We start from the raw sequence: 72,089 nt of genomic DNA on the forward strand, positions 1-72,089 counted from the left end.
TGTCTGTAAAAGGGAGTCACGTATCCCTCCCTTTTCCCACTTGTGGTTGAGAAATATACAGTGAGTTTATCAACTCAACTGGAAGAAAGAAATTCAGGCTCCTGCATCCAGATGCTCGTGTTCCGGTCTACCAGGTGTTTGCCTGGAGTAATCACTCCTTGATTCGCTCAGCTCCTTGAATCACTCAGCTCTTCTTGGGCAAGGATAATAGAGGGTATTTATTCTAACTATTAGAAAGCAAGAGCAGGGACTGGCACAGTGTCTTAGTAGGAAAGCTGCCACCTGGGATGCTATATCCCATTTGGGCACGTGTTTGAGTCCCAGCTGCTCTACTTCCAATCCAGTTCCCTGCTAATGTGCCAGGAAAATAGCAGAAGTTATCTCAATTGTTTAGGTTCCTGAATCCACCTGGGAGATCCGGAAGAAGCTCCAGGCTCCTAGCTTCATTCTAGCTAAGCCCTGGTCATTGGAGAGTGAGCCAACAGATGGAAGACACTTTTCTCCATGTCTCTTTCTTTCTATCTGTAACTCTGACTTTCAAATAAATACATAAGTCCTTAAAAGAAAGAATTCTGTGTAATTTGTACTGGAAGTTCTAGAGCTTTGAAAGGTTCCAGGAAACCTATTGAGAAAATGCCGATGTTGAGCAGCCAAATTGATGACAATTGTATGACAGTCACAGATAAAACATTTAGACTGCTTCTTCTAGCAGTTTCCACAAGTGTTCCTGAGATGAAAAGGGGAGTGAGCATAAACAATATGGCTTTCCTTCAAAGCAATTTTTCTACACTGAGCAAGATTTCTGCAAAATTCAGATTAAACAGTTTATGCTTTTCCCATCTTCTTGCCTTTTGATGTTCAGTTCAACAGCTTCTACTTAAAAAAAAAACACAGAAACAGAACAAATATAGTATGCAAAATAATACAATGCAGACAAGTAAAACATAAAAGAGCATGTAGTGATTGTTCTGGTAATAGCTTGGCATATATAATTTCGGGTCATAGGTGTGTGCATATCTAACTAAAATGAGATCAGACATCATTTTATTACCTTTTTAAAAAGTCAGTCCCTCCCACAATTAGCACAATAGCTCAACTGGCTAATCTTCCACCTCCAAGTGCGGGCATCCCACACAATCAACATGTCCCGGTTCCTCTACTTCCCAACCAACTCCCTGCTTGTGCCCTGGGAAGGCAGTCAAAGATGGCCCAAAGCTTTAGGACCCTGCACCTCTGTTGGAGACATGGAAGAAGTTCCTGGCTCCTGACTTCAGATCAGGTCAGCTCCAGCCATTGCAGTCACTTGGGAAATGAGCCAGCAGATGGAAGATCTTTCTCTTTCTGTATCTCCTTTTTTCTGTAGATCTGCCTTTCCAATAAAAATAAATAAGTTTTCTTTTAAGATTTATTTATTTTTATCGGAAAGGCAGATGTACAGAGAGGAAGAGAGACAGAGAGGAAAATCTTCCATCCCATGGTTCACTCCCCAAGTGAGCGCAACGGCCGATGCTATGCCGATCCAAAGCCAGGATCCAGGAGCTCTTCTGGGTCTCCCACGCGGGTGCAGGGTCCTAAAGCTTTGGGCCATCCTCGACTGCTTTCCCAGGGCACAAGCAGGGAGCTAGATGAGAAGTAGGACCACCAGGCTAAGAACCAGCGCCCAAATGGGATCCCAGTGTGTGCAAGGTGAGGACCTTAACCACTATGCTACCGCACCAGGGCTTTTTTTTTTAAAGGTCCATTTTCTCAATACTATTTTAAGTAGTTTCCAGATGACAGTCACATTTTCTCAACTGGCTTCAAAAACGATGTGAGTTAATATATTTCACCCATGAAAACAGTGGCATTTTAATTTTTTTTTTCTCTTCAGACTTAAATCTCAGGCCCAGAGAGGGAGACTTGGTTGACATGAAGCACGTCTCATCTTCAGGATGAGGGATGATTTTTATTTTCTTTTGTAGTGCTCCTGAGCTATTTTAGTCCAATAGAAATAAGCTTGAGCCCTACTCTCTTTCTATGCCCTATGAATAAGGCGTTCAACTTCCTGGTGCTCCTCATTTGTTTTTAGCCTGTAAATTCACAAAGGCAACTCAGAAAGGCTGGCTCGCTTGACAGGATCTACCTGGCAGCTCCCAAACACAAGGCCTGATGCTCTGCTCCGTGCCGCTCTCAGCTCCCTTCCAACACAGGCGTTGCTTCCCGATGGGTCGGCTTGGGAATTACTGGCTGATACTGACCTGCAGGCTGTCCTTCCTTCAAGACTTCAGCATACACTTACAATGCAACTCTGCATACGCCATTTCAGTAATTACACTCCTCTTCTCCATGCAAAGGCCAGCAGAAGAGAGCTTGGCTGCTCTCCGGTAGCACAAGCCAAGTGAAAAAATAAATACTGGGAAAACATTGCAGTCTTGAGAGCACGCTGCCCACGGCCTGTTTGTGGGCATGGTCTCTCCAGCGGGCTGCGGAACTGCGCATGTTCCACAGGAGAGGGTGTGTCCCTAGCCCCCTGCGGTGTTGCATCTTGGTATCTTTCCTCAAGGAAATATCTGCATTTCATAAAGTGGCAGATAAAAGCTCGAATTGTTCTTTAGCAAAATCGTATTTTTAAAAGCCTTCCAATACCTCAACTGAAAAGCGGGATTCAGCCTTTTGGCCGGTAGTGCCACCTTCCTGTAATTCGCCAAGATGACAAACAGAAAGAAGAAAGGCATCCGCGTCGTGCTCCCCATGTTTTTTAGAAAAACGTGGAGTTGTTCCATTGGCCACGTACACGTGCATTTACAAGACAGGAGATATTGTAGACATTAAGGGAATGGGAACTGTTCACCGAGTATCTCCCAAGGCAAAATTGGAAGACTCAAAAAGGTGGCCCAGGATGATACCGGCACTGTTGTAAATAAAGAAGGAAGCAATTCATGCCAAGAGAACTGCCAGGCATATTAAACACACTGAGCACTCTAAGAGGCAAGAGAGCTTCCTGAAGTGCGTGAAGGAAAACGATCCAGAAAGGAAGAAGCCAGAGAAGGCCCAGTGCAGCGGCGGCCGCTCCACCCTCCACCTGCCGGCTCTCTCCGGGGTCCTTCCCCTTCTCTCCCTGCTCACCTGGTCCTTTCACAAATAAAACGTCTCTGTCTGCAATTAGTTCCTGGCTTTTTATTTCTATATTAAGCTGAGGAAAGAACCCACTGAGTTTTTCTGGTAGCAAATGCCAACCTGAGAGTTGGCACAATTCAGCCACAGGTTGGGTTGTGGATCTGTTGTGGGAGATTTGACTCGAAAAGATGACAGCCACCTCATTTCTTGTCTCACACGGAAGAATTTCCATGCGGGCCATTTCAGTGTGCAAAGCAAGATTGATCTAAGAGAGGGAGAGACACACGTCCTTCCACAGTGACCAGAGGGGGCTCCAGGGGAGGGAAGAGCCGTGGAAGTGGTGTCTTTTATGCACATGTCAGGGGAGGGGAACAAAATGAGTCACTCAGCGGGCAGAAAAGAAAGGAAGAAGGGTGAACTCATCCACCTTGGGTGTCCGTGTCTGGAACTTTGCTCAGGACAAAAAGGGACACACAAAGGCGTGACTGGTAGCTCCCTGCTCCGGTCCTGCTAAGCTGAAGTTCAGGCACCATCTCCCTGACAGTGACTCAGCGGTGGGGCTGCTACAGGCTTTGTCTCCGTAGCCAGCCACTCCAAGAGACGGACTGGAATATTGACTCTGTCTCTGTTCTCTCTCAAGGAGACTGAGGGATGGAGCTAAGGGGAACTTGTCCTGAAAGAGTAAGAAATGGGGAGAAGCAAGATTATATATACATATGATTTATTTAGTTAGTTAGTTTTAGTGGAAAGTCAGATTTATAGAGAGAAGGAGAGACAAAGGCCTTCTGACTGCTGGTTCACTCCTCAACTGTCTGCCAGAACTGAACCGATCCAAAGCCAGGAGTCAGGGGTTTCCTCCAGGTCTCCTACACAGGTGCAGGGCCCTGGTGCTTTGGGCCATCCTTAACTGCTTTCCTAGGCCACAAGCAGGAAGTTGAAAGAGAAGTGCAGCAGCCAGGATACGAACCGGCATCCCTATGGATCCCAGTGTGTGCAAGGCGAGGACTCCAGCCACTAGGCTACCGTACTGGGGCCAGGATTTTAAAAGGTAGTTTCACCAGGGACCAGAAACTCTAACTGACCCCTCACACATCCACAAAGGGAGGGCAGTTTCCAGCACAACCTCCAGCAACCAGGAACTCACCTCTAACTTGGAACAACTGACAGTAACTGCAGATGGAGATGGTGAGTTCACTGGCTGAGCGAGTCAGCTGTGAAACGTGGACACAATTCAATTTAAATAATAGATCTGTGGCATCTGGGATTTGTGCCTCTGCACAATCTCAGTTCAAATTGCAGCCACCAGAATGGCCAATTTCTCAGCAGGCAGTTTAGCCTGCAGGCAGCATTCCATGTTCAGTAACAAATCTCATTTCCTCCCTAACTGAAGGAGACAGCTAAAGCCAGATGGTCCTTCAACGCTGTTCATCATGTTATGTGAGCCTAACATACATGCGGTCCACTGCCGAAATTTTCTTCATACACCACAAGGTGGCGCTAAACTCTAGGAAATGATGCCTGATTGTGGAGTCACCTGTCAGGGGAAAGAGAAAAGGATCCATTTTCTCAAGTGGCTGAAATTAAGACGGGGGGGGGGGGGGGGGGGGGGAGGGAAAAAAAAAAAAAAAGGCAGGCCCCGGGACACCATAAATTCCACTTATCTGGTAAACCCACAGACAACTGAGTTTTAGACTGCAGGTAAATTAGCTCTGAAAATTCAAAGGAGCATAAAAGAGCAATTAACTCTTTGGTTAGGCAATGAAGGCAGCACTAAGCAATAGACCAGATAATTAATGTAATTGAGCTCAGAGCTGAAAGAGCCTTCACGTCTCTGTATTGTAAATTCTGCACCTGTTAAGGGCTGTGCCGGTGCGAGGTTGAGCTAAGAAGTGACAGAACGTGTTACACAACTGGAATCAGCTTCCACAAAACCTGCAGGAAGAGAGAAAGAGACCTAGACCTGTGTCATCAAATAGTCACACATGGGCAATTAAGTGCTCTCTGGATTGAGATAGCTCTGAATGACACTGGGTTAGGGTAGGGGAATGTAAAGAAACTCACTATGTTGACTTTTGATTACATAACATTTGGAACCTATTGAGCAAAATAGAAGATCAAGATTCATTTCCCTCTATTTCTTTTCATTTGGGGGCACCTAGAAATGTGTCATCACAAGTGTCTCGCATTATATGATTTTCTTCGGCTACCGCTGCTCTAAGACAAAGCATCAGTGCGAATACCATCTGTGAAATGCTGACAACAGTTAGCAGAGGAGCAGTGACACTGCCATGGTGACCAGTCCCACTCTGTCCCCCCTGTCTGGGCCACTCAGGGTCTTGCAGTCTTACAGCTTCTGGAGGAAGAAAATGACTCTCAGAGGGGTTAAGTGAGACCAGCCATGCCTGCTGGAATCGTGGCCACACCTTCAAGTGGGTGGCACAAGTATTGTTCACCCATTTCCTAACTGGTTAAGAGACCGCCGATGGGGAACCTTTTACCTGTAGGTTCCAGCCCTTAAGGAGGGGTGCGTTAAAATCCCAACACCCTTCCTCAAACCTTTGGTGTCTCTCCCACTCTCCTTTCAGTAGGTACTCCACCTCCCTCCCACCTCTCTTTCTGGATCTTTCTGGCTCTCTCTCTCTCTCTCTCTCTCTCTCTCTCGCTCAGTGCTTTCCACTTCCCTCTTCTTTGCCCGCTCACCTAGTCACTTTGCAAATAAAACTGCCTGCAACCGGTTCCCAGCTTCTTATTTTTACATTGAGCTGAGGAAAGAACCCACCAAGCTTTCCTTGTAACATTAAGCAACAAAAATTCAGGCTGCCAACATCACAGCCTGAATTCAAAGCTCAGACACCTAATTGCTTCAAAACACTGTTTATACATGAGCTATGATGTTTACTACAGAAAGGGCTGTGCCAACCATGAGCCGGGCAAAAGAGGAGGCTCACCAGCCTCTCTGTATGTAACATGGAGGTGACATTGGCACTGAGAGAGGGCACTGAGGCACCACTGTCTCACACTACTGTCCCACCACAGTCCGCATCTCACACAGTCCCCATCAGGGCCGACCTGATGAGCGTGGAAGCTGCCAATTCAGGATTGGAGCCAGACACAGCTGGGATCATCTGTTGACGGCACAGAGGGAAGGAAGGAATTCTGCTGAGTCACACGTACGTACACATGATTGCATTTAATTTTCATAACATGTCGAGGCAGGGCCAGAGATTGTCAGCAATTGTCACAGAGCTCGTTTCCAGAAATGATTTACCCAGGAGCTCAGTCTCCCACGTAAGCTTAGCAGTTCTCCTGGAGTAGCTGAGATGCTCTTCCTGACAGCCTGAACTTCGTGATCCTGTGACCTCAGGAGAAGCTCGGATGGTAAGAAGAATTCGCAAAGAGAATGTCAGGTGAACGAAATGTTATCTTTCACTCTGTTGTGAAAGCGCTTTGTATATCACCCCTCTATCTGTACGAGGCAAGAAATGCTGACGGGAATATAATCTCCTAAGGGATTTTGAGGGAATTTTTCTCTTTGAGTACTCAAGTGTGAGAGCAGAGAAAGAAAGGTGACTCGTAGCCTTCTGCGATCAGACAGGGCACTGACAGCACGGCGAGGACAGACACGGTCCCTACCAGCTCTAGGAAATGATGGGGCAGGAAGCCAGCCGCCCACACCGGGCCCTGCCCCTCCACCTTCCGCTCACGGCTCCCAGGACATTTCTTGAGTCAGCTTCCTGCCGTTTTCTCCCACTGCCCCCTCTCATCAGAAGACCAGCTGCCGCTCACCTGCACTTGGCCTCCTGCCACCGCCTGTCCTCCGATCTTGACCCCGTCACCCACACTGCCTGAGCTGCCGCAGGGAGATTTCTAATGAGTCACTTCAGCCCTCTTACTACCTTGCTCCAAGCTCTTCCAAGAAGGGGAAAGTAGAAAACAAAATGCTAGTTTCTTAGAACAGCAGCAGACACAAAACATGCAAACCTACTTCATGATATATTAGGCCTAGGCGTGTGTCTCCGAGGAAATAAAATATATATCCACAAAAAGGTTTGGATATTAATATGCGCAGGGGTTTTATGCATAACCACCTCACTGGACAAAACAAACAAAAACACACAAAAATGCGCTAAGTATTCACTAACAGAGGAATATGAGGAACAGATCACCAAATTGCAATATATTTACACTATAGGTTGCTTCTCAGCTCTGAGAAAAAGCTAAAAGCACAACAGTATGACTTGGAATCGCCAGATCCAGCAAACAAAAACAGTGTGGTAGCCTATTAGCTAAAGTCCTCACCTTGCATATGCCGGGATCCCATATGGGAGCTGGTTCTGATCCTGGCAGCCCCATTTCCCATCCAGCTCCCTGCTTGTGGCCTGGGAAAGCAGTTGAGGACGGCCCAAAGCCTTGGGACGCTGCACCTGCATGGGAGACCCAGAAGAGGGTCCTGGCTCCTGGCTTCAGATTAGCTCCAGCCATTGCATCTGCTTGGAGAGTGAATCATCGGACGAAAGATCTTCCTCTCTGTCTCTCCTCCTCTCTGTATATCTGACTTTCCAATAAAAATAAATAAATATTTTTAAAAACCCACAAAATTACAGGAGTTATGTTTTTACTAAGCATTAATTACAGTTTCTTTGAAATTTAGTTTTAGCTTTACATTTCACCTGACAAACTTAACATGGATACATCTCAAGAATGTTCTGTTAAAAGAAATTCAGACACTGAAGTGGAGACCTTGAAACGTTTCTTTTCTATGAGATTCTTTTCTATGAACAAGCAAAGCTCCATGGATAGAAACCAGAGCTCTGGGACGTAGGGACTGAATGGCAGGAAGCCTGCACGGAATGCATGGGTCACAGAAATGTCAATTGGGATCATACAGGAGCACACGACTGAACAGAACTCATCACCTTAGACACTTCATTTTATGCAAAAAGAAAAGTCAAATGCCATCTTCCATGAATTCTTAATACCTTAATACCCAGCCTCTGGGATACAGCCTATCGTGCCTTCCTTCTCTTGCCATTATTTCCAATAGCCTTACTGAGTCCTGCTGGCCAAGTACAACGGAACCCTTGTTGTTTCAGACTCAGTCATGGCTCTTGCCTCAATATTCTCTGCACCAAAATAAACTTAGCTCTTAATGCCTTTTTCCCTTGAACTTCCTGAGGAACTCTCACTGATGTATAAAGTTGGTGTCACTGTATTCACCAAATGTGTGTTCACCGCGTAAGAGATCCAGTTGGATTCACTGGTTTTCTTCTTTACTTTTTAAAAAATATATTCAGGAATCAGAGGGAGAGGAGAAGCAGAGAGCTCTCATCCAAGGGTTCCCTTTGTCAAGAAGAGAATGGGCAGGGTGGTGGCAGTACTCAGGAGCCCACTCAGTTCTTCCACATAGGTAGCAAGGACTCAACTGCTTATCTTGGCAGGAAGCTGGAGTCAAAATCCAGAGGCAGAAATTGAACTCCAGCACTCTGACATAGGATACAGGGATCCTACCTGGTGTCTCAAACGATCAGATTTAAGAACTCTCAATAATATACCGTCCTCCTGCCCTTTTCTTCCGCTTTCTCCAAGCACCTTTCCTGGATCCACACTTCTTGCTGGACGTAAGAACATTCAGCATTCCCCAGCTGAAAACAGGGTACACGACAGGGGATGGGAGAAAGGCGAAGAAGGGGCAGGGGCAGTGCTGCTGCCATTTCCATGCCAACAGGAGGATAGGGGGATGGCACTAGGGGGGGCATGTGAAGATTTGGGAGCTTACATGCGGGCAGGCAGAGTGAGCCTGGGGATCCACCCCCGCCCCCGTGCTTGGCCTGGGGGAGGGGAGGGGAGATCCCCAGGTTAGAATGCTGACCTGGTGTGCTGGTGGACTATTCAATGTGCCTGGATCTTGGGTGTGTGGAGGGGTAAGGTCCCAGGCCAGCACATGTGTCAGGCAGGAGCTTGGAACCCTGGTGGGCAGGCAGAGCTTCAGGCCAGCCCACCACCCACTGGGCTTCAGAAGGCTGGGCTGGGGAACCCATGTGCTCCTGGGTTCAGGGATCGTGAGTTGATCAGGAAAGGGGCAGGTGGTGTTGGGGATGGAGGACCACTGAGGAATGTGTTGAAGGTAAGGAATGACTTCGGAACGACTCCCAACAACAAGGCCACTGTACTTGCAGGTAAGTGAGGGGAATGAGATTAGAGTGTTTCGAGGGGAGTGGCTAGAGGACCTTAGGGGTCAGACTGATGCACCAGCCCACATGGGGAGACCTAACCTTGGCTAGTTAGCATGAACCACCACTGGCCATCATGCACTGGGCCACACTAAAGCAAGGGCTAGGGGCCTGCCTGGTAGGACTAGATCACCGTACCCACCAGTGAGAGTCGGAATAGGGGCTGGGTAATGTTAAGATGAGCCACAACACTAACCAGCATGTGAAAGAACCAGGTCAGGGGTAGACTGTGTGGGAAATGTGTGAGCCCCACTCCTGTGGAACTTCAATTTCTGCTGCTAAGCTTCTGAGTGATGGGCTGAGCTAGGATGATCATGGAGCCCTCCAATACTCATGGGTGCTGGAGTTGGGAATAGACCGGGCAGGTCCAGGCTGTAACACCCACAGGCACACCCAAGAATAGGGTGTGAGGCAGGCTGGGCCACAATGTCCACCAGCTCATACAAAGGCCCAGAGAGAGCAAATATTCTGGATAAGGGGCTAGTACCTGCTGGCCCATGTGAAATCTTGGTGTGGCAGTAGGCCTGGAGGAGGACCTTGAGAAATTTCCTTAGTGGGCCACCACTCTCACTGATGAGCATGTAGTTCAGGCCTGGGTGAACCACAAAAAGCTATGCCTGGGTGTGGACCAGATGTGGCTGGGCTATAACACCATCTGTGTGTTGATTAGGTGTGGCTGGGCTGTCGCACCCAATAGTAAAAACCAGAATGGGTGTGGGCTGGTTGGGCAAGGTTACTGTTCCTGCTGGCACAGGAGTTAGACTAAGTTGGGTTGGGCCAAGGACCACCACTGTGCACAAGATTTGCCACTGGGAGTATACCTTATGGAAAAGCTGTCCATGACGCAGTCCGAACAAGTGAGCTCAAGAATCAAGACTAGGAGCATCCCAGACCAGGTCAGGTTACAGCTCATACTGACATATATGTGGGTCAGGACTTGGAGCAAGCCAGGCTGGGCCAATCCATAGCGCCCACTGGCAGACCCAAGAACTAGGATGGTGTGTGAGACAGCCGAGTCAGGTCACATCACCAGTTCACATTATAGCTGGTATTTGGGGCTGGCTGGGCTGGGTTATGTCACAGTATCTACCAACAAAAGCTGGAGCTGAGAGTAGGCCAGGCTGGGCCAAGCTAGAGCACCTGCTGACAAATGCCAAGATAAAGCATGCCATGTTAGCCTAGGCCACAGCACCTACCAGTACACAAGAAACCCAATGTGGGGGGTGTGAGCCCAGTAGGGAGGGCTTCAGGGGTTCCCTTGCTAGGCCACTGTTTCCACTGGTGAGTGTGAAAACTGCAGTGGGAGGGGTGGGCAGACCTGGCTGGGCAGTGCTATAACCCCTGTTGGCCTGCATGTGAGCTGCGTTAGCGGGGGAGCTATGCTGGGCTAACTAAGTCTACACACTGGTGCATGCATAAGCCAGAGTGGGTATGAGCTGATTGGGTTTTGTTGCAGCATCAACTGACAAGTGCTAGGCAAACCCTGTCACACTAAAGTGCAGAACTACCTAGAGAGTATAAGATTCAGGATTGGGAGGGGCCTAGTAACAAAACTGTGAGTGTCTCTCCAATGAGTTGAACTCTCAGTGGTGAGCATGACAACCAGGACTGGGAACAAGCCTGGCTCAACAGGTGGTAGCACCTGCTGGCATGAGTGTGGGCTGGATAGTGGAGTTGATTGAATTGAGCTAGGCTTCAACACCCATTGACGTGTATGAGAGCTGAATGGGATGTGAGATAGACTGGACCAATCTGCCACATATACTGGCAAGCACAGAATCCAGGGATGGGGGCTGGACTGTGGGGATTACTGGGGGCTGCTCCAATTAGGCTGCAGCTTCCACTGGTATACATGAGGGCTGAGTGTGTGGTGGGTATAGTTAGGCTGGACTGCAGCACCCAATGCTTTACATAGGAGATGGGGCTGGAGACAGAACTGACCAAGCAATTGCAACTACCAATGTACCAGGCTGATGTGGATGATGGACTGAGCTGAGCCCCAAACCAGCTAGCACACGCAAGCAACAGGTCTGGAATCACTTCAGATGAGGTTTCTTTGGCAATTCCCTCAAATGAATCACTGGACTCAGAACTCCAACCATGGGGAAAAGTGCAGGATCTGTGGTCTGACTATGGAGTGCTTGTATCAGAGCTGGGTCTCCTCAGTGGCTTAGATGGAGAAGTGGATGGCATACCCAGTTGCACATGGAGGATATGGCAGTCCATTGGAGCCGGCAGAGGACACCTGGTACTATTGCAGAGAAAGGAAGGCAGAACAAGTTGTTCAACTACCCCAGCCAGCCAAGAGTTGGCAGCAAATATGTGGGTGAATGGAGACTCTAAGGTGGACTATGTCAGCCAATGGATATTCCAAGGATTTCCTTATCCTTGGATTGGTGAGACCAACAGCATTTTAGAACGGTTGTAACCATTTGAGCAGAACCCTCAGAGCAGGCCCCTTACTGGGGACCCTGGGACATCAGGTGGCCCTTCCCCATCCCTGGGTACTGAGGCAAGTGGGAGGCTGGGTGTGGCTTCTCATCTCCCCTCGATACAGGAAGAAGAAAAAAGAGAATGTGGAAACAGTGGTTTCACCCGCTTTCGACCCTTCCCACCCTAATCTAACTAATCTAAACTATAAACTGCATCATCAAAAATAAAATTTAAAAAATTAAGCTGAAAAGGAGAAAAGAATATCTTGCTTGTCTGTGGTTTTGCCTTCTATTTTTCCCACAACCCTTTGGCTTTCTGTCAGGTAAGAGAGTCTTATTGCCCTTGGGGCTACAGTGTCAGCTGTGATTAGTGGAGGAATTTCCATCTGTCCTCTTTCCCCTTTGAGTTCAAGATGTCTTTGGTAATTTCATTAAGAGTTGAGAGCTAGAAAACGGAATATTAACCTGGGATAATGAAACCTGACATATGTAAATGCACCTTGTAATCAGTAATCAGAGCACGCCCCACATTCTGCAGATTCTGACACTAAATGTATTTTCTGCTTCCGACTCTAGTGATCTCACCTTGATGCCTTTTTAAATTATCACGACCTCTCTAAGAAGGAATGATGGACGTTCAGAAGAAAAATCAGCTTCATTAATTGCACCATCTTAGTTCTAAATTCCTTCTTAATACCCTCCTATCTATGCAAAACATACAAACATATTCAAATTACCCTGGCTAGCAACATTTGTGTGTGAATTACATGATAAAATTCATTCTGGAACATTCTTTGATATGGAAGAGATGTTAAATATTTTCGAGAACACAAAATGAAAAACCTCCTATTGAGTTGATAAGTGATTCTATCCAATGTTTTCATCTCCTAGTTTAAAAGAGACCTGCATTTGCTTTTAATAAAAGTAGATGTCATTTAGTACAATCTAATAGGCTTGTCACCCTGATCAAACTTTGAAACACAGATATGAAAGGGTCAGAGTGAAGACAGCAAGCTCAGGCCAGAGTTGATGACTTTTTGACACAGAGCAGGGCAAGGCAGGGCTGCCCCAGGGTGGCACTGCCCTACAAGGAGGGTTAAAGGTCATCCCTCTTCTCCTTTGACCAGCAAGACTACACACAGCACAGCAAAGCTGCCCTACAGCGATTTTTCATTCATGGCAACCCTCAATTCCCTCCTCTATAAAATAACAGCATCATCTGCCCACATCACTTGGTTCTGAGGACCAGATGAAGTCTTGGGTAACAAAGAAATTGTAAATCCGACAGTACCATGGAATCAGAGGGGTTCTATTCTACACCATCAAAAGTGCCCTAGTTCCAGCCCACACCACACAGTAGAGAAAATCCCATGAGACAAAAGGCCAGGGATTACCTATTAGACAGTCGTCTCAAGTAGTTTTTTCCAAATCTATGGATGTGTCTGGAGCAACAGCTCCATATTCTGAGGGCATCCCCAGGGATTGGCATCACACAAAGTCAGGAACTCGTTTTTGACCATGAGACAAAGCAAGAACAACTCAGATTTGCATTTCAATATCAGCGAGGGGGTGACCAAAACTTTTGGAGGGAATTAGCAACGTGACCGACTCAGTCAATAGTATTAAGAACACGTTGCAATTTCTAATGAAATAATCAGCATAGGCAATGCTCACAAATAGCTATATAAATCATTAGGTGAAGATAATATGAGTGAAAACAAAATTTAACTGATGATCATGCTGATAACCTAAACCCACTGATCAATCTTCACATAAAAAAATGAGACAATCAGACTTTTAATTGACCTAAAACAAGACACTGCTAGAGCTTCAAGTGGTGACAGCCCAGGAGTGCCACGTCCTCGCCTGCTCTGCAGACTCTGCCACTCAGTAGACCTAGCCCTCCGCACCCAGTGCTCCCTGGTACTACAGCCCATGTCAGCATGAGTGAGAGGGCGACACATCGCAGGCCTCTCCACCTTCTACCTGGATAGTTTGCTGCAGATGTGCAGCTGATGGGAGGCTGCACTGTCTCTGTGAATACATTGACGAAGCACATGTGACCAATGGGTGTACTTTTCCTGGGTAGCCCTACCCAGGCCAAAGAGTAGGAGGTGTGCAGCATGTGACTCATATAGTTTGAAAGGGCCACTGGGGAGTCTTTGAAAACCAGTCTGAAGTTAAATGAAGAGCAGTCCCACACTGTGGCCAAAATTCTTCATGGCAGTAAGTCTCCTAGAAAGGTCCCCTTCACACAGGGGAGAAGACCCTGGGACCAGTGGCACATATGTGACTGTTCATTCAATGTGCAAAGGTAATGAAAGAAGCAAAGGAATGATCCCATTAAAAATAACTGCTACATCTGTGCTGTGGCAAAGCTGGTAAAGCTACTGCCTTAGAGCTAGCATCTCATATGGGTGCCGGTTTGAGTCCCAGCTACTCCACTTCCAATCCAGCCTCCTGCTAACATGTCTAGGAGAACAGCAGAGGATGGTCCAAGTACATGGATCCTTGAATCCACACGAGAGACTTTCTGGCTCCTAGCTTCAGACTGACCCAGTTTCAGCCATTACAGCTATTTGGGGGAATGAACTAGCAGATGGAAGCTCTCTCTCTCTTTCTCTTTCTCTCTCTCTCTGCCTCTCCCTGACTTTGTAACTTCCATTCAAATAAATGACACAGATGAAATAATAATTATTCCTACGCAGCAAAACTAACTTCCCATACCACAGTTGCTCATACAAGTTCAGTTTGACTGTGATGCCTGAGAGAACAATCCAGGCTCTGGCAAGGAGAGAGCACTGAGGTTTGTTTCTGAGGACACTATGTAGGTTGGATTTTCAACAAGGAGGACAGCAACTACTGGTGAGGGTGGGTGGAAACACAATTGACCAGTTAAGGAATGGGGAACAGAAAGTGAGCTCAATGAATTCCAAATGCAGCCTAGATGTGCTGCCCCTTTGCAAAGAGGATGTACAAAGACAAGCACCTAACACAGCACAGCTCAGTGTGCAACCAGTTAGATATTGTTGCCCAAAAGGAAGCTGTCTGACTTCTGCATTCCTGAGGAAGACCTAGGTGCTGCTACGAGTTGGCAGTAGGGTGGGTGGGAGAGGGTTACTCTTGTCTGCACAGTTGAAGAACAGCTGATTTTCTACTTACTACTTGAATTCTACTTATTACTTGAATTTTCTACTTACTAGTCAGAATCCAGGGAGGTTTGTGTGTACTGCTCTACATGTATGGCTACCAACAAAGAATGGAAAGATGGGAAGAAGTGCCACTTCATTGCAAAGGAATTGACCGGAACAACTCTGCCAGAAGTTCTTGGAGTCTGGAAGCTACCAGATGAAAACATGTTTGGCACCCAATTGGAAACAGTGCACCCAATTCTGTGACAGACCAGACAATAGAAAACATCTACAGTAAAGACAGATCTTCTGAAACCTTTCTGGGACATGTCCGTAACCTGACATTTGCCATAATCTTGGTTTCTTGGAAAGTCCCCCTCCCCTCCGAAAGAGAAGTGCTTATCTCATTCCAGGATGAGATACTGCTTTTCTTCTACAGCTCAGGCAGTAAGCTGATTGACTCAGATTGTTTTCTGTAAACAGAATTGCCTGGTTCTGTTGGGATGTCACTCCTACTGGTTGGATAGTTCAACGTGCATGATGTTTAAACTAGGCATCTGTGTTCCATGACATTGCAGTTGACTGGATCGTTTGTATTGTTCACTGATCTGAGTTTGGTCGATTGAATGATTTGTATCATGTGCCAGTACTTTTAGTTGATTTGTTGTTCATTGTTTAAGAACCCTTCTATATGGCTGATTTGATATTCTCATCTTTCAAGTATGTTGGAACGGGATAGTCCACAGGTCAGTGCTGGACAGTGAATAAAGACTCCTGAGCTTCTAAGAGTCTGCCTCTGATTTATTTCTGGGATAGATCTGGTTAACTTGCAACAATTCATAAGCAGGACAAGATGACCATCCCTGACACTGCTGTCCTCAGCCTGAAGATTGCTAGGAAAGCAGAGCACTGTTTTTATTGCCCCTACTGACCTGAGCCCTGTGGCAGCTGCAGAAGGAGTTAGAGGCCAGGTGCAACCAGTATGCTCACAGTTGAACCCCTCACTATCAATAATTACATTGATGAAACCCTTATGAAATCCAAAGACATTGATCAGATGTGCAGCTCTCCAGGGTTGGAGCTTGCCTCCTGGATTTACTAAGATTGGGCTAATCCACTGGGCACCCCTCTCCGATAGCTAGAACACCTTTTCCCTTGCTTTGTTGGAACAAACAGGTCTGCTTCAACAGACCTTCTGTGTAGGCTTCCAGCTACCTATAGTTACCTTAATTAGGCCAGTAAGATTTAATCTTCATGCTCAGACTCCTATAGGGGTGGATTTTCTTGGTCAATGAGGCCCCACTGATATGGATCTCAAAAGGGTTCTGTGGTACTGATTGAAGTAGACAATTCAAGTGCACTAATACACAGAATAGCAATGAACCTTGTCCCTCTAAGCCCTGCATTCTTTTATCTCCAATTCTACGGCATTTCATTGGTCTTTCTATTTTGGAGAAAGTCATTTTTCACTGCAGTGCTCGAAAATGCTAAAGGGAGACAGCTGTGCAATACAATGCCTGCTCTAGAAAAATTCTCTGAGTAATGAAAACATTGCTGTGTCAAAACGCCAAAAGTAAACAACACCGTGTGACAGCCCAGACAACAGAACATGGCGACATAAGGCTAGATCTTCTGAAGGATATCTGGGACATGCCCATAACCTGACCTTTGCCATAATCGTGGATTCCTGGAAAGTCCTGAAAGGGGAGTGGCGGTGCTTACCACTAGATGGTATCTCATTTCAGAATGTGTCCTTGCTTTTCTTTTACAGCTCAGGCAATATGCTGATTATCCCTAATTGTTTTCTATAAATGGAATTGGAAGACCTGTTTGCCTGGTTCTGTTGTTCACCCTTACTAATTGTATGGTTTAAAATGCATGATGCTTAAACTGATTGGGCATCCATATGCCACATCACTATAATTGATTGGGTAATTTGTATTGTGCAACTGATATAAGCTTGATTGATTGATTTGCATCATGTGCCACTGCTCTTAGTTGATTATACAGTCATTATTTAAGAGCCCCTGATCATGGCTGATCGGGGCTGCTCCCCTCTTCCACATTGGCGGAATGGCACAGTCTGCCAAAGACTCCTGAGCTTCTAGCAGTCTATCTCTGACTCATTTCTAGGATAGATATGATCAACCAACAATAATTGATTGTCTTACCTGATTCCATGGTTTTCTCATCTGCTGTATGGTGACAGCTATTCTGGCCAATAGCATTTGGTAGAGATCACTGCAGACTGGATCACCATGCAGTTAAAAGGAATCTGTCTCAGGAAGCAGTTGATTATAAAGAACCGCAGAACTACAAAGCTAGGGAAAAGTTAACCACTGCTACCATATAGCCTGTCAGCTAAGGGGTATTCAAATAACAACAACCCCTTTTAGGTTAAGGTGACTATTGCCATCTGTTTGCCAGAGAGCAGAAGGCAGGACAGTTAACAATATGGATTACAATCCAAGAAGCAGATTTATAACTGCAGTACTTCCTCAGTTACAGAGAGTTTTGTATTGTGAAAGAGCAGCTCCCAGGTGTGTAATCTGAATATCTGATAGGAGCAAGGAAGTTTACACCCCTTTTATTTTACGGGACTCCACCAAGCACCCTGGAACCGCCCAGCACAGATTGCAAATGGAGGCAGATACTGCTCATGCCCAAATAGGTGTTGTCCCAAGGCAGCTCCCCAAAGTGATGAAGCTCAACGCAAGCTGTCTTCTACAGGAAAAATTCCTGTCACTCTACAGACCATTAGGGTCCTGGTCCCAGACATTTCAGACTCCTTTTGGACTTACAGATAACAGCTGACCACCAGGTGAGGGAGAATGCGCAGTTCTGTTGCCTGTTACATGTATCTTACAAATGTATAACATGTATAACCTAATTTTTTTTTAAAGAAAGTTCTTGCTTGAATCAAAAGTGCCTTACCTACACACACACACACCTCCACCACCACCCTACTCACCTACACACCTATCCCCAGCTCCATAGCTTCTAAAATCTGAGACTTGTTAGAAGAGAGCCACAACCCAAGTGCCCTAAGACCATAAGCACTTTAGTGACATCTGGACAACCAAGTAGCCAGCCTTGCCAAAGCCTATGAAACGTACACAGGACAAGATATGGTTTGTGGAGCACCTGGAACAATCCTAGACACATTCCATGTCATCCAGGAAAATGTTTCCTTCCCTCTCAGCTCTGGGGACCTTGCATGCATCTCTGTGTTGGCCTTTAGTTGCCTTCAGCTGGTTTTCCAGCTGAATTTGAGGCCGATTTTGAAATTAAAATGCAGGAAGCGCTTTATTGAAAAACATGTGTCTCAATTGTTGCTTGAGTCCTAGGGTTGTGTGGACCACTCCTGGCAGCCTCCTTTTGAGGGTTTTTCAGTTCTGGGTTGGAGGAATGCTGGCTTGCTTCATCACATTAGGAACTTTCCAGAAGGAAGACATAGGCATATGTTGTGGCCAGGGAGTTTTCAGATGCTCTACTGCAGGGCAGCATCTTGACCCCAGCTAATTCTTCATGTCCTTACCAAAGGTTTTATTAGACTACCACCTCAGGAAAAAGATGAAATGAACCCTGCATTTTTCTTTTCAAAAGAAAAAAAAGTGATTCTTTAGGTAAGGAATGCATGTAGTGAAGTGCAGCTAACGCAGCTCAGATCTAGGAACAGAAAATCGCAGGTGCCCTGGCCTGCCCGCCCTCAAGAGCAAACCTTTCTGGCACATGGGGAAGCAGTGAGGTCAGGGCTCTGAGCTGAAGCCAATTAATGCTTGGTAAACAAGTCTGGTTATCCCGGGTTTGCTTCGCTTCAGGCCCACCTTCCAAGTTCTTTAAGGAAAAAAAAAGTTCAATTTCCTAAAATAATTTACAAAGTGGCTTTTACTTGATTTGTAGAGGAGCGATGTGTTTGTTTTGTGTCAGAGCTCCCAAATGGCAATTTCTGAAAAATGTGTTGACTCTTGAATCCCTTAGGATAAAGGATTTTGACACTCAGGGGATGGCAAGGGCAGCGAGGATCGTACAAGTTAAAGGTGACAGAAGGCTCATTACTTGTCTTCTAAATGAACTCATTTAATGCAAACACTTTCCCTATTCTGTACCTAGGAACACTTGCTCCCTCCCCCAGGTACTATGAAGCCACGTACTTCAGAATAACAGCCACAAGAATAATAATAGTGCATATCTATTGGAAATATATCCGTTCAGTTCTCAGAACAACTATACGATGTGTTTTCTAAATGAGCAAAGTGAGGCTCCGAGAGGCTCAGTAACATGGCCATACTCGTTCAGGCTGGGGGGCTGAGCTGGAATTTCGACCAAGCAATCTGGCTGTGGAATCACTCCCTAACGAGCCTATACAAATAGCACCCGTGTATTTACAGATCTTTGACCATTTTAACTGGCTGAGGTTAAACCTCTCACTCAGAGATCTCTCTCCTTGGCTTCCTTCAGACACAAATGACACATATTGCACCTATGTCTCAAGATTGTTGTAAATGGAGGAGAAACTGTAACACTGCAAAGTAAATTGTATATTCTATGTGATCAGTAGAATACTCCTAATTAAAAGTAAACATAAAACATTCTTTCCTTCTATGGTGGCTTCCCTGATTTCCTGGAACATCTGATTATGGGAAATGCTATACAGATTGGCAGCAGTTGAGGCTATTTAAGGCCATGGGACTTGTGGGCCAGAACATACCATTCAGTCATGACCTCCAAGTGCTGCATCTCCCAGTTCTCAAGAATTAATCTCCACGGGCCCCCTTCAAAGTTGGTGGCTGAAGCTCCTCCTCTGCTAACATAATTGCTCCAGAGAAAATCAGACCTGCCTGGCTCCTTGAAGGTTCATTAGACCGCAAGGAGACCTAAACAAGGAATGAGGACCTGCTAAACAAGAATAAACTGCCGGCTTCTCATCTCTCCTGAGCACAGCCATAGTTAACTCTTCATGTCTAGGATTCAAGACAGAAAAGCAGCATTATATTCTCATCAAAATGTTTTTAGTAGGGTTTTCATTTCTTCTTGAGAGGGAGGGAGATTGAGATAGACAGACTCACAGACACACACACGGGAAAGAGAGAGAGAGAGAGAGAGAGAGAGAGAGAGAGAGAGACTACATGTACAGGATCAGTAATGGCCAGGACTGGGTCAGGCCAAAGGCCCGAGCTGGGAGTTCAGGCCAGGTGTCCCATGTGATTGGCAGAAGTCAAGTGCTTGAGTCATTAGTATAGCCTTCTCAGGACTTGGGGTTGGGAATCAAACAGGTACTCCAAACTGTAGGATGTCGGCTGTGAAACATATCAACCACTAGGTTAAACAGGGCTCCGAAGTATTTTAAAAATGCTAATCTTGGAACATGAGCAAGTAAGGAGTAATTATTTACATAACAGAACATCTCTATTACTGAAGAGTGACTTTATAGCAAATGTCTTGGCTAGGTCCCGCTTTCTGGCCATATTGAACACCAAAGGATTTATTTTCATTCTGAAGAAACTTTTCCCATTTTGTTTTTGGAAATCACTAACACTTTGATCACGTTCTCCTTATCATTATGAACGATAATTTTTATTATAAAATGAGGGTCACAATCTCCACCTCAAAGGGTTGATTTAAAAAATAAGCAATATGAACTTGGAGTACGTATAGAATCCGCAAGTGGCTAGGGACCACCACAGAGTAGATCTCTTCCACAGCACTGCTTACAGAGGTGGCCAATCTCCTACTCAGCATCTTCTGCCCTCAAATGCCAACAGAAGCTGGATATCATAAAACCAAACAGGCCTAGCCGGTCATCCAGCACCGGACAGACTAACATCTACACTAAGTGTAATCCAGAGGTATAGACAATAGGGTGCAGTGATTCAAGGGCCAAACCTTGGCAACACGGGTCACGGGAACAACAAAGAAAACAAAGCACGTGGCTTTCCAGGAACTTGCGGAAGTCCCTGGTTCACAGCGTGAAGGAAGAGGTGGTGCTGTTGATGTACAACGATCTCACGATGGCAACAATGCTCACAAGGGCCCCCACTGAGAACCACAAAGCCATCCCAGACAGAGGCTCAGCAAGCTGTCACAACCAGGGCAGAAAGCATGCTTTAGGGGAGTTTAACAACAATGATGTAAAAGCCTCCCCCAAATCCATGTCTTCTGGCACCCAGAGAGTGCAGGTCTAAAGCATGAGGTTGTTAAATGCAATAAGTCAAACTAGGAAAGCAAAAGGATTTCGAATATGTTCTTGTTCAATCACCAAATTCTGGGGTCCAAATTACAACAGGAAATTGGGACTTTTGACATTCAAGTGAAGCATCCTTATAATCGGGAGGGGAATTTAAGAGAAAAGCAGCCAAATGTATGCAAAACACACAAAAACATTTTATTGTAACTTAAAATTCATTTCTTACTCTATGGATATACACGCACCGGATGACATTAGTAGACACAGTGAAGAGGCATTTGAATAATTGCCAACATTGATGAATGTGTAAATGTCATAAAAGTCAACTTCTTGAGTTTCTGGAATTCCATAACATTGGCAAACAGGAAATTTCAACACAAAGACATAAAGTCTATTTTTTAAATGTCATATATTTTACTTACTAACCTTGACAGTGAGTAAAGAATGAGGTACAGTAAACTTTCCAGAAGTCTGAGTGTGAAGCGGAAGTCTAAGGTGCCTTAGAGTCCCCATTATTGCATTATTGAGCAGGAGTAACTCAGTTATGAAATTGATCATACTCCAGGTTTAACACATAGAAAAGTTCTATTTACCGACCTCACAGAGGTGTCGTGAGGATTCGTGCTAATAAAGTGCTTCAGGCGCCTTCCAAGAAAGGCAATACAGAAGTATAAAATAATGGTAGGTATTTCAAAAAAGTGAAAAGACATTTTTGGCACAATGGGGAGGATGCCTCCTAGGTAAAGAACATGTGGCTATTCATACATCAAAACCTCTGACCTCATACTTTAGTTTATCCTTAGTCTTATTTAAGATAACAAATGCTTCTCAATTGCCAATCTTACAGCAGCCATCCTCAAGCCAGGTTATGTCATCACAAGAGCTCATTAAAACTACAGGTGCTTGGGTCAGAGCCAAGACTACAGTACTGAAGTTCCTAAGTGTGGTACCCAGGCACTTGTATTTTCAAATGAGTCTATAGGGAATCCTATGTCTATGAAAGTTTAACATCCATTTCTTGAGGGTAAAAAATGTCAGTATATTATATACTGATTTCCTTCCTAGAACAATCTTAAGGTGAAATGAAACTGGATAAGGGCATCAATTTCTTACAGCAATTTTTTTCCTTCCCATTTAAAACTCAGACTCAGCACACACACACACACACACACACACACACACACACACACACACACACATACACACACACACACTCATTAACTTCTGCACTTGAGTTAAATTTTGATTGATAATGGCAAAATCAGATAGTAGCAAATGAATGTTTCATAAGGGAGACTCACAGGACTTGCAATCCATCTCCACTGTGCCCTAAACAAATGGATATCTCCCATTTGCCAGAATGGAATGGTTGAAAAATGCATTTCCAATTTGGAAACAGGTAAAATCATCACCTCCTGAGACATCAATCAAGTGGATGCTGACATGCAAGTGAGTGAGACCGTGGCAAGAGAAAACCTCCTGGGCCCACTCCTCTGTTTGGAGTCTGCCTGCATCTCAACAAACAGCTTGGGAAGTGACATGGTTTGTGCTAGGATGGCACCAATGACACATGGGTGCTTCATCAAGATAAAAGCATTAGAAAAGTAAAAACTAGTGATTCATTTAAGAGATCTTAAAAAAAAGAAAGAAAGAAAATTGTTACTCCACTACAAGTCTTCATGCGGCTTTAGTAACCACTTTCATTTCCTGGTTGGCTGGAAGTCTCCTGCCCCCCAGCTAGTGTAACACAGACAAGAGTGATTTCATCCCCACTGCCTTCACCCATGCACATCACGTGGCTTTCATCAGCTTTCAAATAGGAGAGAACTCTTTGGGTGTCCTGCAGTGCAACTAATGGAGCTGGTAAAGAAGTAACACTTCTTAACACAGGGAAAGCCTTCTGAGGTGAGGTGAGAGGCCCAATAATTTTTACAATGTTAAAAACTAATGAATAATGGTAAAACAGAACAGTCCAATTTCTTGGAGGGTGAAGGAAATATACATAAAATATATAGTACATACAGTACGTAAAGAATAGGATATGTTAACAAGGTATTCAGAGTCAGCCACAGAGAAATCTGCTCTGATAAAACAGTCTTGACTCTACAGAAACCTGCTTGGGAATTAGTTTTTAAAAAAAAAAAATATATATATATATATGTCTGTATATATATATATATATATTTTGCTGTAAGGTATAAAGTGGCAAAAATAATTCCTTGTAATAGTCCTTTAAACATTAGAGGCAACTCTGTATAGAAACGTGGCTGGAGCTGGCTTGGGGAGTGATCTCTTGCATGGATCCCAAGGGGGCAAGGCTGCCAGCAGCAGAATCAGCCCTCCTAGCAGCACACAGAGGCCACTGAAGTAAAAGGCGAGGTCATAGGTCTCGGTCCAGTCATAAAACCAACCTGGAAAGACAGTGAGAGGACATGATCATTGCAGACACCGGCTACGTCTCAAGCCCCTCCCTCCGCTTGATCTGTTTCTTCTACAGTTAGGATGAGGACATAGGGTACCGTGCCTGCTTCTAACATGACTTGGGAGAAGCTAAAAAAGGAGAACCTGCCGCTATGTGGACAAGAATAAACAGGCATTTAAAGTTTCTCCCCAACAAAGAATGGGGACTGATTCTAGAGCAGGAATTCTCCCATCCTCAACCCTATGGAAGCAATCTTGAATAAATCCTTGCCAGAAGACATTCTACACAAATTTACTTCCTCAAATCTAGGCAGTCATCACCATCAATTTCAATATCTGGAGCTGCTACAATAAAGAACCATCACACAGGTTGATGTTAAGGTAGATATCTTACCAACAATTGGTGGCCCAAGGCTGTTTCCGAGTCCAGCAAAGAACATTAAAATTCCATAGGCATGGGTTAATTTTTCAATTCCCACAGTCTTTGTGGTCACATAAGGGAAGATGGACCAATTACCAGTAAGAAATCCTAAGATTCCAGAAAGGATTGCCAAAGTGATGTAACTTTTGGCAAACGGAATTGCACACAAGGCCAGGCCCATGATTATTAAGGTAACTACATACAGATATAAAGTGTTAATCCACTTGAAGTCAGCCAGTATTCCTAAAAGGAGTTTGCCAACTGCCGTCATTATGCCTATAATGGAAATCAGAGGCATGAAGGACTCCTCTTCTTCTATCTTTGAGCTTCTTGCTACATCTTCCATGAGCAGGGAAGGTGGGAACCCCCCAATGTCAAAAAGCAGGATGGCGATGAAGAGCGCTGAAAAGACCCTGTTTTTAAAAAGAACCACAGTTTCTCCACAGTAGTTTTTATATAATTGCCACTTCCTCTTGGCAATCTGTTTGCAAAGATAAGTCTGTTCGGCAACTTTCTTTCTGTACGTCTCGGGCTCTTTTGTGCATGTCATCGTGCTGGGTGCTTTGTGAAGCAGACTCTCCTGCTGGCAGCCCCCAGGGACCAGGGGGCTCTTGCCCTTTTCCTCGCAACTAGAGCTCTTCTCGAGGATGTTTGCGTTTTCTTCTGGGTTCTTTTCTTTCTCACTGTAAATGGAGTATCTATCTGGGATATTTCCCAGAGCTCCGTTTTCTGCCAATGGACCATCCGAGGGTTGGAGGGGTCTCATCAGACTGCCACAGGCCAATATATTTAGGGCTAACGCGCCCACGATCAACAGACATCCATCCAGTCCGTACAGCTCTATCAGCATCCTCTGAAGAGCTGCATAGACGAACAGGCCAACACTGGAGCCTATGGCCAAAACAAGAGCAGGTCACTCTCAGTCTCTCAGAACAAGCATCACTAATAGCACAACTCAATGTCATTTTTACATGGCCATTCAGGTGTATCTTCCTAATAAAATCACAATGCTAATAGCTAGCAACACAGACAAAACATTTATCTCATGAATTAGCATCAATGGTACACAGTTAACCATTTAACAGCACATAATTTCTTTTATTAATCCCAATCCACAAATGAAATATCCTAGGGTTAGAAAGCTTGAGGAATTTACCACTAACCACACACCTGTAAAGGACATAGGTGGATTCACACTCAAGTCAGTTGGACTCCAGGAGCCTATATTCATAACAAATATCACTACATAATTACCTCTTTTGCACTCAGTATGTACCAAGCTCCAGGATCTATCTTTATGTCACTTTGAAAATTTTTCTATTTATTTCCTTTTTGAGATGAACACTATATTACATTTTAGGATATTTATAGTGGCTTGACAGCTTGAATGATTCCATCATTGAATCAGCAATATGAGTAATTCATATTTTAAGGCATGAATAAAATGAGAATAAAGCATGTCTGAAAAGCTATTTAGATTAACACGCTATTTAGATTAACTCACACACCTGAATGGCAGTGAAGAACCTAGATGTTTTCTGCTTTTGTGATTCTGCCTTAATTGCTTGGCTGGGGACTATGTGAACTCCAGGCCTGATAGTCTACAAGACACCTGGCAGGTCACGTAGGCAGACCACTCCTCAGGAAGGAGGTACCTGGTGTTTGATCAGATCCACTGCCCTATAGCTCATCAATTTGTACTTTTTGAAAGTTGCTCGCTTCAAATCCACCAATAGAAGCCTGCTAAATCATGACTGTATAATTAATAGCCTAAAATTTATAAGAACTCTGTGCTGTTCAATCCGGGCTCGCTCTCTCTCCCTCTCTTTTGTCCTCCCTGCGGATCCTGCAGCAGCCTCGGCTGCCCCTCCCCTTCCAGCCCTGTTGCGCTGGGGGAGGTGGCTGGGAGACCTAGGCTAACCCGAATAAACCACCTTTATGCTTTAGCACCGACTTCAGACTTGATGATTTTCTGGGGATTTTAAAGTCCGGCACAACAGCAGCTTATGTCATCCCATGCAACTATTCTTCCCTTGTTCTGATTTCAATTTTTTGAAAATTGAGTACTTGAAAAATCGAGTGTCATTGGAAAAAATACCGTGTGGAAAAGCAGGAGAAAAAGAAACTCCTATGTTGCTGACAGGGAGTTGCTGACTCCTGATTCAGCCTGGCCCAACATAAGCCTGACGGGCACTTGGGCAAGAAAGCAGCAGACAGACGACCTCTCTCTCTCTTTCTCTCTCTCTCTCTCTCTCTCTCTCTCTCACTGTGTGTGTTTGTGTATGTGTGTGTGTGTGTAGCTCTTTGTCTGCCTTTGAAATACATAACTTTAAAAAAAAATGCATGAAATATATCAGGCTGTTAGAAAATAATTTAGAGCTTCCTTGTAGAATTGCGTAAATGGTAAATACATAATTGTTCACCTTTATTAAGAACCACTTGATTTAAAAATGAAAAATGTAAAGGGCAAAGTGAAATAAAACATTAATTATGCTTTCATGCATATCTAGGTTATGTGTTACTACAGAGAGGGAACATATCAACTGATGTTCAGGTAAGGGACACACAACAAGCTTTGATGAATTCCCACAGACCAATAAAATTTTCTGTGAAGAACCAGACAGAAAATATTTAACATAGTCAGGTGCATAAATCCCCATCCCAAATACTCAACTCTGCATAATTTCCTTTTTTTTTTTTAAAGTTTTGAATACTAAAATATGTAATGCCACCCTTAGCTTTTAGGCAGTACAGAAACAGGCAACAGGCAAGAAGGGAAGCTTGGGTGTGTTTGTCAGCACCTGTCCACCGGGGAGGAAGAGGATGCCCGCATTCCATCCTTTCTACTTGGCCACAGTGTTTCAAAGATACTTGTTTGAGGATTCTTTTTAATTCTTTAAAAGGGTCACTCTCAGAGTCCTTTTTCAGGAGGCTCATGCATACGCCTTTAACTGCATGGGATGTATTCTATTATTAGCCCCATTTTACTGTTCAGAAAACAGAGGCATAAGAGAGTTAACTAACTTGTCCAACACCAGACAGTGAGAGGCTATCAGAAGGCAGATTCAATCTCCACTCTGTCTCTGGGCCTATTCTTCTAACTTCACATCTTCAAAATCCAAAATACACTCTAAGACCCAAAACATTTTTGAGTGTTTCCTGAAATGCCATAAGAGGAAAACTGCACACCAGAAATCTTGGTTTCTTGCACAAAATTACTAAAAATAGTATCTCCTGGTTTATAAGTAGATACGTGTCTATATAAATGAATTCTGTGTTTTGATCCTTTCCCCAGATACCTCATAACGTTTTTGTAGATACTCCAGGATCCAAGAGAGTTCAATTTCCAGAACATCAGTGACCCCCACATTTCGGCCTAGGCGGGGCTCACAGAAGAATAGCCTCAGCTATGCTGAAGTTCTTCCCTCGCTTGGGGGAGATCCTGGTAGGATCATTAGACTGCATTCCTGCTGCCCTGGTTCCCCATTTCTGGCTTTTGAGTTCCTTCTCCCATCACTGCCTTGAGCGTGTCCTCAGACCCTGATCTTGTCTCTTCTTCAGCCACAACTCACATTTCACATCAGACAGTGCTTCCCCAGACTAGCTTGGATAAACATCCAGGTGGATTAAACTCAACCAGGACTCCCCTGGTTAGCTTCAGGAACTAAACCTGAGTTTGCAACCCATTACCGGGATCATTGCCTTACATGACCTAGTTAAAATTGCTTACCTTCTGGGTACATGGCTTACTCCCAAGCAGCTTATCTCAATTTAACAATGGTGGTCACTTGGCAACTATAGCTCTTAAATAAACTCGCAGCATATTGGTCAGAGAAATTTTGATAGGTTTCCTAAACAGCTTTTAAAAACTCCTCTTAAAACAATCCTCACTTTAAAATGCCCAAGGGAGGGCCTGGGGTGGTAGCCTAATGGTTAAAGTCTTCACCTTGCACATGCCAGGATCCCATATGAGCACAGAAGGTTTTCGTATTATTTAAAATTTATTTTTTATGTGTACATTTCCCTACCTCTGTGACCATATCTTGATTATAAAAAGGAAAAATTGAGTAAGGAGCCTATCATTTGGGCATACACAGGAAGTCAGTATGTCAGAAGAACTGTAATTTTTACGCCAGCTAGAAGCCTTCCCCCACAATGTGCTTAGGAGTGAGCATTTTCCCTCCATTTCCTGTCCTTCTCCTAGGCCTTCTCCAGAAGCACCGCCTGCTGCTTTTAGCCAAGTCCTCCCAGCAGGTAACCCTTCAATGTACTGAGCACACAAGCTTTCCTTCTCTAGATTATATTGGACATTTAATGCCTGATTTTTCATGTACATATCTTGAAGTTCTTTGAAAGCTCGCCTCACCGTTACTGTGGAAAATCAATTTTCCTTCCAGGAGAAGGAGTCAAATAATTATTTGCTCTCTGCTTGCTGGCTTGGTAACAGCAAACATAACTGCGTTCGGGAAGCTGAATAGTGACAATGCTGTACTTATTTTGGCAACTTACCTGTTGAAATCAGGCCAAGTGCAAGGCCGCGGCGGCTGTCAAAATACTGACATGTGATGGTCACTGTTGCAGTGTATAACAGACCACATCCAAGACCTAAGCATTCAAAGACACTGTATAAATCCAGACAGTCGGTATTATCTCAAAGCAAAAAAGAGAAAGCAAACGAGAAGAGTTCCACAGCAGCTGAGCAGCCTTACTTCACCCCATACCAGCCTTAAGGTCAAGGTCTTGTTTAAAGAAAAAAATGCAGTTTCTAAGGTAAGATTAAAAAGTACAAATGGAAATTAAGACATTATAGAGAAAACAGTGAGATGATAACCAAATATCACATCTTATCAAACCTGGCCATTGACTATGTCTTTCTTCCATGTCCTTTCTCTCACTGAATGCTCTTCCTGCTCTAAATCTTTCAAACAATTTTCACAATCCGCTTCATCACCCAAAGTTATCTTGCTAGAACTTAGCTTACACATCCTGGTCTACAAACACAGATGCTCAGGTGGGGTGTCGCAGGTTCCAAATCATCTCCTCACAAAGCAAATAATTTCTAAATCCCTATTTGCTTCACAAATGCACGGGACTCTCCTTAGGGGAAAAAAAAAAAAGATGTAGTAGTGATGTCTTTTATTTTGTGCTAAATATCTTTGACAAAAAAAAAAAAAGGAAAGCAACTGGAAAAATGATTAAGAACTGTTAAATTTAGGTAGAAAGCATATAATCACTATGCTACTATCACCTGTAAATTTAGAATTCTTTCATAATTAAAATATTACAACATGGGCATAGCACAGTAGCCTAGCGGCTAAAGTCTTCATCTTGCATCTACCGGGATCCCATAAGGGCGCTGGTTCCTATCCTGGCTGCTCCACTTCCCACCCAGCTCCCTGCTTGTGGTCTGGGAAAGCAGTAGACTATGGTCCAAGGCTTTGGGACCCTGCACCTGGGTGGGAGACCCAGAGGAAGCTCCTGGCTTTGGCTCAGCTGCAGCCATTGCTCCCAGGCCACTTGCGGAGTAAACCAGCAGACGGAATATCTTTCTCTCTGTCTCTGCTCTCTGTATATCTGCCTTTCCAATAAATAAAATAAAAAAGATAAATTTTTAAAAAATGTATCTTACAACTTAATTTTCCTTCTTGAATCTCAAAAATATAATCTAGATCATTTCTGCGTGTATTAATCTTTTTCTTCTTGTTAGGTGTATCAATAAGCCTCTAAGCTTTTCATAAAATTCCCCTTTTGCTCCAATTCTTTTTTTTTTTTGCTTTTATTCTGCAATGTCGGTTGCTTTTGGGGATCACCTTAAAGTAATACTTGAGACACAGTTTAATAACTGACTATCTTAACCATTAGCTTACCCATTAAAAGAATCATTAAGATGATCTTCATTAATTTAGTATCTACCTGGACCAGAGTTTATAAAAATGTATGGGGTTAACACACAAAATGCAAATGTTTCAGGGAACCAGCAACTAAAACTATCTGGACTCAGGCAATCATCCATGATTGCACAAAGCATCTGCTTAAAGAAATGAGATAGATAAAAATACTTATACTTGTAAATATAACTCTAAAAATCCTTTGTGTAATTTAAGGAAAAACACTATTTCACTAATGAAAATAATAGCTGACTTACTTTATACAGTTGTCAGTACTACATGTGGGACCTTTCAAGACCTAAGACCTATTTCTGAACCATCAGTTTCGCGAAGGCGAAAAGGTGTCACCCTTCACTGAGACTCTATTTCTGAAAGCCTTTGGAGAGGGAATGGATTTATTTTCCTGTGATTTGGTTGTCAGGGCTTTGTCAAATGTTAAGACATTGGAGACATAATAAAAAAAAATATTTCACATCCTTAAATACCAATACCAAAAAAATTGAAATGGCAGTTTTAAGCTTTTAACCTTAAAACTTTTTAAAAAGCAATAGTTTTAAAAACAGATTTCAAGGTCATAGATTTCAGATAAGACTCTCACTTTTTTTTTAAATGGAGAAGACATTTGAAATGTTCTTTCTTTAAATTTTTTAAAAAGTACTTAAATATGTTAACATTTTAAAGTTCTTGCAGTACTTGGCAGGCCTTTTTTTTCCCCCAAATAACCAATGCACTACTCAAAGTGCCTAATAAGAAAACAGATTTACTGTCCCAGTAAACCTTCATGAATCTTCACACATGTCAATCAAAGCTACTGTAAAGCCTGAATACAGAATATAACCAAGTTGGTCTGGCACAGCAGTCTAGTGGCTTAAGTCCTCACCTTGTATCCACTGGGATTCCAAATGGGAATCAGTATATGTCCCAGCTGCTCCATTTCCCATCCAGCTCCCTGCTTGTGGCCTGGGAAAGTAGTGGAGGATGGCCCAAGGCCTTGGGATCCTGCACCCACATAGGGAAATTGGAGGAGGGTCCTTCTCAGGGGGGACAGACCTGCCAGCAGACCCCCGGGTCACTGAGGGTGAGGCTGCGGTGCTCTTAGGCCATAAGAAGCATAGGGGACAAACTGGTGAGGAATGTCCGTTTATTCAGCCAAAGTTCCAGGTTTATAAAGCTCTAAGCAAAGGGAGAGTAAGAAGTTTTCAGGTAGTCCTTTCACCCAATAATGACATGCTGATTGGATGAAAGGCGTGCCTAATCCTGTTGACCTTCCAATCATATCAGAGGCCACATTCTAAATACAAGGTTGGAAGTCACTCCTGGCTTCGGATCAGCTCAGCTCTGGCCTTAGCAGATACCTGGGGAGTGAATCAGCGGACAGAACAACTCTCTCCTTCATTCTGTAGATCTGACTTTACAATAAAAATAAATAAACCTTAAAAAACATAAGTTTAAAAAATGAGATTGCAATAACACAGTTGGCACATGACACAGTTAACCTTACCTGGTAATGCCTGCTCTTGCCAAGGCCATACTGACTGGCTGAGGAGACCCTTTTGTTCACCCTGGACAATCAAGTCCAGAGTGTGATTCTGCATAAAGCTGCTACAAAATGAATGCTACCATTGGACTGCCCCATGAGGGCCACTGCATAAGTCAGTGCGAGGGGACAGATGTCAGCAACATCTAAGTCGCATTACCCTTCTCTCTCCTTCCCTTTCTTGTGCTGTATCAGCACAACGGCTGAGATGGTGTGCCTTGCAAGTGTGGATTGTTAAACAGGTTGATCCTTTCAAACGCCCTGAGACCCTGGGCAAATATTTCACTAAAGCATCAGTGTTTGGAAAGGTGGTCATGGAACGTAAATAATCAATGAGCCATTTCACTCTTCACATTTTCACAAACATCATGCATACATTGATGAAATGATGCGTGACTCCCGGAGACAGAAAAATCCCAGGGACCGTAAGTTGCTTACCTACAAGAATGCCATAGGAAAAAAACAGAAAGTAGATGTTGGGGGCAAAACTGCTTAACATTAGGCCTCCAGCCACCATGAAACCACTAAAGATTGTGACAGGTCTTGCTCCAAACGATGAGACACACAGACTGCAGATAGGACCTAAAGCAAGCAAACAAATAAAACTTTGAATTATTTCACACTGACCTTTTCCCCACAATCACATGACCATATGTGTCGTAAGATCCAAATAATTCTTTTATCATGATAATAACAAAAATAAGCAGCATGGTACTGAGTGTTTACTACAACATTTAACTCGAGATAAGGTACTTCACATAAACGATCTCATGTCACTTACAATACTATTTATATATTTATTTGAGAGGGCAAAGAAACATACATACATATAGAGAGGGACAGAGAGAGAAAGGGAGATCCTATCAGCTGGCTCACTTTCTGCATGTCTCCAATGGGCAAAGTCAGAAACTAGGAATGAATTCAGGCTCTCCCATGTGGGTGACAGGAAGCCAGTTGTCTGAGCTGTCTGCTAGTCCCAGTCTGCATGGATGTGACGCTGGAGCTAGAAGTTGCCCCCGGGGACTCTTGTGGGACAAGCGGTCCTAATTACTAGGGACTTCCTTCTCTCTTCTCATCTTTTACTGCAACCCAAGCAAGAAGGGATAATTGTTATTCTCAATTTTTTATTAGGAAATTGAAGCCCACATGGTTACGAACTGGGATTGTGGAATCAGACTTTAGTTTTAGTTAACTAGTTCTACACTTTGCTTGCTGTTTATCTCTCTGTGTCTTAGTTTCTTCATTTGGACACTGGAACAATAATAGTACCCACTTTGTACTATTAATGCACCTGATGGCTGATAGGCAAAAGTGACAATTTCTTGCACTTGATCTATGCAAAGTGGGAAACTACTTATGTCATAGGATTTAAGTTATAGTGAAATTATTTCCCAGTAGGAGTCTTAATGACAGAGCTTAGCATATGGAAATAAAAGAACATTATGAGTTATTCAAACTAACAGTCTCATTTCACATGCAAGGAAATTAAAGTTCGCATGGGTCGTCCAAGTCCACAGCAGTAGAGCCGAGACTTGGAGGCAGAGGCGTAACTGAACGTCCAGACTGTGCTCCCTAATTTTCTAAAATACATACACCAGAATGGCTAATGACACACAGCAGTAATTGCTGGCAAAGATACGGAGCAAGTAGAATTTTGAAACACCTCTGGCACTGTCTACTAAAGACACTATAAAATCCAGAAAACAGCTACATCAAAAGCCATCTAAAATGTTCACAAAAATACCCTAGCTGTAGACAACTGCCTAGGTTGTCTTGTACCTAGGCAAGGGTTAAACTGCTGGGAGAAAAGCAGCCAAATAGCTGGCAGGCCTTCTGAACCTGGTTAATGCCAAATATGTGTTAACTATACTAGTATGCCAGCACAGTTGCTTGCTTGCTTGTTTTATTTATTTATTTAAATGCATGGGAACACTGGGCCAGGACATGCCACCCTGGTCCCCAGGCTGGAGGCATGCGGGGAGGGAAGGTGGGGGGGGGGGAAACACAATGGCAGGCTTGCTGCAGTCTGCCTTGGGAAGGGAGCTCTGGGGACATATTGGAGCAGGAGCAGCTAAGGGCTTACTTGGTAGGGAAGGAATGACTTCTAGGGGCTTCCATGGACCAGGCCACTGCACTTGCAGATAGGTGAGGGAGCCGAGACAGAGTAGAGAGAGGAACCAGAGGGCAAGTCTGGGTCAGGCCAAGGAATGCCCACATGGGAGATCTGGGCTGGGCTAAATAGCATGGCTGCCATCTACTGGCACACACAAAAGCTAGGGCTGGGCAGCGTGCATGGATGGGTTAGGCCATAGTACCTGCCCATGAGTTGGAGCAGGAGGCGGACCATGTCAGGCTGAGCTGCAGCACCCACTAGAACATGAGAGAACTGCATCTGGGGACAGATTCTGTAGGCAAGTTTTGAGCTTGTCTCTGTGAGACTGCAGCACTCAGCAGCTCATGTTAAGATTTGGGGTTGGTGACATGCTGAGACAGGCTGGACCATGGAACTTTCCTGACAGGAATCTACCTGACATTAACTGCCTCACATGAGAGTTGGGTCTGGGAGTAGGCCAGGCTAGGTTACGCTGTAACACCTATCAGTAACAGCCAGAAAAGATGTGGATCATTTGGGTTAGGTCACAGCACCCGCTGGTGAGTGCGTGGACTGGGGGCTGGCCATCTCAATCTGGGCAACAGTACCTGCCAGCACAGTTAGGATCTCAATGCTGGGAGCAGGTCTGGTAAGGGAACCAAGGGAACTCTCCTTCTAAGCTACAGCTCCTACTGTTGAGCATGAGAGCCAGGGCTGGGAGCAGGCTAGACCAGGCTGGGCTACAGCACCCATTGGCATATGTGTGAGCCAGCACTGGAGATTAGAGGACAGGCAGTGTTCATTCATAGCATGCACTGGCACAAGAGAGAGCCCGGAAGGGCAGGTACTCAGGTAGGCTGGGTTGGACCACAACACCCACCACATTGCATGAGGGCTGGGGCTGTGAGTGGGCCAGGATGCTGCATTGGTAGGTGAGAGCTTGGACCAGGAGTTGGTTGGGCTGAGCCAGGCTGTAGCACCTGCTGCTGAATGCTATGACTGAAGGTGGGATGAGCCATCTCAGACTGAGCCACAGCACCTGCTGACACATGCAAGGTCCAAGTCTGGGAGTGGGTCTAGCAGGAGAACCTCCAGGATTCCCCTGTAGAACTGAGTAGGCAGCTTGCACCCACTGGTGTGTTGACTGGTGCAGGTAAAGGAGCCTAACCCTGCACTTACTGGCACACGCAAGAATCAAGTCTAGGGTCACCCCAGGCAAGGATTTTTTGGGGACTCCCCAACTAGACTATTGGACTCAGAGGGGGAAAAAAATCACAGCATATGTTGTGCAACCTTGGAGAGCATGTACTGGAACTGAGCCTCCTCAATTGATGACACTTGTCAGTGGGGATTATGCCCAGATGCACACAGAGGACACGATGGTCAATAGATCTAGGCCAGCAATGGATGTTTATTGTCTCGTCAGTGGATAAAGGTAGAACAGGTTAGACAATTCTCTTGGCCAAGCTTTGCAGCAAAAGTTTCTGGGTCTTTAGGTGCAATAAAGTGGACTCTGTCAACCAATATGCCTTGGAAAGATTTTCTCAACCCTAGAGCAATGAAGCCAGCAAATTCTCAGAACTATCAAAACCACTAAAGTAACACCCTCAGAGTACTCTTCCCCATATCAGGGTCTCTAAAGTGTCCTCTAAGTACTAGCCCCTATTCTAGGGTTTTGATGCAGTTTGACAGTGAGGAGGGGCTCCCTCCCCAACTCTGTGGACACGGGAAAAAAACTGAAATATTTGTGTCTCCCACCTTCCTCCATACCTGAACCTCCCTGCCTCCTGATCACAAGTCCACATGGACATGCATATCCCTCAGCTATGAAAACAATATTTTAAGAAATTTAGAAAACATTCACAGATTATTTATAATAGCTCCAATGAAGAAGCTCAGATGTTCACCAGCAGCAGAATATATCAGTAATTTCTGCTCTTTGAATTCTGGTCTATGGATTACTATATGACAAGAATGAATGATCTACAACTACACATAACAACATGGATGATCTCACAAACATATGCCAAGTGAAATATACCCAACACACAAAAAAGTACAAACCATGGGATTCAATGATAAAAACACACAGGCAAGACAAATCTCTTGTTTGAAGTCAGGAGAGTAATGTTAAGGAGGTGATTAGGGGGTGAAAAGTAATAGAAGAGAACACAGCCAAACTTCTAGAATATTCTTTATGTTCTGCTTCCAGTGTGTGAACGGACTAATGATGTGGGGTTTTCAGTTTGTAAAAATCATCAAGTGATAATCCAATCCAAACATCTTGTGTCTTCTATTTCTTTTTAATGCAATCTTCTACAGAGAAACAAGAGTCAGTCCAGTCTCACTGTTGGCAACCGGGAGAGCAGGCTCCAACCACCAATGCCCAGCATTCCCCTCAACACTAAGCAATCTCTTGAAAGCAAATTTTAAAGACTATTTTATATTTATGATCACCAAACACCACAGAGCATAATGCTTGTGGCTCTCACATGTTTCTCCCTGGCTATAAACTGGTCCCGACAACTTCCAGGTCCTCTTTGGGTACTCACAGACCAAGAGCAGGCTGATTTATTTATATCACAGACCAAAGGGAATATTCCATGCTTGGGTTTAAAAGAAAATTCCATTTGAGAAACCAAACTCCCCATCCAAAGTTTGTCCGTATACCCAGTAAGAAATACTTAGATTTTTTAAAAATAGAAATAATTTTGAGCATCAAATGTCACAAATGGATGTCTGATAGCATAAAGACATGACCCTATTGTTTACCAAACTACATTGACACTGAGAGCCAGTGCTTATAAATTTAACAGGTACAATGGGACTGACATGCACAGAGATTACTGTCACCATACTTGAAATGTTTCAAGTTTCATCCTCAAAATAGAACTTTAACTCTATGCTCCTTGAAGCATCAACTCCACAAAGTAACTCGATTTGACTGACGGGGGAGGGGGGTGTGGATAAAAGATAGTAATCTACATAATACATACAGCTCAAATTCTATTTTAGATAAGATATTAAAATCATCATTAATTATCGTACATTTTTAATCCTTTTTGCCTAACATATTACTCTTTTTTTTTAAGCTAGGCATTAAGAAAAAAAACTGAGCAGAAATTCTTTAACAGCTGAAAACAACAAATCAAAAAATGTTTTTGAAAAATCCAAGACTTTGACACTGCCATCTGTTGCTTACTTGAAGAAAAATATCCTGGTGTCAGAGATTAAAGAAAAAGATTCAGAGCGAAAAGCAAGCTTGGAAAGGTCCAAACCTTTCATTTCAAAAAATAAACTAGAGCTCACACCAATCACGAGATTTGATCAAGAATCTGTAGAACATGAATGAAGGGATTAAGGTGAAAGTTAGCTCAGCATTTGTCCCACTATGTAGTTAGTATTTCAACATTTTGCTAGATAAAAATCCAAATATGATTAAAGACTGAACACAGTCTTTGTAGATCTTACAGGTTAAGTGGTTTTATGAAACAGTGTCAAGTTAAAACATAACACCAACACCTAGTATTTAAAAATTTAACAGAAATTATTTTACTCTTATCCTTGGTACAAGGGTATTTATAGAATGAATTTACATAAATTCAAACCACTGTAACCTCATCTTCATCACTAATATCAGAGCAAAGCGCAACATGACCATCAAGTCACATCTGTAAAACATGACGAATTTATGAGGTTGGGTCTTTGTCACAATACATAGTCTCCAGAATGAGAACCACATATTCACTCCTCAGCATTGGATGGGTTTCAAGAACTAATTTAAAGCAAAGGACGCTCTCAGAGGAAGTTTCTTATGATGCTCCACAGAAGGGACTTTTGGAATGAGTGTTAATTAACCTATAACAAGAACCAACGATTCCACACTTTGGAACATGATCAGTTTTAGAAAAAATGGGAAAGTTCTTACTTTCACAAGCACATCTTAAAAACCGTAATTATCTATAATTAACACTGCTTCACTAGAGAAGAAGTCTTTTAGAAAGGAATAGTAAGAAGGGTCTGATTGCAGAATAAAATGCAAGACAGTAAGAATATAATTTGAATATGACACACATACGCCTGCTACTTATAACTGTTAGCACATTGACTTTGCATCTAGTGAGTTTTTCTTGAACTTAGAGTTGCTCTTGGGTTCATGTCTGAGAGCCAATTGTATCAGTGCCTTGTGTTTGGGCACCACTATTGCTATGGCACCCTTGTGTTTGGGAGATTAATTCATCTTGGTAGGTTTGTTGAATCCTGGGCTTAACTGTTAAACAGCAGAATGGGTACTCAGCCCAGAAAAGTCTGAGGAAGATGGCTGGCAGCCCGCAGGGCCTGTGGGTGAACAGCTCCATCCTTTACCCAGAGCAGCTCAGAAACCATGTCTGCTTTCCAACACAGTGACTTGGCAACGTTTTCAGCAAAATGTTCTCTCAAAGAAGGCTAAAGTCTGTAAGTAGGGAGAACAAACAACCCCATGAATCCAAGTAGGGAATGAAGAAAGAAAGACAGAAATAAGATTTTTAGACATCTGACTTTGTTTTTAAAGATTCACTGATTTTTACTGGAAAGGCAGATTTATACAGAGAAAGCTCTTACATCTGCAGGTTTACTCCCCAGGTGGCCGCAACAGCGGGAGATAAGCCAATCCAAAGATAGGGGCTTCCTCCAGAACTCCTACACGGGTGTAGGGTCCCAAGGCCTTGGGTCGTCCTGACTGCTTTCCCAGGCCGCAAGCAGGGAGCTGGATGGGAAGTGGAGCAGCCGGGACACTGGTTGCCATATGGGATCCTGGTGCATGCAAGGCACTGGGTCCAGACATCTGACATCTTAAATATAAAACAAAACAGAGAATGCCTTGCTGCTAGCCACCTACAAGCCAGAAAGGCTGACAGAATTTTTAGATAAGCAGGGGAAGGAAAATTGAAAAGCCAAATGCAGAAGTGTTTTATTATGCTCACAGGTGAAGAAGAAAAATGAGATGAAAAACAGCTTCTAAGATAGTTCAAAACAAAGTGAGGATACTGCTTTTTTCAGCCCTTCAAAGGTAATTTGGGAATAGAAAACAAAGTTCAAATTTTGCTGGCTGCTGAAGCTGGCATAGAGGAAGGCTCCTGCTACAGAGTAAACAATGTCTCCCGGGATTCATGGGTTCGAAAACTAGTTCCTAATGTGGCAGGACTGAGAGGTGGTGGCACCTTTAAGAGGTGATTTTTGTCATGTGAACTCCACCCTCACAACAGGATTAATGCTGTTCACCAGGGAGTGCGTTGGTTATTTTGAGAACAGGTGGCTACAGTGAAATCCATTCTTTGTGTTTTCTCCCTTTGTCATGCTCTCACTTGCCTTTTGGCTTTTCCAGCATGCAATGACATAGAAAGGCTTCTGCAAGCAGATGCTGGCATCACGGAGCCATGCCGTTGGACATACTGACCTCCAGAATGAAAGTAAGCTGCCATTCCTCAGAACCTGTCACAGGCACTCTGCTACAGTGAAGGAAAAAGGACTACAATAAATACTTTGCCTCAAATTCTGAAATGTGGTAACATTACATTTATATAAAATGGAATAGCTGTCACATTCCTTCACTATTTATCAAATAGCCACTAAAACTGCTTCGTATAATGGACATATCAACAGTCACATAGGGAATCACATAGGGAATTGTAAACTAGTAGTAATGTAAGAAAAATGAGATGAAATTAATTTTAATAATTCATTTTATTTAACCAAATATCCCCATAACATGATCATTTCACCATCATGAATGAGCGATCCTCAAAATCCAATGTGTATTTCTTATACTGTAGAACATCTCAGCTCAAATGAGCTATTCCTAGTCATATATGTCTGATGTATTGGTCAGCACCACACTAGAGTCAGGTGTTAGGAAAGAATATGAAGAAATATATACACAATCCAGGACTACAAGGCAAACATACACAAGAGTTAAACTAAAGCCCAAGACCACAGGCAATAAGCACCAAAGGAGAGGCTCAGTGCATGTGTTTTAAGATCCCAGGAAAGGGATATCACCCCTGGGTGCTGGAATGGAGCACTAAACTGAGCCAGGAAATGTGGTTATGTTAACAAAAGAAATGAAAATGCCTTCTACATGTGGGGTGAGGTGGATATGTGGTAAAGTGATCTTCCAGTTTATAATTTCTCATACTCTAAGTCAATGTGGGGAAAATTATTGAAAATAAACACAACTACCACACATATTTTTCTCCCAAAAGTTTGAGTCCCACGAGCGGAAGGATGGCTGGGTCTGCTGCACTAAAGCCAAAGCTGGCTGATGATACAAAAATAAATAAAATATTACATTAGGCATGTCATGGGCCTGCCATGTGGCAAGGATTTCTTATCAATAAAGACCCACTCGGCCCATATGCCTGTACTGCAATGCAGACAGCTCTTGCATGGGCTCCTCCAAACCAGCAGGTCCTCCCCTCCTTTCTCCAGTTAATCTCCATAAGAGAGAGGCACTAAGGAGCCACAACCACTCAACTTGTTGATTTCATATACATTGATCACCTTGCTGGTGTCATACAGAATGATAGAAAGCCTCACCCAAACCTGACCATTATTCTTACAGGTTCTGGACTTGCCTAGGATATCAGGAACCGAGTAATGCAACAGAATCATCTGAGAGGCAAGAACTCAGTCCTCCTGGAAGGAGTTAACACGCTGAGGAGTAATACTCAAGCCTAGCTTTGCCAGCACTCACCATTCTTCCAGCAAGTGAGGCTGGCTCCACTGACTCACTCTACTAACCAGGGAATATGATTACTGACTCATTGCATTTGTTTGAAGGTCTTTGGAGAAGTTAAGAACAAAAAGCAAGAGAGGCAATTTTGAAAGCTGCCTGAATACAAAACCACACAATAAAAGATCTTGATGTTTCAGCAAATCAGTTGTCTGAAAAATGACTTTGCCTTTCTCCTTGAATTTGAAAAACAACATGTAGCCAAAAGGCGCTTTAGCTTATCATAGAACAAGCAAGACCAGGTCATCTTCCAGTTCAGTTATCTTTCTTCCATTCCTCCTGTATTAGTCAGGTTATAGCAAGAGAAAACAATAGGAAATATGCATCAGGAGATATATTGCAGGGAGTTAGCATATGTAATTGGCCAGGTAATATTTGCCTAGCTAGGCAGGTTCAAAATTTACAGGGCAAGCCACCAGGAAGGGCAAGTTGGAACTTTCCTGTACAGGCCAAAACCACAGCCCTCAGGCAGAATTCCTCCTGGGAAAGTTCATTTCTGCTCTTGAGACTTTAAACAAACTGAATCAAGTCTACCTAGATTAAACTCCTATAATGAAAGGTAGCTGATCATGGAGTTTACTCCCATTTATAAAACACTTTTACATACTAATATCTGAATAACCAGGGAATGTAGCCACATCAAATGGATACATAAACTCGACTGTCCAATTCCCAGCATAGTGGTTCTCAAGTATTGCACAGTCTGCAACTGAGAAGCTAGTTAAGATAAAGATTCCTGAACCTGTCACTGTGGCAGAGCCTGTAAAGCAGCCACTTGCCATGATGGCATTCCACATATGTGTCAGTCTGTGCCACAGCTGCTTTACTTCTAATTCAGATACTTACTGGGAAAAGTAGCAGAAGATGAGAAAAGTATTTGGGTCTCTGCCACTCATGTGGGAGACCTAGTTGAAGATTTTGGCTCCTTAAGTCTGGCCCAGTGCTGGTCATTATAGACAACTGGGGAGCGAACTACTGGATAGAAATCCTCTCATTCTGTAACTCTTTCAAAAAAATTAATAAATATTTTTTAAAATCTAGATTTCTTATCCATTGATAAGTAGCAAACTGACTTTTTTAGAGCTCAAATAATGCATATATGTACTGAATTTAATAGCAATTACATAATGAATATATGTTATGCTTATCTTATAAGTTCTGTGTATTTAAATATGCATATACACTTATATAGATTCATCTTACATTAGATAACATGAAGATATCAATTTATATTTTTTTACCAGGGCCTTACCAGAACAAAGGTACTGGACACGTAATTTATTTTCATGATTTTTTTTTTTAATGTGGCATGAGCAATACCACTCCCAAACAGAAAACTATAGTAGCTCCCCTTATAAATTGTAATAAAATATCAAAACAAATCATACAGCAGAAAGTCACCAAAAATGTAAGACTGAAATCTAAATAGAGAGGAGTTTAAGCTACTAGTTTCCAACTAACAATCAATTTTGGAACTTAAAAAAGAAATCTACGTATCTGGCTCATATTACAAACCAACTAAATTATAACATCTGAGGGTAGAAACCAAGCAATTACATTTCGAGCCATTTCTGTTGATTATTTCAATTATCTTCCTGAGTAAGAACCACTGTCAACCATGAGGCTCTCGAAGATGAGTTCAACTTGTTCCATTGCCAAAGTAATGCTGATCAGCTTGTTTCTCTAGAAAACGTGTCAAGACTAGATGATCAATGTAGTTCACTCATAGCTAGCCACCACTTGCTGAGAGAGTTGACCCCTCTGTATTTGTACGTCTAAATCCATGGATTCAATTAACCACAGATCAAAAACACTCTGAAAAAACGCTGCATCTATACTTAATGTGTACAAACTCTCTTGTTGTCCTATTCCTTAAAGAATATGGTATAACAATGATTTACACAACAGTTGCACTATAATAGATGCTGTAAATAATCTTAGGACAGTTTAGAGCGTATGGAAGGATGTGTGTAGGTGGAATGCAAGTACTACTGCATTTCACATATGGGACTTCAGCACCAAAGGATCTCACTACTCACTTGGGTCTTGGGATCAATACCCTACAGATACCAAGTGTAGCATCACACAACCAAGGCTTCTAGGATGCTATGATGAACCAAAGCAGGCCAACAGTGGAATCACAAACCCGGGAATAATATTTCAAGTGCGCACACACACACACACACACACACACACACACACACACACACTAAGTGGTAGCTCCTTAGCTCCCCATCTTTCCAGCCCCAACATGCAGGACTGGCTCGCCCGAGACGTGACCTCTGCAGTAGCATGGAGCCCAGTTCAACAAAGGCTTCCGTGCTTGGTCTAAAGTTCTGCTGTCTCTGTCTTGTAACTCTTTATATCTTTTAAAACAACGATTCTGCATTTTCATTTTGTGTTGAAGCTTGTGGATTATGTAATCAGTCCTATGTAAAGGCAAAAAGGGCTGCCTCCTCTTTAAAGCGGTCTCAACCTTCCTCAACCATCAACCCCTATCCAGAAAGACTTGGTAAAAAGCAAGCTTTGTTCTCTTGCATGTACTACTTGCAGGTTACCATTTCAATCCTCCTCTGACCCTTGCTGGAAGCCAAGATAATTATATTTCCATTCATCTTAATATTTAAACAATTCTTTCTTCTGTTTTTGAGAAATCAATACTTCCAAATCCCGTTATCAACGTCTCAGCTATTGCCCATCTGTGCTTTTAAAGGCTTTGAAAACCTCCCCCACTTTATACAACTCTCTCAAACAAATCTTGGGCAAACCTTTCCTGTTTTCCTGAAGTACTGATGGCAGCATTATTTTCAGTTGTTTAATTATATTTAGTTATCTTATCTGATATGGCCAGAAGATCCAGCATTGTTTTCCAAATCTTGTTTCTCGTGTGTGTGTGTGTGTGTGTGTGTGTGTGTGTGTGTGTGTGTGTGTTAATTTATTTCAAAAGGCAATACAACAACTGGAAACAATTGCTTCTAGTTTAGAGGTCCTCTATAATATTCAGAAGAGATGGTGCTTAAGAGAAGAAATAGCCAATGTATTTTGTGTTGGGCATATTTTGACAAAACCACTTTAAAGATTAAAAATGCCTTCAGATCACCACATTGATGACCTGCTTCTTCCCACAGAAGTAGAGATTGCTATTGGCTCTGGGAATCAAGGAAAGTTCATGGCACACAGGGAAAGGCCCTAAGGCTACTGACCCCACCTAGATCAGCATCTAATCACATCTGTATTTAAACTGTTCTAAGTAAGAAAAAGTGATGATCAATTCATTCCAAAGACAATAGGAATCACAATTACCTCATATGATTGTTCACCAAAAATATTATTTTTGGAGACAGACAAATCACATGACCTATCTCTGTCATACTTGTAACACTGTCTTAACATCTCTAGTAACATCATCATCCTAAGTCAAACCACCCACTTGATTCTTCCTATGATGTGTCCAGTTTTGTAGGACTCGTGTTTGCCAACAAAGTACTTGGGCCAGAGAGGAGGAATCCGGAGCCAATAAAATGCTCCAAGGACTGATGGCAGAACATTGTTTGGTCTCTAGTCACCAACACAGCTTGGACATACCAGAATTGCTGCTGCTGCCTTTCCCTGCCTGATTTATTCATATTCATGCAAAGGTGTGAGTCTATCAGAAACCACATGCTTGCTGGACCTCTTCTCTTCTCCAGCAGTCACAACACTGTTTGATGCTGCTTGACATTTGCAGTAAATAATGAATAATGAATGAATGATTGACTATTAAATAGAATTTTTATATTTCTAATCAGATTCATTTCAGTGAGAGGAGTCTACTGTAATCTCAATGAGGGCAGGAAAATACACACTGCATTCTTCAGTATAAATGGTACATTAAATGTAATTCAAGGATTAAAGAGTAAGAAGAGGCATAGGTTTATCCACTTACTTGCAATCAACCCGACTCCACTTGCCAGGGATCCAACCCATGCAGTCTTCCCTTTCCCTTCACCAAAAGCATCCAACCACTCTATGTACAAGACTCCAACAGCCAACGGGGATCCATAACACAAAAACTGAGTTAAGAAGGAGACGAACACAATCACCCAGCCCCATCCACCATCAGGCGATTTTTTCAGCTCCATTGTACGGTGAAATCAAGGAAGCGTTTCTTTGTAGGTCTAAACAAAACCAAACAGAGAAGGAGAGCATATTTAGAATGTGGTAGAGCACAGAATTTTAGGTTAATTGCTCATAATTAAACAGAAAAGATTCTCTAATGACCTCTATAGAAACTAATAGAATACCATTGACATAGTAAATTAACTTTTAAATTTTCATTTATTCACTAAAGTCATCCACAGAAAATAATAAAATATCATTGATATCATAAATTTATGACCATAAATAAATAAAACTTTTAAATTTGTATTTATTAATTGAATGAATCATGTAGGCACATACACAAAACATTTTATAATTATCATTATTTGAAAGCACAGAAAAAAAATGCCTCCTTCCCAAGCCTGTTCTCATCCCTGTTCAACCACAAATGAACCACAGATAGTTTAGGTTTAAGGTTTTTGGGTTTCCCGGGAAGCCAACTTTTAGCAAGAAAATCTATGTGAGACGCCTCAAGTCAACAACACCTGTAGCAGCAGGAGAAAGGCAGCTTCAACATAAAGAAGGGAACTTCTGGACTCCAGGTGATCCCTCAGAGCTGTCCTTAGCTGGTCCTGCCCATACCCAAGCCAACCATTCACTGGGTGCAGCTACCCCAGGAAGGGGTGGTGAGCTTTGGAGAGGTGGCTTCTTTTAAAGGATGCCATCTATTTCCAGCAGGCTTTCGTTGGAAGGTCACTTGCCAGCAGCTCCCTCAAGCCTTGGGACAAGGAAACTGGTCCCAAATAGCCACATCCACATCCTCTCAGAGTTTTTAAATGCATGTACAAACAAAACCAAGCAGACATTCTTAGGTTTCCCTTATTTCCAAGAAAACATAGCATGTTACCCACCATACTCCAGCCTTGCTTCATTTGCTGAACATTCTCGGAAATGTATCTCTATTAGGACATACGAAGTATCCTTAGTCTTTGGGATACATCTATGCAAATACATAGATCTCATCATCCAACTATGCATTGACTTATTTAATTATTGAATGCCATTATTATGGTTCAAAAATCAAGGGCAAAATTATACAAATTTTAGTCTCCCATGTATCCAGTCCCCATCTCCTACACTGGTAACTGATGTTTTCAGTTTAACATTCTTCTAGAGTGTCTTCATGCATGCACATACAAAATAAAAAATAGAAACTATACACTTTAGTGTTTGTCTTGTTTTTACTTGACAACTTCAAGATCTTTCACATCAATACCTCTTGACTATTCTCAATCTTGTGTCTCTATCATATTCCAGTGTGAGTAGCTTTATCTTACTTGAACTAGCTCCCTACAATTTACAATGAAATCCATTGCTACAGTGAATAATTTTACATATTACACACCTTTTTTGGCCACTTGCCCAGGTATTAGTTAAAAAGCAAATGCTGTGTCTCAGAGAATGTATCTCCGTGATTATAACTGGTATTATCAAATTATCTTAAAAGAGATTGAACTAATTTATGTTTTCCCCAGCAATTCTGGGAGTGTTGTGAAACTTTTGGGTTTTCCCGAATCTACTGTTTTAAAACAGTTTTTATTGCAGTTTTGACTTGGAGTTCTCACAATATGAATGTTTGTATGTTGTTTCATCGGTGAAGTCATTTGACATTTCTAATCTTGGCTATTTCTGGACATATTTTGAGCTTTAAAAAAGACAGAAAAATTTGTCAACAATTAAAGGCAAAAGAGAAAAAAAAATCTCTCTTACATATAAAGGAATGCTTTCCTAAATGGTTAAAGTAGTACACTAATCATGGAAGATTTAATCTATGATTAATCAGTGCTTTAATAGTAGAAAATATAAACCTTACTATATTCAGCAATATAAGGGCAAAATCATATGACTACCTCCAGTTACTGAAAGTACATTTGATAAAATATAATTACAGTAATGCTCAAAATAGAAAAATGCAAATGCTCTCTTAACTTTGTAAAAGCCCTAGAGATAATACTACAGTGTTCTTACTAAAGTGATGAACTAGAGAAAAAATGCCTGCTGCTTTATGTATTTAACATTATACCTGGTATGCCATTCAATAGAAAAAAAGGAAATTTCAATTGTGAAACTTTGAAATAAGAACAAATTTTGCTATCATCTTTTAAAAAACTTCAAATATTTTCTGTCTTTTTCTAACTTCTCCAATAGCTTACTGCACAACGCATGTGCAGACACAAGGCCTGACTTCCATGTCCCCACAGTGGACAACCAACACCCTCTGTGACTCTTCACCAACAGAAGAGATTTATTGTCAAGTTTAACACAAGTGTCCTCTGCCTGCAGGTTTTATCAAACCACTCCATAAGCTATTGTTTCATCTAATTTTTATAAATGAATTTTCAATATTTAATAACTGAAAGCTGAAAGATCTTATTATGATCTGTACACAAAATTGCAGGGTCTAAATTCCAGAAACCTCAAACTGCACAATGGTGCTCGCAGACAGAATTCAAACCTCTATAATACTGAAAGCCTTTTAAATAATTAGATACTTCTCTGCATCAGAAGTTACTCTCTCTAGTACCTATTTGACAATGTACTGCTTGTCTAACAACAATTTAGTAATTTACCATTCCTGTTTAGAATTTTCCTTAATGAAAAGTCTTAATTCTCAAAACTAGTTAACACAGGACAGAAAAAAAAAATACATGAGATTAAGAATTTACACAAACAAATGCAAGAGAGATTGACCTTTATTGGAATCCTCAAATCAGAGGTAAGTCAAACTACATATTTACACAGAGCTACAGAAGCCTGTCCAAATCCAGCATTTTCTGGGAAATAAGAAGTGATTGGGAGGGCGAGGGTTACCTCCCTTGACAATTTGCAAACCTAGATGGTCAGAAAGCCTTCCTACACCTTGGTCACCCCTTGCCTTGCCTTGCCTTGCCTTGCCTTGCCTTGGGTAACAATTAAGCAGGTAGCATAGACGCTAGAGGCATTCTTTTCACAATATAAATATTTAGGAGAACAAACCTTTGAAACACAAAATTTACATGTCTATCAACTCTGACCAAAAAGACAAGTTTTTACAAGGTTGACTAATAGCTTCTGATATGTCATTATGTTATAGCTTAAAATAGATAAAGGGTATAGCAAAAAAAAATCATTAAGCAATTTCTTGTTTTCTGCCAGGGTAACACCCTTTTCCTGTGGTTTCCTCTATTTCTTAGATACTGCTCACTCATGCTTTCTCTCCAATTTTCTGGAAGACAATTTAGTGACTGATTTCTCTCTTGCTGACAAGGCACCCAATTTCCTCTTGCAGGATTTGGGTTTACCCTGCAAGTACGGTACAGTTGAAACCGTTAATAAAGTTTCCTTGACCTTGAGCAAGATAGCATTATAAGGCCCACCCACAAAATAAACAAAGAGTAAATTTTCTTGCCCAGGACTTTGAATCTTGAGTTTAATGCTCTAAGGAAACACAAACACTTAGAGTTGACTGAGACCCACAAAAACACATCAATGAAACCTTCTGTCAATCAGTCCATTACCTTGACCTCCCAGAAATACTTCCAATGGATTATTTTGATGTGACCTGGTATTCATTTCTTTATTGGCAACTGAAGATGGACATAGTCGGTACCAACAGAGCCTGAGACTAAAGGCAGCCAGAGCAAAGCCATCCCAAAGCTCCCTACCAACATGGTATGCCACTGCTCTACGTCAGTGCATACACACTAAACAGAACAAGGCAGAAATCCCTGGTAACAGAGACTATCAGTGATCAATGAAAAGATCAAGGCTCCAATGATGGCATCTAGGATTTGATAAAAACTTGCTAAGAAGGATCCATCAACTGCCTCTGGCCTTCCCTGTAACTTACCATTACCTTTGTTCCCTGTAGATTACATAAGGAAGATACAAACAACCCTAGACTGTGGGAGCTCAGCCACTTGGAAGTGGTAGAAGTAGTGTTCACTTTGGAGAGGAAATTCCAGACGAGCCCCCAATATTTTTTCAGGAAAACCAGCCAGGGGTGTTTGTGTCTTTTTACCACATTATCTCCAAGAAATAAAGGTAGTGGCTGTATATTAGTTACTGTGAGAACGTTGGAAACAGTCTTAACAGAGCCATTCCTAGTGCTTTTATCTCAACCTAGATCCTGTTGTTAAGTATTTGTTACAAGGGGCTGCCCATCTTGTTTTGCTCAGTGTGTACATTCTGCAAGGAGCGGTGGGATAGGTTGGTCTGGACTGTTTTGAGTCCCATGTTCCCTCAGCAGACAATACTTTACCTATTATCTTAACTGTCTACACCGAAATTGATGCTATTTGGGCCAAAGATAAGGCTGGGCAGTACAGTTAGTGCACAGTCAGCCATATATGAACACGCCTCACCTTTTTTAGGTGCAGTCTTTTCTGCAGTCTTCCAAATAAACTTAAACGTCCATTAAACCCACTTACCCAAATACCTACAAAAATGCAGTATGCTGAAAGGGCCTTATTCAAAATAGTGCTTTATTACGATTTAAATGATATTATACCAGATATTTTGGGAAATCAGAAGAAACAGACAGCAGGGTTATCACCCCTTAGAAACTCTTGACAGCCAGTGAGGAAGGTAAGCAGGTACATAGAGTACGCAACTAGATTCCAAGGGCATGGGTATGGATTTGGGGTTGAGGAGGGGAAGAGAATGAAAGCCACCAGGCTGAGAGCAGGAGTAAAAAGCCTGATAGAAGAGGTCGCTTTGAGAGAGTGATGGGGAATAGGAGAGGGCAGAGGTGGCCCCGGGATAGCACAAAAACAGCTTGAAATCCATGTGGACTTGATATCATTCATGGAGCTATAGGGGGCAGTTCTCTTAGAGCTGACAGAGGCAAACAAAGCTAGAAAGACACTTCTCTTACCTCTGAAATCTAAGAATGATGTGTTTCAAGAAGCTTCTTTATAATTAAACATAAAATTCTTTCTACACCTTATATAATTTATCCTAGCAGTAATAAGCCAATTATTTTATGTAAGTGGTGAGATTTTTTTCCCCCTAACACATAACTAGATGTAGAAGTGCCAAATAATATTGTGCTATTGGGACTAATGTCCCATGAGCATATTTAAAGTTTGAGTTGTTTTTCATCTAATGGTAACAACATAAGCTTCTAAAATATGCACACATCTCAGTACATTCTAGTAAAATCTTGGAGAATCTAGAATCTCTTTTAACCAAAATGTCAACAAATCAAGACTCTGCTTGACTAGACAATAAGGGAGATTGTTTAAGTACTGTCATTTAGGAAGCATCTGGTCACACTATAATATCTAATGGTATTGGGACTGAGCAGAAGTGACCCCAGTTCCCCGCCAAAGCCAAGAGGCCACTCCCATCCAAGAATGATTGGAATGCAGAGTCTGCACAGAAGGTCAACACCCGCCATGATGATCTACCCACCACCACAGAGGCACCCCAGAGTGGTTTCTCATCAAAACAAACTCACAGAGACTACACATTCGAGCAAGCCTCAGGAAGAACTGAAGCTACCTTTTCAAAAGCACTTCTAATCAGTAACCCCTCCCTGCATTACTATGTCATCCACACTCAAATGCAAAAAATTCTAATTGTACCTTCAACCAGCTTCTTCTGCAAGGATACCAGCCACTTCAAACCTCCCACTGCTTCTCCATCCACCATGAGACCACTGCCTAGAGAACATTGTGCCCAAACTCAGCTAGAAGAAGCAATGGAAGAGAACAACACCCCTTTTCCTTTATATATAACAAAAGGGAGGAATGTAGTCACTTGAACATGGGCCCTAAAGACCCCCCACCATTTTGGATTTTTTTTTTTTTTAAAGATTTATTTTTATTATTTTTTCATTGGAAAGGCAGATATACAGAGAGGAGAGACAGAGAGAAAGATCTTCCATCCGATGTTTCACTCCCCAAGTGAGCGCAACGGGTCGATGCTATGCTGATCCAAAGCCAGGAGCCTTTTCCGGGTCTCCCACGCGGGTGCAGGGTCCCAAAGCTTTGGGCCGTCCTCAACTGCTTTCCCAGGCCACAAGCAGGGAGCTGGAAGGGAAGCGGGGCTTCCGGGATTAGAACCGGCGTCCATATGGGATCCCGGGCGTGCTAGGCGAGGACTTTAACCACTTGCGCCACCGCGCCGGGCCCCATTTTGGATTTTGTACCATTTTAAATATCTATTTCCCCTAGGTCTCACCTTCCTTAAAATTCACATACCCTTAGGTTCAAATCTTTTTGTCTGCCAATCTGCTATAACTTTGTAATCCTGATCCCACCGGTCCATTGTAATCTCATGGCACAATACCTGATGGCCTATCCATCAAGCCCTGAGGCCCCTTCCCCTAGTTCTCGTCTACTGCTGCACCTACCAATCCTCTGAGGACCCGACAGTCTGACCAGGGCTCGCCCATGGACCTATCCACCAATCGCTCATAACCCCATGACACCCTCTCCTGGCCCCAAAAAGACACACTCACTCGTGTGCACCACCCTCTTCTTGCTTCTCCCCTTCCCCAGGAGCCCTCTCCCTGCCTCCACTCTCGTCTCCATGGCCTTCATCCCTGCTGGAATAAAACCTCCCGTGTGGCTTGCTACAAATTGAAAAGAGCTTATTCCGAAAAGGGTTTAAATCAAAAAGAGCTAACAAATGGAATATCATGAAATTAACCTTAAGGTATAAGTATGTTTCTTGATCTCAACTTTCAAATTAAACATGATCCATGTACTTTGACCCTTTCTTAGAGGGGAGAGATAAGCACGAAATTAAAACTAACCACACGAAGATATCACTATTCAATCATTAGATTATCATTAGCATAAAAGCATACCTCCCAATGTTTGTTTTGTTAAAGGGAAAGGAGAGTTGGCAACTTCAGTCACTTCCTGTGGAACATGAAAAGGACTACTGATATAAGGCTGTATTTCCTTCACAAGTAAAGCTTTGACCTCCAACACTTCAGAATGCATTCAGCTCTGTTCATAACCCCACCTCCTGCACCCTCAACCCTTTACCCACTGCAATTCTCTTTTAGATGCAGATGGTCAGAATTGAACATTCGAATTTATTTTTATATTCAATACGGTCACAGAGCTTTTTATTCCTGAAACATACACACATATGCTACACTAATAAAATAGAGGAGATCAAAAACTGTACATAGTTGTGTGAATTCAAATCACAGCAGCTCAGCTCTGACTAGTGTAGCTATTTGGAGAGTAAAACAGTGGATGGAAGATCCTTCTCTCTGTAAATCTGCCTTTACAATAAAAATAAATAAATCTTAAAAAGAAAAGATGGCTCAGAGGAATGAATAATCTGTGTTCCCAGTTTTCAACTCTCTCTTTTCAATTGCATAAGTCATTTCATTCTACAATTTTATGAAAGGACAAAAAGTTGATCTTCAGTAATCAGTTGTGAAAGTTTTAACACACTTAAAACTGATTTTTTTATAACAGCTTGCAAGTACCATTAATCTTTAAAAGAATAAAAGTTCCCTCTAGGTCAGAGACAAACTTCCAAACATATTCTTAGTCAATTCTTATATAACTAATATGGTCACATGACACCAACATTAGTCTTTGAAAAGTTATCACTTTTGTAACTGTCTACTAAGATTTCATAATACCTGTCAGTTTTTTTATGTATCTTCTCAAGTGAAATGAATTTTTAGTTACATATCAACATCATTTTAAAAAACAGGGTCCACTGTATTTGGTTGCTTCTAAATAAAGTGTTTATATTCTTCATGAAATTGTACTGATTCCTCTCCATAGAATAAACACAGGTTGAGTATCCCTTACCTGGTGCTCAGGAACTGTTCAGGAGTTCAGACTTGGAGGCATTTACATATACGTCATAAAATATTTGGGGGTTAAGACCCAATTCTAGACACAAAATTCATTCATGTTTCTTGTATTTGTTATACACATATCCTGAAGATAATTTTATATAATACTTTTCATGTGCCTATCTTTCACTTCATGGATTTTTTTTTCAAATTTTTATTAATGTAAAGGCAACATATTTCATGTATCTCAGTAGATGCATTTCTAAAATAGGTATAACTTCCTTGCTTCTTTACCTCCTCCAACTTTTACCTTCCTTCCATCCTTTCTTACTTATGTCATTGTACCAAAAAAAAAATTTCAGACCCCTCAAAAATCATAGGCTTATTGCACTACTAGCCACATTAGTCCACAAGTGAAAAGCTAAAACATCACATTTCCAAAGGAATATAAACAAGGGATAAAAGCAAAGATAAACACATTACAAGAAGCCCCTTTCATCCCCACAGTTTGCTTTGTATTCTATACTTATTATTACGTATCAGAGAGAACATATGCTATTTGTCTTTTTGAGACATTTCAATAAACATAATGGTTTCCAGTTGCATACATTTTACATTTTATTTATTTACTCATTTTATTTGAGAGACAGAGGAGAGAAAGACAGGAAGAGACCAAGAAAGAAATTTCCCATCTATTCATGCACTCCCCAAAAGCTTATAACAGACAGAGGCTGTGCAGGCAGAAGTCAGGAGCCCAGAACTTAACACAAGTCCTCCATATGGGTGGCAGGAATCCAACTACTTTTGCCAACACCTGCTACCTTGCAGAGTGCATATTAGCTGCAATACTAAGCAAATAAGCCAGGACTCAAACTCAGGCACTGTGATACAAGATACAGCCATGCTAAGTGACAGCTTACCCACCATGCCAAATGTCCACTTTACATGGCTAAGCCAATGTTTTGACGACAGTCTGCTACAAGAGGTCAGATGTGGAAACTTCATTTGTGATGTCAAGTTGGTACTCACAAAGTTTTGGATTTTGAGCGTTTCAGACTTAAAATTAGGGATGTTCAACCTATATACACACATAAATGGGTTCGTATAACTGTGTTTTTAAATATATACATGATGTATAAATATCTACACACAAGTATACCTGTTTTAAAATACTTTTGCAACATCAATATATATACATACATACAAATATAAACAGTTTAACATATGAGATAGCTATTTAATAGGGCAAACTAAAAATAATCATTTTAGAACAAACTGTGTATACAGTTGTGGTGGCCTTGAACAAACTGTCTCAAGGGTCAAGAGAAGAGTGAATCACTACCATGTTTCTGACATGCTAAATACTGATGTGAAGCAATTTAAGCTAGAACAGTAAGTATTGTGGCACAACTGGCTGAGCTTCAGCCACCATCAGGGACATGACATCCTACTGTAGCAGGCCTGGTTCAAGTCCTAGCTCCCTCACTTGCAGTTCAAATTTCTGCTAACACACATCTCAGCACGTAGCAGGTGCTTGGGCTGCTGCCACTCCAGTGGGACGCAGATGGAGTTTTTAGCTCTAGGCTTCAGCCTTGCCCAGCCTGGAGTACTATGGCATTTGAGGAACAAACCAGCAGATGGGATCATCTCTGTTTATTTCTGTCCTCTCTGTTGTTGTGTCTTCTATATAAAATAAAAACAAATCTTTGTTTAAAAATTCAGAATATGGACAGAACAATCAAGCTGTTACATGCCCATACTTTAAAATTAGCTATCAATCAAAAAAGTAATCAATATTTATATAAAGCATTCTATACATTAAAGTAGAATACAGATAACACATTTTTGTTTATATGTCAACATACCATATAATATCAATATGCTATAAGTGATAAAGTAAGTGAATATTTATAGATAATGAAGCCAAATGCCCATCTAATCATCTAAATGTGATATTCCCATACAATGCACTGTTATTCAGGAATAATTTCTCATGTAAAAAGGAAACACTGAATGTATGCAAGTTCATAGATGAACTTTAAAAACTGCATGTGAAAGGAACCAACTGAAAAATGTCACAAAGTGTGTGATTCAATGTGTTTGAAATGTCCAGAATAGGCAGGTCCATAAAGACAGAAAGCTTAGTGGTTGGTGAGTGGGGGACAATGGGTGTGAATCCTGTTGGAGAGCCCTCATTCAGAGGTGATTACAATATGCTAAGTTGCATTGTGGTGAAGGTGGCCTTATTCTGAAGGCAATGCAAACCAGACAACTGTAGACGTAAAATAGGTATCTTATGTGTGAGTTAGTCTCATAAGGCTCTTATTTTCAACATTAATATAAACTGCCAAACTGTACACATCTGTCAAAACTCATCCTATGGAAGAGTTGTAGTTGTTTAATTGTTAATTTTATTGTATGCAAACTGTTCCTCAATAAAGCACACTTTAAAAGGAAAGAAATTAATGCTGCAGACACAATGACCACCTGTATTGTCTGATTTGAGGTTAAAGTCAACAACATCTGGAGGAACCTTGTCACATATATGAGGTCTGCTTAGGGCTACCCTGCCCAAGCCAACTGTCCCTGCCAACAGAGACACCCAGATTTTCAACCTAGTAACAGCTCTGTACCAGGGCAATAAAATCAGATTATATCTTACAACTTCCTCAATATCATAATTCCACAAAAGAAAAGAAAACAAAGCTACCAGCCTGGTACAAGAGTCACTAACCATCATAAAAGGAATTTGAGCAATAAAAATGAAACACAAATTTGAGCTTTCTGAGTATGTATCAGAAACCTCTGAGTGTGTTATGCAAGGATGGAAACAGAGGCAAAAGCAGAGAAGGTAACGACACTTTCCATTGTTTATAGCCTCCCTTTATTCCTGCTAGCTTTATAAAAATATGATATCACAGGGAGACAGGGAATTGGAATATATCAGGAATTGCATAATGGTTTAGGATTACAGGCTTCCTTTATGAGTTCCCATTGGCATGTTGATTGAGTTCATTGTTTAACATCTCTGAGTCCTAGACCTTTCAGCTGTCAAATGAGTCAACAACAGGTTGAAAATACAAAGCTCAGTGCCTAACAAGGATGAAAAAGCCTAACCAACGTTAGTCATTTTCATATCCAGGTACGATATTTAATAATTCCATAGCCATTTTCTAAGGAATAGGGACTCATTCCAGGTTCTACAGTAACTAGCTATTGCATTTTTAAAAAGAAATCTACATATTTTAACACTTTTTCCATCTTTGATTACTACTGAAATTTAGGATGTTGGCAGATTGCAATTTGGAATCTTTTAAAAATGGTATGTAGGAGAGATTAAGTGCCTCTAACCCCAAATGCCAAACATTTTAAGAACCAACAACACATCAAAAGAAAAAACACTATGCTACATTTTGACTGTGACCCATAAATTCACCTTTAGGCTGTGTGACTAATGTGTGTACCGGACCTACATGGATTTCATTTTAGATTTTAATTCCACTCCAAAGATATCTTCTCATCTATATCCAAATATTCCAGAATTTGCAAGCTTTTTAACTGAAATTCATTCTGGGTCCAAGCAAAACAAGGAATAATCTGGGTAAGGGATACTGAGCCTCCACTAGGATTTGATTTCCTCTCAAGGTTTGGGTTCAGAACTTAATAGCTGGGAATTTCATAATCTGCAGTTTTTAAAAGGCATCCTGAGATCTGAGCCAGATTGCCCACAGACACTCCCTGCAAAGCACTGCCCAATCACGGTGACTCTGAACCTCATTTCCCTGGCATCTTCTGGGGCAGTGTCTGCCTATCAGTCAAGTCCCTCAGTTGATTGCCCTCCAAAAGAGCCTCACCTTTCCTGGGCTTTCAAAAGCTCGTGGGTGATTCTAATAGGCAGCCAGGATCACTGCCCTACAGGTTGGAAGGATAACTCCTGATCAGCTACCCTAGAGGAACAGGCAAGATGGGGTAGGAGAATGCAAGACAGCTGTGGAGACAGGCAGGCCCTGGAGCAGGTGTAACCTCTGACCTCTGTTCAGGCTGCTGTGATAGAATACCATGTACTCAGCAGCTTGTAAACACCAACACTCATTGCTCAGAGTTCTGGAGGGCAGGAAGTCCACAAGGAAGGAAGATCTGGTATCTGGGGAGAGCTCACTTTGTGCTTCCGTGTGTTCACAGGTGGAAGAGGAGCAGGTCTCTCTCCTTTATAAGGACACTAATCACATGTGTGAGGGCCCCCATCCTCATGGCTAAGCATCTCTCAAAGACTCTTTTCCAATATCATCACCTTGAGTCAAGATTCCAATATACGAATGTGGGTGGGGGGAGGGTGGGCATAAAACTAAACAATATAGCTCAGCTACTTAGATGCAGCAGTCAGGCTTGGTGGTCCTTCTAGCTCCTCCCTGCCATCTACACTATCAATGACAAAGTTTGTTCACCCCACATCCCCAAATCTCCACTGAAAATCACAGCAAAGTTGTAGGAACAAAATCAACGGTTCTTGTAAGATTGATGGCCATGGGACAAAGCTATCTTCTTGATCTTCTATTAAATATTTGTGAACAAGGCCCGGCGCAGTGGCCTAGCAGGTAAAGTCCTCACCTTGGGATCCTATATGGGTGCTGGTTCTAATCCCAGCAGCTCCACTTCCCTTCCAGCTCCCTGCTTGTAGCCTCGTAAAGCAGTCAAGGACAGCCCAAAGCCTTGGGTTCCTACACCCTTATAGGAGACCTGGAGGAAGCTCCATGCTCCTGGCACAGCTCCAGCCATTGTGGTCACTTGGAGAGTGAATCATCGGACAGAAGATCTTCCTCTCTGTCTCTCTCTCTCTGTATATCTGACTTTGCAATAAAAAATAAAATAAACCTTTAAGAAATTTTTTTGGGAACAGTGGGGGAGGAACTTTGCCCCTACACACAATTTGGAAAATGAGTATGTCCATTTATCTAGAGATGTGCAGAGTTTTTTAATCTTGTGAAAATAGGAAAAAGTGATATTGGAAAAACATATGAAGTGACTCTTCAAAGCACAACTTATAACACACTACTGAGCCTACGTGAATTGTAAGCTTATGAAAAATAGGTAGTCCCTCTCCCCAGAAGCAAAACTCCACAAAACAAGGAAGCAGAACAAAGGGGCCTTCTCAGGAGAACCTGACTTTTTTTTCTAAGCACAGTGGTGCACAGCAGGAATACAAAGGAATGCACAGTCCCCAGTTCCCTCGCCACTTGTGACATTTGGCTCAGCCTCACTGCCACTAGCAACACTACCAACCCCACGCTTCGATGTGGCAAATTCTCAAAATCTGTTGCCTGGGCTCAGGCTGCAGAATGAGCCGAATTTCACTCTGCAGCTCCAGAGAGAGCAAGAATGCAGACTAATGCCAGCCCAAGCACAGAGAATACCTTCCCTGTGGCGTGTATATATATATAAATATATACTTTTTAAAGATTTTTTTAGTTACTTGAAAAGTAGTGCAACAGACAGAGGAAGGAAAGAGAGGAAGAGACAGAGAGATCTTCCATCCATGGGTTTACCCTCCAAATGGTGTTAACAGTCAGGTGTGGGCCAAGCTGAAGCCTAGAGCTGGGGAGCTCCATCACAGGTGGCAGGGACCCAAGTACTTGAGCCATTGGCAGGTACAATTTTCACTTTCCTGTTACTTCAGTAGCTACAGTTCATAGAAGTACCCCCACAGATATTTATATCTACAAATACATCGAGGTTTGCATTTTGGAAAATTTAAGGAATGATAGAACAGGCTGGGTCTTAGAAAACCTGAGCATATGTCCCAATTCCAGTACCAGCCATGAATATGCTCTCCAACAGTCACTTTAACTTTGGAGTTTCTCATTAGCTTCACTTATAGAATGGGGAAATGCTAGTATTGTCCTCATTGGATTACTCTGCTAATCATATGAGTTAATTTCTATAAAGCCTTAAGGACGGTACCTAGCACACACTATTCTCAATATAAATGGTGAACTCTTTGTCCCTTCTAGACACAAACTATGTATTATAACATAGTTACAAAAAGATGCTTTTAACCTGATTGACTTCACCCTCCTAAAGCTAAAACGCCCTATTTGGTCCAAACTCCTCCACTGCCCCATTCTCTGCTGCAACAGCACAACTTCTAACAAACAGTTGATAGGAGTCACCTGCTATGAAAATACCTTTTTCTCTCCCTCTCCCCTCTTTGGTTCTCTTTCCCTCTCCTGATGTTGGAGCTCTCCCCCCCCCTCCCGCACACACACACACATGCACACACTATATTATCACATTCCCTCCACCACCAAAATGGCATTTTCAATATCTCTTACAACCATTTCCTGGCAAGTGATAGTAAATGCAAAGATCTCTTTCAGAAAGAACCACAGAGACAAGGACAAGAGCCCTCTGCTCACTCACAGCCAAGGAAAGACCAAACAAAAAGCCACTGAGGTCAAAACAGCATCTTCCTCCTCTCTCCTCCCTCTTTCGTTTCTCCCTTCTCTCCTGTTTCATTTTCTCCTCCACTCAGAAAGCACCTGTTAACCAGCACCTTCTCTGGACACAGCTGCACAGTCACCAGGGCTCTTGTTGGTAAAACAGAGGTGAGAACCGACTGACAACCGCTACAAAGTTGACTCCTTAAAATCAACTTGTCTCCCAAGTCCTGCAAGGTCCAGGTTGTCTTTGCATTCTTCTGGAGCTCAGCTCTGCTCCTTCCAGGTTCAAAAAAACCCGTTCCTTATTCCAAAGACTTCTTGGAGCTTGCTTCTAAAACTTGCTGGCCAAAAAGATAATGCCTCAAATAGACATAACAGCAAAAAAAAATGTCCCCCATTTTAAAGCAGCATCTCTATACGAGTGTTTTCCTAATGATGAGTAAAGCCCACGCTGACAGGTAGGAGATGCCATACCTGGTGTGGGGCATTAGTAGGCACCGAACTTGGCATAGGGTAAACATTTAGCAAGTGTTACATATTTTGTTACTGCAGGTGTATCTTTCAAGATTCTTTTCAAAGAAATACTTGAGATTCCTGCCATCACCTCCCTTATAACTGCTCAATTCGATGTTTTCTGGTTCTGATGCACCCAAAGAAGAAAATTATTCTTACTGTGGTGACTCATTCTTACCAGCTCCTCCTGGTTAAGTCAGCATGACCTTAACCTTTCCATCACTTACCCCATTAGCTCCATGAACCTACTTCCCCACAGCCCCTGAAGCTCTCACTGGCTTTACCAAGTGACCACGACACTCAAAGGAATCAGACTGAAGTCTCCAGTTGTGTCCAAAATTCAGTTGTGTGCATTTCTACCGATCTCCAACCACTCCCTAAGTCAGGACCCCACCTGGATGCTCTCAGGTTCTTTAAACTCAGGTTACCCAGAATTCCTCCCCAGAAGTTCATCTGGAAGGCTAACACCACCACCCTTCCACTTGCCCATGCCCTGGCCTCCTCTTCTCAAGTCCTTGTTCCTCCTCCTTGCCCAGCATCCCAAGTTCTGCCAACGAGCTGCAGCACTACATACACTGCTTCTTCGCAATCCCTGTGTGAAGCCCTGGCCTCCCCCAGCTGCCTCCTAATGGACTCCCCTGGTGCTCTTACCGGCTGCAGCTCACCTGCCAACCTGCTACCAGAGCCCATCTTTGCAGCCATAGATTCCTGTTTTTAGTTCAGCTCCCAACTTTTTAAATTCTTTTGCTGTTTCACATTATCCATTAGCTGAGCTCAAGTTTTTCTATCATGTATTATTATGAACTCGTCAGGAAATTAACTGCAATCATCCCTGTCCTCTGCAGTTTGTCTCCCATCAGAGAAACTGTAAATTTATTAAAAAATTAGAGTAAAATGGGAAATCAATTTTATAAATATGTATAGCACCAATAGCACAGTAAATATTAGATCTTTAAACCTTTACCCAGTTACCTGCTTCTTTCGGTTTTTCTCTGCATGTTCACAACAAGTTATGCTTCAATCATGTCTCTCTAGGTATAAGGCCTTCTGAAGGCATTCAACTATTTTGTTGAATGAAATACATTTCATTTATTCATTCATTCCATATAGGTTTGTTGAGCTTTTAGTAAGTACCTATTTAACTTTCTTCAATTCAGGTTTAAGCCATACTCCTTCCCTTCTCACTCTCTGGCTGCTGGAGTTAGATGGAATGCCCTTCTCCAAAGTGACAATCCATTAGGGCCCGGCATGGTGGCGCAGTGGTTAAGGTCCTCGCCTTGCACGCCCGGGATCCCATATGGGTGCTGGTTCTATCCCGGCAGCAGCCCCGCTTCCCTTCCAGCTCCCTGCCTGTGGCCTGGGAAAGCAGTCGAGGACGGCCCAAGGCTTTGGGACACTGCACCCGAGTGGGAGACCCGGAGGAGGCTCCTGGCTTCGGATTGGCATAGCATTGGGCGTTGCACTCACTTGGGGAGTGAATCATTGGACAGAAGATCTTCCTCTCTGTCTCTCCTCTCTGTATATCTGCCTTTCCAATAAAAAATAATAAAAATAAATCTTAAAAAAAGTGACAATCCATTAAACCCATTGTGTTTCTTTGAGGCTGTTATGCCTTTGGAGGTCCCAGCCTTTTGGGCACCTGCCATGACAGGGATCACAACAGATGGTCACTATCTCTTAATGGAGCAAAGATTCAAGATGACTTCACATCCCTAACACTAAACGTTTCCCCAGGTGAGATCTTAGAGAAAAAAAAATAAGAAATGTGATATTGGGAATGTGGATCTAGAGTTCTGAAGAGAGGTTGGAGCTGGGGCTGGAGACTTCAGGCTCCTTTTGGGGGGCATGTGTGGTCTTTTGATGAAGGCAGAGACAACTTGCAGGTCAGCTTGGGAGTTGGCTTCTGAAAGCCATGGGGGTAGTGGTTTGCAGGAAGGAAGACAAACTAGACACCATTAAGATAGAGGCAACATGAACCTCAAGGGAAAGCATCTGACCTTCAAGCCTATTCCCTGTCCCTTGTAGCAAGCAGGACAAATCTACATGAATGAAAGGAGGAATGCATAGAAAACACAATTACCTAATTTTCCTGCACATTTAAATGATTGTTTCAATCTTTGACTCAACAAAATAGATAACAGGGTCTTTAGAAGGCCAGTGGCAGGAAGGAGGGGAGGTCCCTGCTTCTGTGGGGTTGTAAGGCTGTATTCACAATGGAATGGGAAAGGCTCATTGATATCTGGGCAAACAGGATAAATGGATTCTTAGAAACCAAAACCAAATCTTTCATCAATGTGAGCACAATATCAGATGATATATCTATGATATTCAGATGATTTCATAATTCAAATATGGTTTTAAATGGAAATATGCAACAACATTTACTACTCTCTCTGTAGTGCAAAAGGGTGCTGACTCATGACTAGAGCAGCACAAGGACAAACCGTGATTCTGAGCTGTCATTCAAGCCCTTCTATTTGTACCATCCCCCCCGCCCCACAAGACCAGCTCAGGCACAGGAAGGGATGTGGCTTCTCTGAATGTGCCATTCTTGTTATATTTATTCAAAATCTTCTTTCCCACGATCAACATCTGTTCTGTCCTTGAAGTTAAACTCACATGTTTGTAAAACAGCTTACTGATGTAACATGAAGATCACATCTGTCCAAATGCAAGAAACTAAGCTTCAAAAATACAGTTGCATAGGGCAAGGGTAGTGGGAAGGCCCAAAGAGGTCAGCAATAGTTTCCAACGTATCGTCAACAAGAGGAATTAGCTGTGGTGTCATACAGGGCAGTAGGGTAACTACAGTTTAAAACAGTAATTTGTGATCTATTTTGAAAGTTCTCAACACGGGGCTGATTCCATGGCACCTGCATCCCAAATGGACATCTGAATCCTGGCTGCTCCACTTCTGCTCTATCTTCTTGCAAATGGCTTAGGAAAGCAGTGGAAGGTGGCTCAAGGTCTTGGGCCCCTGCACCCATGTAGGAGACATGGAAGTAGCTCCTGACTCCCAGTTCCTGGATACTGCCTTCATATTAGCTTAGCTCTGGCCATTTGGGGAGAGGAACAGCAGATGGAAGATCTCTTTCTCTTTTATTGTGTAACCCTTTCAAATAGGAATAAAATAAACCTTTGAACAAAAATTTCTTAACACAGAAAGGCAAAGTTTTAAGCAAAACTGATAATTAGCTTAATTTGATCATCCCAAATTATATAATGTATTGAATTCTCTTAGCTTGTAAGTATATACAAATAATATGAGCCAACAAAAAAGTGCTCACTCATACTAAATAATCTCATTGCATAGTTCTAAGAGCCAGACTTACTAAAGACAATTTGGGATTAGAATCATAAGGAAATCCATTCCTTTTAAATTTTTTACACATATAAATATGATTTTTAAAAATACAAACTGCTGTGTTAACCAATAAAACCCAAACACTGGACCGATAGCTTCTGTGCTTAAGAGAGGGGGCAGAATTCAACACAACATCATTTCATGAAGAGGACAATGAAGATCCCTTTGAGCATGTAAGTCAGGCCTATAAATTTACGTTATGGAAGTTAAAATCAGAATCGATATCCTAGCATTTATTATCTTACATTAGGGTGAGAAAGAAGAGCAGGAAGGAAAGTGTTGAGAAAAACAGCTCCGAATCCTGGAATTAAACCACACTAATTGCCCTGAAAGGAATCATTAACACAAGTAATTAACTGTTGGAGCCTGTGAAGTTTATCACTAACAGGACCATGGAAAAAGGATGCTCTTTGATCTTCAAAGCCTTGTGGAACAAACATCATTCAGCTTCTCCAAGGCTATCATTGGATAAAGCAGCATGGTTGTTCTAGTAAAAGTGAAATAAATAGAAGGATGAAATGGAGGGAGATCGAGGTCAGGGAAGTGTGGGGTCAGGGAAGTGTGGGGTCAGGGAAGTGTGGGGTCAGAGGGACTCTGATGCACAGGCCAAATCTGGTCTCTTCATTGAGGCTGGCTGCATTTCAAGTGTATGTTTTTAGCAAATATAAATGAATTCTCAATGTTTTAAATTTGACGATTTCTCACAAAAATCTGAATTTGGGGATTCTCCTAAAAAAATTCAGAAACTGTGGAAAAACTGAACTACATTCTTACATAATAATTAACTGGAACTGAATGACTGTGATCTCACTAATGGCACATCTTCTCCAGTCCCTTCTATTCTGTTATCTCTTTCACACAAGACCAAGTTTGGCTTGCACTCAAAAAGTCTCATCTATACCATTCTCCCTACCCATCCCTACTATCTCCAGTTTTTGCTCACTTATGATGCCTGCCTGAACCCTATACAATTGTCACCTTATACAAGCCTGTAAACTGGCCACTATCTTACTCAAACCCTCAATTTATACATGTGAAAACTGAGTCATAGCTTATAAAGCTAATGCCTGCAGTGTTGGCCTCCCACGTAGGCACCAGTTTGAGTCCTGGTTGCTCCAATTCTGATCTAGCTCCCTCTTAATGCACTTGAGAAAGCAGAAGAGAAAGGCCCAAGTCCTTGAGCCCCTGCACCTACATGGGAGACCTGGATGAAGCCACTGGCTCCTCCTTATGGGTCCTGGCTTCAGTCTTGGCTATTGTGGTCATTTGGGGAAGTGAATCAGCATAAGAAAAATCTCTGTCTCTTGCTCTGCCTGGCCCTTTCTGTAGTTCTGCCCTTTAATTAGCTAACTAACTAAATCTTTCAAAAAACAAACTGAGGCAGAGATGTGATGCTGGAAGAAGACCAATATCTAGATTCCCAAATTCATGGAACATTTATGTATTTCTAAACCTGGTTCTCAAGCTCAGAAGAGAAAACAAGAAGCCATGCAGAGTGGAGAAAGGATGAAAAAGTGTGAAGACTGCACTGAGCTCAATGTGGTCAGTCCTTTGTAGCTGGTTCAATGGATCATGGATGGAAAATATTCCAGGATGGGGAGGAACAGATCTGGTGTCAGTGTTTGGTATAACAGTTAAGCTGCTGATTTGTAACACTACACCCCAAATTGTTATACCTGAACTTGAATCCTAAGTTTGCTCTCAGTTTTCTGCCTGATGACCTGAAGAGGCAGCGTACAATAGCTCAATTAGTTGGGTTTCCTCCATTTATGTGGGGGCCTAGGATTGCATTCCAGGCTCCCAAGACTTTAGGCAATAAAGTAAACTAGTTGATGTGAACTCATACTCTCTCCCTCTCCACTCCCCCACCTCCCAACTAGAGCAAATAAAATTTTAAATACACCCGTATCGAACACATATAGACTTTTCTTCCCATCATTATTCCCCCTGAGCAATAAACTACAGCTATTTACATAACAATAGATAATGAAGTAACCTAGAGATAATTTAAAGTAACAGGAGGATGTGCACAGGTTATATACAAAACTACGCCATTTTATACAAGAGATACAAATCACCATGGATTCCAGCATCTGAGGGGAGAGGGGTCTTGGAACCGATACCCCCTGCCACATATCAAAAGGCAACTGTACAGGTAAAATGAGGGCCAGGCCCTTATATATAAGTACATATCACCATCTCCCTGCACACACCATATTGGCTATAGTTCTGGCTCTTGCTACAATTTAGCTGTATCCCACATACCCTACATCCTACGAGATTTGACCTGAAACTAGAGTTATGGCAAAGAAATCTACTGATACTAATGTGTTCGTGTGCTTAGTAGATATTTTATACAATTTATCCATGTTTATATAGAATATAATCTGCTCTCTGAATGCAAACTTCATGTTTGGCAAAAACTTATATGTTTGATTTATCACCCTAGAACTAAAAAATCAAGGTATATTACAACACACACGTGATTCTACAATGAAAATATTTAGTTTTATTTGGGAGAATGTATTAGTAACAATAAGAATACTGGAGGGCCCAGCGCGGTGGCCTAGCAGCTGGAGTCCTCGCCTTGAATGGTCCAGGATCCCATATGGGCGCTGGTTCTAATTCTGGCAGCTCCGCTTCCCATCCAGCTCCCTGCTTGTGACCTGGGAAAGCGGTCGAGGACGGCCCAAAGCCTTGGGACCCTGCACCCATGTGGGAGGCCTGGAGAAAGTTCCTGGCTCCTGGCTTTGAATGCTGGCTTCGGATCGGCCGTTGTGGTTACTTGGGGAGTGAATCATCGGATGGAAGATCTTCCTCTCTGTCTCTCTTCCTCTTTGTATATCTGACTTTGCAATAAGAATTAAATAAATTTTTTTTAAAAAAAGAAATAATACTGGAAATTGACACTCTTCCATAGATCTAGCAGACTTGATCTCATATTTGATGCTTTCACATGGAGTTACATGATTTTTACACATAGCTTAATAGCACATTTTATGGGGTACAGTATGATGTCTTGCTATTTTTATACAGTGTATACTGATCAACTGAGGACACTTTATTCTTTTCTCAAATATTTCTCTTTGTGATGAAAACATTGAAAAATCTTCTCTTCTAGATTGCTACTAGTTATTCCAACACAGCCTGTCTCTTTTAAAAGGACTTAAGAGTTTTTTTTGAATGGGTCATAAAAGCAAAAGATCATGGGACAGTTTTAAGGTATATTAAAACTTTTAAAAGTGTTCCATTGTTGAATGTACAATCAATCAGAATGATGGGACTGATGACACAAAGGAAAAATAATAAAGAAGTACTCCTCTAATGTACCAGAGCTGATTCTAACGCCTTTTACTAGATGGTACCATGCATTTGACCCTTGTTATTTGATGGCGTTATAATTCAAAGGACAGGCTAGGTTTGCACTCAAACCACGGCCCTACCATTTTCTTCACTGAATAACTATATCAAAACTATCAATCTGGGATCAAGATAATTTGATCCCATAGCATAGGACTTGTGCCTCTTCTGATATAACATGTTAAATAAACAGTAACTGTTATAATGAACAACTGACACAGAGGTTAGGCAGCGGCTGTACCCTGCAGGCAGGTCTAGGAAGCAGAGGCATGTTCCTTTCCATTGTTTCCATCAAGCTGACTTCTTACTCCACTGGAGTGTACATTTAAATAAAGCATTAAAAGCTTCTGAATAAATGATTCTTCCATGCTAACACTGATGGAAAGCAAAGATCCTTGAAAGTCTACGGCGGTGCATATTTTAAGGGGAAACTCACAAACAGAACTTAAAGGCAAAAAAAAAAAAGTGCGAAATTGCTGACACTGTTGGTATCAATATAATAATGTTCAACCATGTTTTAATTTCTTAGCATGATCAGCATGTACTCCATGACCTAGCTCTATCTCACCCACGCAGTCTGATCTATCCTAAATTTCAGGCTCAGCCGCCCCAAATTGCTCTGCTTCCTTTGAATATACCTCTGTGTTATTCCCTGCTTCTAGCAGGATTCTATGGCATCAAAGAAATTCTCTCGCTTCTTCAAGCTGCAGCCAAAAAAATATACTTGCCACAAAACTTTTGCCAGTTTTTCATTGTGAATGCCCCTCTCTTGCTCTTGGTCATTCAATAGCACATTGTTGATGTGCTTTGTAAATACCTTGTCTACTACAGGTATCTGTAAACATATCTATTGTTCCCACCAGACTAAACTCTTTGAGGAGGGACTGCGTGTTCTCTCTGCACACTCAGTTTGAAATTACAGTTCCGTCCCATTATACATACAGAATACTCTGCTGGCTACAAAGAACCTGCCAAAGAAAACACCTACTAGCTGAAAACATACTTACTTTTGTAATCTCTAATTAAAACTGAAGTCACTAGGTGATATCTTCTTGGAAGGTTGTAGTTACACAAGCAAGATTTTTTTTCTCACCTATCCTTTAAGCCTTCTATACTCGATTGCATTTTTTGAATTAAGTTCAAAAAAACAGAGGCCTGCTTTGTGGAACAGCAAATTAAGCCTCCACCCGCAACACCAGAATCCTCTGTGGTGGAAGCTCAAATCCTGGCTGCTCAACTTCTGATCTAGCTCCCTTCTTATATGCGTGGGAAAGCAGCAGAACGTGGCCAAGAGACTTGAGCCCCTGTCACCAACATTGGAGGGCCTGACCCAGCCACAGCTATACTGCCCATTTAGTAGGGACTGGCCCAATGAATGGGAGACACCTCTCTCTCTGTTGCTGTATTCTTTTAAATAAAATAAATCTTTTAGAAGTCTAAGACAGGAAACGGTCAGCATGGACTCACACATACCTTACTAGGTAGGACACAAAGATTAGTTACTCCTCACTAAGGTATTGACAATTTCCCTGCACACCCCTCCTAAAACTGTTCTGCACCTCAACTGCTGACATATACCTTGTTAGAGTTATAACCCAGTTTCGACTATTCTAAAATTTGCCAAGTTCAGCAAAATTATGCTTCAACACTATAAACTGCTAAGTACTAAAATGAAAATAGACACGAGACAGCTGAATAGTACCCTATAGCCTTTTTAAGGTATATAGAAGCCAGTTGTATATAAACTAAAATTGAAATATCAATGAAGTAGTCACAGAATGTGGTTAAAAACTTGCATTTTAAACATAATGTTGTAAATTGTTGTTGATATTATGTTGGGGCTTTTAATTGATCAGGATGATATTCTGCCAGCTCTGCCTTCAGACCAGAGATGGTCTCCCCAAGAAACCGTTGAATTTATCTGAACAATAAGATGCTGGACTCTATGCTTGGTATATGCTTGCAATGAAAGAATCTTGACTAAATTTGAACTGTAACACCACAACAAGGTGGAGAAATCCACCATGGGGAGAGGGCACGGGAAGGGGTTGGCGGAATCCCAGAGCCTATGAAACTGTGTCACATAATGCAATGTAATTAATTTAAAAAACACTACAAAAAATATAAAAGGTCTAAGATATATTTCACATAAGAAAAATGCTTCAAACACTGAGGATACTTTGGGGCAAGGACAGAAATTGTGACCATCATCTGTCCCTCTAGCTCCAATTTCATGGTCAGATTCACCCCCAGCGCAGGGTGATCTGAGCAGATAAGGATTCAAATACCAAACCTATGCACACCACAAGCACCGCCTAGAGTCAAAGCCAGAAGTCAGGAACCACTGTCCACTGTTATCTTCCATCTCTCCACACCTTTTGCCCTTCCCGATACTCATGCCTGTCCCTGTCACCCCACTCACATAAAGGACAAGAGCAGAAGCATGCTGTTAGGGGGTCAGTGTGACTGAGAGCCTAAGCTGCAAAGTGGCAGGCTAAACTGTACTATGATCCACCGTCTACTTCCGGGGTGGGCACAGGGTAGAGGGGGATTCTGGCTTCAGCCAGTGATGTAGATACCTGCATTTACATAATATTTAAAAGAGGTATAATCATGTAATGAATCACCTCTCCTCTTTCAGAATCTTTTCCAGCTTCCCCACTCTCCGCCTAATCCAGGCTAAAGAATTTCTCAGAGCTGAAGTCTGTCCAAATAGATCACAAACTGTTAGGACATACTAAATGGACAGAATCTGATAGAACAACTGAAAATCTTACTTTGAGAAAGGAACTAGAAATCCACTTACAATATAAATTACTACCCAGGTAAATCAACATTAAAAAAAAAAAACAGAACTGTAGCCCAAGAACTTAGTTAAAAAATATAATAAGCCAAAATTTCCTAAAAACGCATTTCTTGTGAATCTCAACTAAGCTTCGAAGATGGATGATGGAGACAGACCAGGCATCCCAACGATTTGGCAAAGCATTGATTTGATTTGGTGGTTAAGTGTAAACGATCACCAGCTCTCCCGACGGTTTCTGGAAACTGCTGAAGCCAGCTTCAGTTACCTAGAACATGCATGAATCCGATCATGGAGCACCAAGTCCTCCCAAGTTCCCACGGGGTGTCCAGGTGGACGGAGTGCCTGCGCCTCCCGCGCCCGACCTGGGTTGACCCCACAGCGCTGAACCCGGCGCGTTGCTTAGAATTCGTCTGTCCGGTGCGCTGCTCTCCACGCACCCATGAGACCCAGTCCGTGGGAACCTGCATGCATCCTGCAGTCCCTGATCAGAGCGAGCGGTCGGAGGCCTGGCGATCTTCTGGGAACGGAGGCGCACCTGGCTAGGACCCCTCTTCTCGCTGTTCATCCACCAGCAACTCCCAGAGCTATCTGGAGAGCCCCAGGACGGATCTCCGCTTGGAACCCAACTGGAGACACCATCCTCCCACTAGAATTCCCTCTCTTGTTCAGATCCTGGGGTAAACTTACCTGCTACGGAGCAGCACACTATCCAATAGATGGGTGGCAAGGCTGTGTGAGGGCACACCGCCGACCCTCTCAGACCCCCAGCACGCGCTTCAAACAAAACACCGGTTACAGACTGCGCCTCCCCCAGGGACAGCGTCTCACCGCCAGGTCCTTTCACTGGCTCCGTCGCCTAGAGCCTGCTTTTTGCCCCTCCACCCCTACCCTCTCCAGGAGGCTGGGTGGCAGGGGCAGCCCCCAGACCGGATCCCCAATGAGCTCCAGTCCGTTTACCTGAGCACCGGTCTCGGCTTGGGGGTTCCGGGGTGCAGCACAGGGCGCAGTGCCCCGGACGGGCCGGGCAAATGGTGCGATAAGGACTGCAGCCGTGGCTCTCTCCAGCAGCTGCCGGGCGGTCGGAGCCTATTTATCTGGGGGCCCGGCCCCCGCCGGCGTATTGGGCAATCGAGTCGCTATGCGCTGCCTCGGGGGCCGCCGCCCTCCACCCCCGCCAAGCCCCTTGGCCACGGCCACATGGAGTGAGGAAGCCGGCCCTTCATCTGGGCTCCACCTTCTCTTTCTGTCTCCTCCTTTTCCCTGGGAAGTTAATCCCAGTGTTTCTGCCCCCCTTGTCTCTCTTCTTCGCGCCCGGCACCCCGGCCAGTCTAAACCGGTAGTGACTGCGCGGGTGGCTGGGGGAAGGAGGAGTAGGAGGAGGAGACGGCGGCCGAGGAGATGGAGGCGGAAAAACGCGCGGTAGGGGCGCTGCGCGTGCTCTCAGGCTGCCAGCCGGCCTGGGCCTGGCCAGGCCAGGAGGAAAGAGTGCACTAAAGGCTACTGCCCAGCCGGCCCGAGCCACCCAGGCCGCAGGAGAAGTGGGCACCGCCGACTGGGCGCCCTCTTGGGCACACACACACGCGTCCGCAGGCGCCGCTGCGCCCCTGCCGCCCACTGCGTGCCCCAGCCGAGTCTGCCAAAGACCGCCAAGGACTTGTTGAGGGGAACAAGCCAAGAGGCGGGGGTTGTCTAGAAGTGAATACTAGCTGCCCTTCGTCTCCCTGGCTCCCAGGGCCGCTGGGCGCCCTCCTGGCCGGAGCTGTATACCCAGCTGGCAGTTATCCTGGAGCAACCAGAACTTTGTGGAGCGCGCCTGGACAGTGGGGAGTGTGGCTGCCAAGTGCTGTCCTTTGTGACAGCTCCGCAGGAAAGCAGGGCATCCCGTGGTGCACTCAGGGGGAGCGCTGGCATGGAGGGAAGTTCAGGCTGTTCCTGTCCAGCAGGTGAACTGTGCTAAACAAGTTTATCTTTGGCTGAAAGGCAGCTAGAACGTGGACTGTGCTATATCCCCCCAGTCACTGCACCACACTGGATTTGGGCCATCCACCACACTGGATAGGCACTAGTGTTGGGGACCCCGTACAGTGATCTGTACATTTTGTGTTCCTATGTGTATGTGCAAATTTTCCCCGTGTAAATTGGTTGCATATTTTCTTCTGGCTTCTCAAAAGAAGCTGGGGCGCTCACCACCTTCATGAAAATTCTCTTTGCTCACTGAACATCTCTGGTTCTGATCGAACCAAACAGGGGACACTGGCAAAAGTGTTGGTTTCAGGATCCAGACTAACCTGCCTAACTTTGATGCATCTAAGACAAGAAAATGATTCCATGCCTGAATCCTAGGTCTGGAGTGCTGGAGTCTGTGATTGACAGTTACAAACCCCACAATGGCCTATTTATCTTATCCTCTGCCTTGCTAGTCCCAGGGTCCCAAATGGTCAGCAGTTCATGTCCCAGCTGCTCCACTTCCCATCCAGCTTTCTGCTTGTGGCCTGGGAAAGCAGTAGAGGATGGCCCAAAGCCCTGGGACTCTGTAACCGCTTGGGAGACCCAGAAGCAGCTCCTGGCTCTTGGCCTCGGATAGGCTTAGCTCTGGCCATTGAGGCCCCTTGGGGAATGAACCAGTGGATGGAAGATATTTCTGTCTCTTCTTCTCTCTCTAAATTTGCCTTTTCAATAAAAATACTTTTTTAAAAAGAAAATTACAAACCTCACACAGGCCAATTTTTTAATAGTACAAATATGGTGGTTGTTCATCCCTTCATTCTGGCCATTGCCTTTCTTCTGTGCAGTGTAGGGACTTTCAGATTTATGGGAAAGAGAACATCAGTGGTGGCTGCTGATATTTTGTCTTGATCTAAAAGTGGGGAAAGAGTACAGCTGAGGGGATTAGCAGTGGAAACCAGGGGCAGGGAAGAAAATGATAGTGTCAACCCTGTTGGAAACTGTGTTTGCAGGGGACAAGAGGATGCAAGGGTTTCTCCCCATGTTCTAATTTTGACCTGTTTTGTGACTGTTCAACTGTGTTTGCTTTGTGATAATGCATTGACCTGAACAGTGATAATTTGTGTGCTTTTCTTTGTGTGCGTCAATAAATGCTATTTTTGTCAATGTTTTCTTTGATTCAAGCCGATCACAATCAGCAGTGCACAAACCATCTTGACTGTTGGTCCTGCCTTCTCTTTCACAGCTGTCTATATGTAGAGACAGGAAAACCTTGCTTGTAAACCATTTCTCCAACTACCAACCAGTTCCTGAAATGGCCCAGTCCCTGTTTTCACCTGCCCCAAGTTTTCCCAGATGTCTTCACATCTTAGAGCATTTGGCCAATACTCCCAACTCCCCTCAAATCAGTCCATGTCTGTCAATTGACAGCTGGAAACAAGGCCCTCCTCTCATGCAGGCCAGGTCCTACCTTTGCTGTAAGAGTCATTCCAGAGGTCATGCTTAAACAGCTACAGGGCCAGGTCCTGACAGCCAGCAAGCAACCTGGAAAACTCAGCACT

The 72,089-nt window shown here is 42.9% G+C and overlaps 1 protein-coding gene across 1 annotated transcript; it reads right to left on the reverse strand.

The window, feature by feature from the left end:
• Positions 1-23,299: 23,299 nt before the first annotated feature.
• On the reverse strand, positions 23,300-44,337 carry SLC16A9 (solute carrier family 16 member 9). The gene is made up of 5 exons (XM_040976067.1): positions 44,133-44,337; positions 31,782-31,925; positions 28,428-28,523; positions 23,892-24,809; positions 23,300-23,487 (listed from the first exon to the last, which is right to left on the reverse strand). The coding sequence occupies exons 1-5, from the start codon at positions 44,326-44,328 to the stop codon at positions 23,309-23,311; spliced, it is 1,533 nt and encodes a 510-aa protein (XP_040832001.1). The 5' UTR covers positions 44,329-44,337; the 3' UTR covers positions 23,300-23,308.
• Positions 44,338-72,089: the final 27,752 nt, after the last annotated feature.

The sequence above is a fragment of the Ochotona curzoniae genome, unplaced genomic scaffold (genome assembly GCF_017591425.1).
Source record: "Ochotona curzoniae isolate NIBS_2020 unplaced genomic scaffold, NIBS_Ocur_1.0 contig_2692, whole genome shotgun sequence".
In the NCBI taxonomy this organism is placed as follows: Eukaryota; Metazoa; Chordata; class Mammalia; order Lagomorpha; family Ochotonidae; genus Ochotona; species Ochotona curzoniae.

What these genes read in the sequence shown, in the direction of transcription:
- SLC16A9 (XM_040976067.1), bottom strand. Translation starts at nt 44,328, where the DNA reads ATGGAGCTGAAAAAATCGCCTGATGGTGGATGGGGCTGGGTGATTGTG. An exon ending in TGGAGTCGGGTTGATTGCAA is followed by an intron (nt 31,926 to 44,132) that starts GTAAGTGGATAA and finishes TGCTTGCTTTAG; the next exon opens with GTCCTATCTGCAGTCTGTGT. An exon ending in TTCCTATGGCATTCTTGTAG is followed by an intron (nt 28,524 to 31,781) that starts GTAAGCAACTTA and finishes TTGAATGCTTAG; the next exon opens with GTCTTGGATGTGGTCTGTTA.